The sequence below is a fragment of the Xenopus laevis genome, chromosome 4L, assembly GCF_017654675.1.
Source record: "Xenopus laevis strain J_2021 chromosome 4L, Xenopus_laevis_v10.1, whole genome shotgun sequence".
NCBI lineage: Eukaryota > Metazoa > Chordata > Amphibia > Anura > Pipidae > Xenopus > Xenopus laevis.
The window spans coordinates 125,959,654-126,031,742 of NC_054377.1; the positions used below are offsets into that span (position 1 = coordinate 125,959,654).

Below are 72,089 nucleotides of genomic sequence, written 5' to 3' on the forward strand. Positions count from 1 at the left end.
CAGCTTCCTGTACCTAGTGTTATGTATTGACTGTATTGAAGGGCAGGAATTCCCATAGGATGCCAGGAGTTTTAGGTTCTAACAGCCATTGGTTCATGAGCTTGGCAACACTGCTGTGGCTAGAATGGCCAGGGTGTTTACATGCAAACTTCCATACAGTGATAGCCCTTACTTCTCTTAGATAGACCCAGTCAGTCCAGGCATTGGGTCACTTGAGAGCGGTCAGTACTGGAACACGTTAATAAAAGGGTATCCCAATGTATAATTATTACTCACTAACCATTCTGCCAGCTCGCTCAAGCATGGAAAAACTGAAACACTCTCATACAGAATGTTCTTGCTCTTTTGTTGCCTTTACTCGGAAGCTGCCTAAGGGGATTAGACTGAGCATGTTCACTGCCACAATCTATACAGGTTTATCCATATTTTTCTAAGGCTGCCTGTTAACCCCAATCAGCAACCAAAAGTGCAACACCAGTGCCGGAGTGGCCAGAGAGACTAACAATTTTTAACAAAGGCTCCAATAAATTAACTACCTTGTGTCCATAGAAAGAATTTATTGCGTAGTGTAAATATTATTAGAATGTTAATTAACTTTCTGCTGCTAGAGATCCTGTGACAGACTAGACCATCTTCTGCTTGACCTTGGCACACAGGGGGACATTAATGATAAACAGACTTGTATGGGACAAAACTGGATAGAGTAAATAACCTTATTAAGTTAACAATAAAGGCAATTATTTAGCGGCTGTGTGAATTAATGGTAACCGAACAAAGTGTTTAATGGTTGTCAAAGGGCGCTGTTGGGAATTGAGTAATTAACAAGCATTGAATGTGGGATCTCTTGGCATATAAGAGCATATACCGTACAGTAAAAACAAAAAACATAAATACAAAGCCAAAAAGTTGTACAGGTATGGGATCCGGAAACCTGTTATTTAGAAAGCTCTGAATTGCCGGGAGGCCATTTCCCATAGGCTCCATTTTATTCTAATAATTCGAATATTTAAAAATTATTTTCTTTTTCTCTGTAATAATAAGTACCTTGTACTTGATCGCAACTAAGATATTGGAGGGAAAAAATCCTATTGGGTTTATTTAATGTTTACATGATTTAAGGTATGAAGATCCAAATTACAGAAATATCCAATAGGATCCCATACCTGTAGTGGATATTTAAGGTTTAAACAGTACCATCTCTAGCATTTCTGCATTTTATATTGCTCCCTCAGCCTAACATATGTTGCTGGGTGCAGTCTAATAATTCCTGCTGTCTGGACCTAGCATAATCCTGCACCGAAACCAGTTGATTTAAAGTGGCTAAATGTGCCTAGATCTAGCTGACAGCCAATGTTGATCATACATACCACCATCTGGACATGTGAGACATCTTGGGTGGCAGTTCAATAGAGCATCATCTACTATTTGAGTTTCTGTCCATACTGAAAATCATATCTGCTGATGCACCTTCTGAACAGGGAGATGCCATGAGCCTGATTCAACAGAAAATGGCATTTTGTCATACCGTTGAATGGCTAAAACCGTGAATTGAAATGCACTCCTGGATATGATAAATACATCATATAACCTACTGTTTGTTTAAACATTGGAACACTTTGGTATAATCCAGATTTGTATCAGGTGTCATTTATTGAAGTAACAGGCAAATATTTTATAAATAGATTAGCAGTTTGCACCTAATGGCCTATTGCAATTAAAACAATAAATGTGACTTTTGGTTGGTTGATGTTGGTTACTAGATCTGGGCAAACTTTTCCCCTTTATTACATTTCTTTGTGTCACATTCTGTTTGTGATTATGCCCTTTGCAATTATGCATCTCCTAGGGCTGGTGGAGGTTGCTACTGTAGGAGTTGTAGTTCTGGAGCAAGTGGAATGCAGAATAATGTCTGCTTCTTGGCTGTATGTGTCTCATTTAGACCATTAGACAAATCCTAGTGCTGCACTTTAAGGAAAAATCCAGTTTGAAAACCAGAATTCACACCTTTCCGTTTTGGACCAATAGTTGCCAAAGCACATGATACACGTCAGCACATATGGTATTTCAGTAATCTGGGTAACAAAGATGAATTCATTTTTGTTCAGTATTTTTTGTAAATGGTCATAAAATGTTAAAGAAAAGTTATAATTGTAATAACAGCATTTGGGGACCAGGGACAGAATTGCACAATGCAGCATAAGTTTTGATGCCATGCATTTAGTCGGTTCTATATTTATGCGGGCACTGAATAAGTGAGTCTTTAAAATGCAGACCTAGCAGTATATTTCACTATTGTTTCTGCATACATGTGTAATAACTGATTTAAATCTGCTTTGTGATGTCCGTTTGAGGTTTAACTGCTCTGGCATCATTTGGTAGAATGTCCTGGCTGGTTTACCGTATTTTCTTTACTCTCCTGCCCAAAATGGGAATTTTCTTGCCATTTCACAGGTCTTACACTATGCAATACATATCATTGATGTCATGGAAGGAAGATTCTAGGGGTCCAATACCTGCCATAGGATAGACAGTAAAGACATGGCCTTGTAGCAGCCTGTGCTTGCTGGCACTGCCTAAGACCATAAAATTATATGAAATGTACCTGTTCTTATATGCTGTGTGCTAATGTACCATGTCAGTTAGTTCATGGCACATTGGTTGATGAGTTAAATGTACAGTATCACCAAAAAAAGAAAGTAAGTAATTAACATCTAATATACTGTTGCTCTGCACTGGTAAAACTGGCGTTTTTGCTTCATAAAGATTACTATAATTTATATAAACAAGCTGCTGTGTAGCCATGGGAGCTACCATTCAAGCTAGAAAAAAAGAAAAAAGGCACAGGTTACATAGCACATAACAGATAAGCCCTGTCCAATACAATGGTGTTTTATCTGTTATCTGCTATGTAACCTGTGCATTTTCTCCTTTTTTTCTACCTTGAATGGCTGCCCTCATGGCTACACAGCAGCTTGTTTATATAAACGATAGTACTGTTTCTGAAACAATCACACTAATTTTACCAGTGCAGAGCAATAGTACATTATATTTTAATTACTTTGATACACTATCAGTTTTTGGTGTTACTGTTCCTTTGAGAGCTGCTACAGCTATTCTTCACTTCCTGTTGTGCCAACCTGAAAAACAAACCATGTGTGACCCCTCGTATGCTCTCCATCCGTTTAGCTGGTGGGCTGATCAGTTGGAAAGCACAGGAGATTGGCCATGCAGTTCCAGACTGGGATTTAAGGCCCTAACATTTCAAGTGTACAGAGACACAAACAGCCCCCCACCAACCCAATAAATAGTTATTGTCTATGACATCTTACAGCAGCCCCTCTGGCATTTGCCAGAATCCACAGATTGCCAGTCTGGGACTTGGCCCAACTTTTCTGAGCGACGGGTAAGTTAGGGGATGTGTAGGGAATGGGAGGGGGACATTTAGCCTCCCTCATCTACCCATATGAATACAGCAGATAGCACTATATTCATGGTTGAAAATCAGGTTTTTGCATTGTTTTGGAGCACAGAGACCTGCAGCTGATAGACCTGCAAGCTAGGCAGCATCCAAGGGGCATTATTAGGGTCATCAATGCAGTGGAGTTAGATTAGCATTTATTACAGTTATGCCCCTTAAACCATTCCGTTTTATTGAGCTGGCTCAGCTGCAGGAGAGCACTTGTGGGACTGTTATAGACATTAAGAGGAGCTGGCTCCAAATGATCAGTGCGTGGCATGTCCAGAGAGAGAGCACATGATGGAGCATGGAATGTGTGTCACTGGGCTAATGCAAAGAGCTCTATATACTGGAAATCACTTTCTAACTCTGCGGCAGCTCTTCAGGTTAACATGAGCTCAGTTCCATTAAATATCTAGTTGAACTATAATAAATGCAGACTGTGATATACTGTACATATTATTTTCACGCACACACATGCTCTGTGCCGGAGATGCTGGAACACTGATCCTGAGAGTGGGAAATAAGTGCAACTAGAACATGAACAGAATTTTCTTGTTAACAGGACGTCTGGCGCTCTGTAACAAAGCAGCTGTGATGATAAAGTGCTGGACGCTACTCAAAGGGAATTGTCTGGATTCACATGTAACACTGACTCACCCTATATGTGTGCTTCAAAGGCTTGTGCATTCGGGATGGACTCAGAATAATAGCCTGAGGGACACATATGTATAGAAGCATGTGTGTGGTATGGCTGATATTGGGAACCCACTGGGAATATAGCAGGTCTAGGCTAGGAGTTGATACTTGTGTATGTGTTACAGTGCAACTTCAATTTTGCATCACCTGATTTTATGTTTCCTGCATTTTACACCATTTTTATGTGGTTCGACCAATACATAATGCATAATACATGTTCCTTATTTTACAATTTCCTGGATTTTATGCAATTTTTTTCTGGTCCCCTGAAAAACGTAAAATGGGGGTGTTACTGTATTTTCATTCCCAGTCCCATGCATTGCGCTAGAATGTCAAAGTCTGACTGGCCCAGCGGGACACCGGGAAAATGACCCGATGGGCCACGGCTCTTGTAGGCCACGCCAGCCCAGATCCGCACCCTACTCTTCTTCCTGCTGCAACCTCCCTTCTTTGGCCGGTCATGGAAAAACACAGTGCACGTGCCCATATGCACACAAGCATGGCTCAGCAGCCGGGGGCCGGAGAGGGACCCTGAGACAGCAGCCCTGGGTCCCCCAGTCTGACCCTGCAGAATGTATTCTACACTGGAGATCCAATCAGCACACAGATTGTTAACAGAGGATTATTATGGACAGTAGATGTTATGTTTCCCTGGGAACGGGTCAAAGCAGTGTAAATTCCAGGCAAATGCAAAATCCAAGGAGGGGGAAAAAATGCCACTTAGGGAACGCCAAAAAGAACAGGGTGAATTTTGACCACATGCACATCAAACATAAATCCATCACAACATACAGCATAGGCACACAGTGTTTTTGGTGTTTGAGGAGGCTAAGTAAATGTATACTTTCATACTATCCCAGGGTCCATTTTATGTCTAATGAACTAGAACATGGCAAAATAAATGCAGCGACAATTTCATGTAAAATACCTCCTATACACCTTACAGGATAAATGTGCTGCCAGATTTATATATAACAATAAATATGGAGCCAGTTTCATGCATTCTAAAATACATGGCAGAATAAATACAGTAACATTTTCTTATATTTTATGCACCAGAAAAATACAGTAGTATAAATACAGTGTCCCCAGAGTACATGACAAGTTAAGTCAGTGCCAGTTCAGGCAGTATATAAAGAGTCATTTATAATAACCCCTGTAGACATGACAGGAGAAATAGCCATTTCTAGCACTGCATCCAAAAAGTATTCAAAATGTGTCAGTATCCCTTTGCTAAAGTTTTAGTCCCAGAAAGGAGAAGCTGACAGATGAGGTGGGGAGTTGCAGCTGAAGCTCATGTCAGTTCTGTGCCAGGAGCAGGGTGGTCAGCTGATGCACGGCAGAAATAACTTAGGAAGACCTGTCACAGGCATAAAACAGCTTTGATGTAGTTTCCTATTATTTTCATATGAGTGCTTAGAAGAAAAATCTGGAATGCAGCAGGTACTTCATATAAATGGGAACTGAGTAACGCTTGTTTAAAGGGACAGCATCATTGGGAAATGACTATTTTCCTCCTGCATTCTGCATTCTACTTTCCCACACTGAACAGTGACAAATGTGATTATTGTTCTTCAAGCAAACTTGGCTTTTTCCCAAGGGCCATATACCCTGAGATGAAAGCAATGTGCTTAGCTTCAGCCAGTTGCTATATGGTGTATTTGGCCTGATCTTATTTCAGCTACATCAAGAAAGAGGAAATGTGATCCTTGATGGAGAGTATTGTAGGATAAGTAACTAATTAATATAAAGAAAGGAACAACGTGGAAAGCAAAGCACCACAAGGACAACCGCAGCTAAAATTATTAGGGATGCACCGAAGCCAGGATTCGGTTCGGGATTTGGCCAGGATTCAGCCTTTTTCAGCAGGATTTGGATTCGGCCGAATCCTTCTGCCTGGCTGAACCGAATCCGAATTTGCATATTCAAATTAGGGGTGGGGAGGGAAATTGCGTGACTTTTTGTCAGAAAACAAGGAAGTAAAAAATGTTTACCCCTTCCCACCCCTAATTTGCATATGTAAATTAGGGTTCGGATTTAGTTCAGTATTCAGCCGAATCATTCACAAAGGATTCGGGGATTCGGCCGAATCCAAAAAAGTGGATTCGGTGCATCCCTAAAAATTATATAAGGGGTCATGGATTAATTAAATCTCATGTTACAAATAACATTCATACCAAAAAGACCCAGCCCAGCATTAAAGGGTGGATCAACTTCAGGTTGACTTTTAGGGTTTTATAGAACAGCTAATTCTCAGCAACTTTTCAATTGTCCTTCACTTTTTATTTTGTTATAGTTTTTGAATGATTTTCTTTTTTCTTCTGGCTCTTTTGAGTTTTCAAATAGGGGGTCACTGACCCCATCTAAAGAACAAATTCTCTATAAAGATACACATGTATTGCTATTGCTACTTTGTATTACTCCTCTTTCTATTCAGGCCTTTCCTATTCATCTTTCAGTCTCTTATTCAAATCAATGCATGGTTGCTAGGGTAATTTGGACCATAGCAACTTGATTGCTGAAATAGCAAACTGGAGAGCTTCTGAATAAAAAGCTAAATAACTCAAAAACCACAAATAATAAAATATGAAAACCAATTGCACATTCTAAGAATATCACTCTCTACAATATACTAAAATTTAATTTAAAGGTGAGCCACCCCTTTAAACACAATCATTGTATAGCTCTTATACAGAACAAACGAATAAAATGCTTGTATAGCGATTACATAAACATATTCACATATCCAACAATATTGCTATAGGTGATAAAGAAAAAGCTCACAGTAATATTACTGGCCATATTTGCCCAGATTGGTCAGGCAGTTTGGTCAGTAACATCCACTATATACAGTGGTAATATAAAGTAACAAATTGTTTCAAAAATGTTTTTCTCTAAGCTAGGAAAGGATTTTGTGTTGTGTTTGTGGTTACTTTTTTTACATTTCAATCAATTGCTGCCCCCATGTGTCGCACTGGCAGAATTCATTTTACACTGGATACATGGAAAGTGATGTACTGCTGGTGAAAATTTCTAACATTACAAATAACCTGCACTCCAACTGGCTCACAGCCCCCTGGCATATATGTCGAGATGGTTGGGCAATATTGTCACAAACTGGCCAAACTGCATGACCAAATCTAGGTATGTATGGCCACATTTAGGATTTGTTAACTTTGCCAGAACTGTAAGTGGTGTGTGCTCAGGGGCAATATGGAAGCAAACTTCAGTTAAAGTAATAAAAATAACATAAAATGAAATGTGATAGTGTTTTTCCAATTTATTTATGTTGGACTTTTGTCTACCAGTAGCCCCATTGCAAATGCCCCTTGCCCCTTGTGTCCAGCAGGGAACATGCTAGTAACAATAGTTCATATACATTTAAAAAAAACACTATTGAATACAATTGCTTGTTTTATCATCAGAACACCATAATATCAAACACATGGAGTTCTGTCAGATGTCACACATTTATGGTAACATTCCTCTAACACCCCTCCAAAGGGGCCTAGCTGACTGATATCTATCTGAAGATCAGCCGAATGATGATCAGGCAGGATTAAAATCCCATTGGGATGAAAAAAGCATAGGCTTGTCCTGCATTATGATCTGATCGTTTGGCCCAACTACCTCACGGTGGACATATCAGTAAAACATCCGCTCATTTGAGAACTTGTCAAACAAGTAGGTCTTTATATGTACACTGTACGACCTCTTAAATCTAGCTATTCACCGAAAGATATGCTCGTTTGGCAAGAGCATTTACTAATGGTAGAGGTGCAAGTGCTTGAGTAGGGGGTGCTCATTGTGGGGTGCTGGCTTTGCTCTGCCACTTGCCTGCATTAAAATCCAGCATGAGGTGCAAAGAGCATCTTAAAGGAATAGTTCAGCGTGAAAATAAAAACTGGGTAAATAGATAGGCTGTGCAAAATAAAAAATGTTTCTAATATAGTTGGTTAGCCAAAAATGTAATATATAAAGGCTGGAGTGAATAGATGTCTAATAAAACAGCCAGAATCCAACTTCCTGCTTTTCAGCTCTATAACTCTGAGTTAGTCAGTGACTTGAAGGGGGGCAACATGGTACATTTCTGTTCAGTGAATTTGCAATTGATCCTCAGCATTCAACTCAGATTCAAAAGCAACAGATATGACCCATATGGCCCCCCTTCAAGTCTCTGATTGGTTACTGCCTGGTAACCAGTCAGTGTAAACCAAGAGAGCTGAAAAGCAGGAAGTAGTGCTCTGACTGACATGTTATATATCAAATCACTCCAGCCTTTATACATTACATTTTTGGCTAACTAACTATATTAGAAACATTTTTTATTTTGCACATACTATCTATTTACCCAGTTTTTATTTTCACACTGAACAATTCCTTTAAGTTCTAACCCTTGTGTCCCTAATATGCATTTCTAAGAGATGGATAAACTAGGGGACATTCCAGAGAATAGCCAAGTGACTCCCAGCTATCTTCCAATTTGTACATACTCTACCAAATGTTGACCCTACTGCATACAGAGTGAGGCCCAACTCTTTACAATGCATTCTAGGAGTGGGCCCATTGTCTTTTTACATATAGTTCTGAATATTTCAGAATATATATATAAGAAGACAGCCTCTTGCTACTAGGGTCTCAATTATATGTTAAGAAAATGGGACTATAATAAAAAAAAATAGCTTACTTAAACATGTCCTCCTAGGTCAGGCATCCTTATAGTAGAATATTCCAATTACACTCCCAAAGCAACTCCCAGGAGCACTGCCCCTTTCCATCACTAATTATAGATGCATTAAGGTCAGAACACAGAAACCTACAGAGCATTCATAGGCTGTCGAGTCCCTTTACCATCCCAAAATTATTATTAAAATAAACACAGGGACTTTATTTGGGCAAACCCTATGGAGGTCACATGCTAGTCATTCTCTGACCCCCAACTGCAGCATTCTTGTTAAGCAGCCAAACTTCACCCTCTACCTTTCTCTTATCTTGTGCTCTAACCAACCTCATTTAACCCAGACTTATCGGTGTAGTCAATGTCTGTACCATGTACAAAACCTTCTGGCTAGCTCTGCATTCAAACATATGCACCAAAGGGAGCTTGAGTGATGCTGACCCCTTCATTGTGGTTACTACAGTTGGGGAAAATCCATTATTCTAAGGAAAAATTGGGTTGGGAAGGAGCTATTCTAATTTGTTTGTACATGTATGTGAATTTAAACCATTACCTGCGTGCAGCTCAACTTGCCCCCACATATTCCCAACACTCTACCCAGCTCACAGTGAAATGTATTGTTCTCTATATCTGCAGTGGGAGCTTCTTTTGTTGAGGATAAAGGGAGACCATAAACTAAAATCATCAGCTAATATGTGCTTAATTTATTAAGAACTTTAGAGTGTCCAAAGAAAGAGATCCAGCTTGAAAGTCAGTTAGGTTTGGTGTTAACTTTCCTGCCCTAGATATCCTTGGGCATTCAACATGAGGCCAAATTAGGGTAACATTTAGGAGGAAGAGTTACTTACTGTCCAAGAATTTCTTACAACTTTAAAAGGGTTGTTCAACTTTAAATTAGTTTAAATTAGTATGATGTAGAGAGTGATAGTCTGAAATAATTTGTAATTGGTTTTGATTTTTTATTTGTGGTTTGTATAGGGTCCAAATTACCCTAGCAACCATGCAGTGATTTCACTAAGAGACTGGGATATGAGTAGGAGAGGCCTGAAGAGAAAGAGGAGTAATAAAAAGTAGAAATAGCAATAAATGTGTAGCTTCACAGAGCATTTGCTTTATAGATGGGTTCAGTGATCCCTGTTCAAAAGCTGGAAAGAATCAGAAGAAGAAGGCAAATAATTCAAAAACTATAAGAAATAAAAAATGAATGAATGAGCTATTCTATAACATACTAAAAGTTAACTTAAAGGTGAACCACCACTTTAACAGGATAAATGACATGATAATATAACAGCAATGATGAGCAGGACCTGAAGGAAGGTTACCAACTGTCTGTCTGGTCCCCTTTAGTAAGACAGGACCCCCTTGTGCTATTCACTGATGACCTTTTATTCACCAAAGCCCTTGGGCTTTCTTTGGTGTCACCTGCAGCCTACAAAATCCAGTGCAGTGCAGTCCAGGATTAGATATCACAAACTCCAGGAGCTAGTAAAGGGCTTCAGTGGGAATGAACAGAAACAGATGCCAGCTTGCGTGCCAAGATAAATCAATCATGCTGATATAAATGTGCCTTGTTTCCAAAATGCTGATGTGGCACTTGGGAGAGTGACGTGGCACATGTTGTCCGTGATGTGGCATTTACACACACTAAAGAGTCAGCACCACCAAATACCACTTCCCTATACATTTGCAGAAAATGTTCTTGTTTAGCTAGCCCCTTGATGGTTCTGTAATGATGTAGTTTGTAGCAATAATAAACTGTCCCAAAAGTTTATTTCTTTTGACCCCTTGCTCCTGGAAAAGCTGTAATTCTTATTGGAACTGGGTTGCCACAAATCATACAACTCCCTAAATATAACCAGGATTGTTGTTGTAATGTTCTATATGTGCCATTCGATACACTGCTGCATTTTTTATTAATCATTATCCAGTGTAGCTTGTGTTTTTCTAGTTCGATATTAACTGAGGGCTCTAGCCATTGTTTGCTTTGCTGCCATACAAATACACATACACAGCTTGCGAGGTCCCAGTGCAGGTCCAGTGGGAAAAAGTTCCCATTAGATCCTAGAATGCCTGCCTTTGCTTTTCCAATGCCTCATCACCAGGCATAACATCATCATACCTCCCATGGTTTGAGCTGCCATCTGCCTGTTTTTTTCTGGCCTAGTTGGTAAAAATGATGCCCAATGCACTACCCATTAGTATTTATCTATGTTGGCACAAGTGCTTGGAGCGCTCAGGGGCACAGAATTGCTTCATTGCTATTGGGATGTACAAGCTGTGTTCTACCTTACGCCCCCTGATTTACCTTGCATCACCTGATTACATTATGTAAATCTCTGTGACATACAAAGATGGTACAGGTATGGGATCCGTTATCTGGAAACCCGTTATCCAGAAAGGAATGGACATCTCCCATAGACTCCATTATAATCAAATAATCCATTATAATCAAATAATCTAAATTTTCAAAAATGATTCCCTTTTTCTCTGTAATAATAAAACACTACCAAACTAAAATATAAATAATCTGTATTGGAAGCAGAACCAGCCTATTGGGATTTATTTAATGTTTACATGATTTTCTAGTAGATTTAAGGTATGAAGATCCAAATTACAGAAAGATCCGTTATCCAGAAAACCACAGGTCCTGAGTATTCTTGATAACAGGTCCGATACCTGTATATGTTTAATGGTGTTTTTATCTTGCTATATAATAGGTTCTCAAATTGTGAAACTGTCCTCACTTCCCGCAGTAATGGAGTCAAAACTGCAGGTAGGATTGAGGCCCAGTTTGGATACCAGTCATGATCAAATTTGGGGTGACCACTGTTTTGCTGTTTTGGATACTCTTCCAAAACTATAGAATAGTTTTTTAATGACAATATTTTATGTATTACTAACCACGAGCAAAGGGAGGCCTAAACAAATATTAAGTCGAGTGATTTCGGTTGAAGCCAAAATACCAGAATAACTGCAACATGAGAGAGTCAGCGCAAGACCCTACTCCAGGAGTGTTTTTGGCACGATCTGACGCGCTGCGTAAAAACGCAGGGTCAAGTCAGATGCAACGGAAATAAGGTAAGTAATCGCCTTGTCGGATGGTGTCGCAGCATTGATCTGCCGCGACACGGCTGTCGGATGCAGACTCAGCGTGCAGCGTCTGCATCCGACAGTCGTGTCGCATCAGATCAACCATGCAACACCATCCGACAATGTATTTACTTACCTTATTTCTGTCACATCCGACTTGACGCCTGCATTTTTGCGCATTGCTTCGGATCGCGCCAAAAATGCTCGTGGAGTCCTACCCTTAAGCATTCACATTTCATGTAGCTGTGGCTGTTCTGGGCTCTCTGCTGAAAGCCAATTAAGTTAGAAACATTATTTCTTTTTCTGGCTGTTCAGTGCAGAGAAAATAGAGACTTTCCAGTACAAACGAGGGACTGCGGGTTGAGCAGTCAAAAGAGGGACTGTCCCTCTGAAAACGGGACAGTTGAGAGGTATGAGATCATAATGGGACAACATCACTAAAAGTAGACCTCACATTAGTAAAGTATGGGCCCTCCTGGGCTAAATGGAGCCAAAAAGCCCTTTACATGTAAAACATGCAGCATAAGGCCTTCTGAAAACAAAAGGTATTAACTTGTCTTGTGCCATATACATAGCACTGCCTTAATACCAAAAATGAGCGTTTAACATAAGACATTATGCAAATCACTCCTTTATGCAGTGTCGGACTGGGATGCCAGAGGCCCACCAGAAAACCTTAGACCGTGGGCCCACTTTCCAAACTATTATTCCTCCTCTCCTCACTCAGCCTCTTTATTCTCCTAGTCTTTTATATATCCTTATTTTATTTGTCCATTATTAAGGATTTTTTCCCATAAAGAAATAAGGAATGACCATGAAATTGGCCACATAGTTAGAAGCAAAAGGGCCCAGTAACACCTGGGCCCATCGGGAGTTTTCCCCAGTGGGCCAGTCCGACGCTGCCTTTATGTCCCTATGGCCAAATATGCTGGTTTTATAGCACAGATACAGCCTAATAGTTCAGAGCCATTTATCCAAACTTGCAGAAACATATGTTAGGTACACAGAGCCCCTGATGATAAACAGACATTGTTTAGGGAGATACTTCATTGGGGTGAGGGAGGGATCCTATTCAACAACTTTTTCAGCATATCTTATAGGGCCCTGACCAAACGACGAGGTCTTTACATGCGCCCAACATAAAATAGGCATACTTCTGTGCAATTTGACCTGGACTACAGCTCCCAGCATGCTTTATGCCTTGAGTGTAGTTTAGAAACGTTAACAATGGTTGAGCAAGTCATTAGATAAAAAGGTAAACAATATTGAAGAACCATGCAATGTATAGTTCTAAATAATAAAGGGAAAGGGTAATAGTCTTTATAGGAACTATTTTTTAGTTGTGTTTCTCTGTGTATAAACGTGTGAGGGTTAACAGACTTGCGGAGGTTTGGCTGTATAATAATATAAAGCGTTAAAGTTCAGGCACTTAATTAAAATAAATCTTTATTTCTTGTAGTTGCGGTAGTCTCGTTAAACGTAATCTCTCGAGCCTACTAGCATCCCAGCTCCATTGACTAAATAACTCCTGCTATAATAACAGATGACGACCATCCTCAAAGTAGAAGCTGCGTAACAACCTGCTACGTCTTGAGCATATTTTTGGCCACGACTTCAGGGCCGCGTTTCTATTATAAACACTGCCCCAGAATGCTTTGCGTTAACTTGTTGCCTGGCTCTATGCCCACTGCATGTCGGAACTTGTAGTTTATTACGAGTCGGAAACCAGCCGGCTGGTTAGTCCCAGAGACTTCACTTCCCAGGATTCAACAGTTTTGTACGCCTGACCTCTCAAGATACACGCTGACAGGAGCTCACAACCATGCCTAGGGCCCGGAGAGGGAACCAGTCTGCCAAGAAGGGCAGCGGCAATCGCGGTAAGATAGTGGGGAGTGGAGGACTGGATGCGGCTCTGTGGGGATTGATTAATAAAGAATCACAATTTTGAGGCTACGGAAAAGCCGTTTTCAGGAGTTTTAGCCAAGAAACGCTACAATATGGAGGGAGCGGCCCTACTGCTGGGGGTAGAAAAACCGGCTTAAAGTAGTGGAACAACGTGTAGACTCTAGAGCAACAGGCTAGGTTGTGTGTGGGCTGCAGACTGTGAACGTGGACAGGAAGGGGGGGATTAGTTGCAGCTGTAAATGAATTGTGTCTTAACTGCTCCAGGATGCTGCTGGGATTTGTAGTTCGGGGGGTGAACCACGTGCTTGTGATCTTTATGTGCTGATGATCCTGCCTAAGCCTATTGGATCTCTCTACATTATATATAATCTCCCTGCTACTTATGTAATTATTGTTGAATGAGTTCACACGGACGACTTTTGTTTGTAGCTGCAACTTTCTCCCCCAGAAATGTTTATCCCTCCCTCTCATCTGTGGGTGTGATGTTCTTGTCTGGATCTATTGGGCTCTACTCACACATGAGAGTCCCTAGCAGCAGGCTGAGTGCAACATAATAAAGTCTGGGAATTCAGCAAAGTTGTTGCCAGTGTGACCCAGTCCCTTGCCATGCTGCCTGCATTACTTTTGTTATGGTCACTTCCTCTCCCTCCAACCCCCCAACCTTTAGTATTGTGAAAGCCTATATTTATCCTTCCCTCCTCCTGGTATGCACCTTCCCCCATTGCTCTGCTACTGCCCCGCAGGCTCCCTGAGGCACGAGCTGCTGCAACTGAAGGTTTCGGACAGGCTGAACCAGCTGAAAGGTACATAGTGTGCCACCCTCATAGCACGTCCCCACTTCATTAGTCCTGTGCTCCCGAATTCCACCTCCACCCTGTCATCTCGGCTTCTCATCTCATTACCATTGCAATGTAACTTGCTTTCTTTCCATTCCCTCTGATAGTGCTCAGTTTACCCAGTAAGGCTTGTGTGTTTGACGTTAAATTGGCACATTCTGAGCAAGTAACGGGCTTGCTGCCATCTTGTGCTTGCATGCCACTGAAGGTGCCCATAGACGTAATGATTACAATCTTTCTCGGAAAAGATATTTCCAAGAAAGATAGTTCGTTTCAATACTCACATATACAGCTGAATCGTCAGATATACAGGTAGATATACAGATAGAAACAATAGAATTCTACCTGTATCTGACGATTCAGCACTAACAATGGGCAAAGTTTGGGAGCCTTCAAAGGCACCTAATCAAAATTTTCCGTCCAGCCCGATCGACGAGCAGACCGATATCCAAGTCCTCTGCCGACATCAGTCGGCCCTTTTCCCACCATACACGCTCCGAATATCGTACGAAAATGTGTTTCGTACAATATTATCTGTGCGTCTATGGCCACCTTTATACCTGTTGGTATCTTGTCTCTGGCTTTGCATGCAACTGTGACTTGAGTATTTACCTACAAGCAGAAGCACAGTGATAGGCTTTGTGCTCACTTATACTTCACATAAAATATTGCAACCTAAATAAAATTACTCAAGAGCAGCATTTGGTGCTGTACACAGCAGTGGCACTAGCATTAAAGGGGTTGTTCACCTTTAAATTAACTCTTAGTTCGATGTAGAGAGGGATATTCTGATACAATTTGCAGTTGGTTTTCATTTTTTATTATCTGCAGTTTTTGAGTTATTTAGCTTTTTATTCAGCAGCTCCCCAGTTTGGAATTTCAGCAATATGGTTGCTAGGGTTCAAATCACCACAGCAACCATGCACTGATTTGAACGAGATACTGGAATATGTATAGGAGAGGCCTGAATAGAAAGATGAGTAATAAAAGTAGCAATAACATTACATTTTAAAGCATTACAAGGAATTTTAAAGGGTTTGTTCACACCACTAGTATAATGTAGAAAGTTATATTCTGAGACAATTTGCAATTGGTTTTCATTTTTTATTATTTGTAGTTTTGAGTTATTTAGCTTTTTATTCAGCAGCTCTCTACTTTTTTTTAGCAATATGGTTCTCGGGGTCCAAATTACCCTAGCAACCAGGCACTGATTTGAATAAGAGACTCAAATTCGAATAAGAGAGGCCTGGATAGAAAGATGAGTAATAAAAAGTCTGTACTTTTACATTTCATGTGTTTTTAGATGGGGTCAATGACCCCCATTTCAAAGCTGGAAGAAATCGGAAAAACCAATTGAAAATTTTGTGTTCTATAACATGCCAAAAGTTAACTTAAAGGACCACCCCTTTAAAGGTGATTTCTGTTGTACAGATGCAGCTAGTCAGAAGTCACGTTCAGTTTTAATATGAGTGTTGGTCCAACTGAAGTTGCGTCAGTGTCCCCAACATCTGATGTATCGGACCTGGGGTGCAGGAAAGTGTGTGCCTGAAATAGGGGTGCACTGAATAAAGAACTTCAGGATTCAGCTGAATAATAATGAATCATCAGTTTTCAGCTAAATACTAAACACAATCCAAACTCTCAAACCTCTCTGCCTCAAACACTTGTATAATAGCTTTATTTGAAATTGGGAGGCGCTACACAGTTTTTAATAATTTCCTGATTGTGATTGGGTGCCTTTAACCTTTTGTTTTGAGTTTCCCGTTTGTTTAGCATGAAAAGAGGATTCAAGTCTTTGACTATATGGGTTAAATGTCCCTTTTTCATTTTTTTCCAGTGGACCTTCACCTCAATAGCTAGTGTAGCAGGGTCCTGTCTCTGCCCCCACTCCCCCCCCCCATACTGGTAAGTAGTATGAGGGGCTGCATAAGATAGGGAGGCAATTATTCCTTAATTTGTTTTTAATTTTAGGGCAATCAATCTGCTGATACCCTCGCTAGGGTTGAAGTGAAATCACATACGTATATCTGCCCCTTTGTCCACTATAAATAATCACACCTTATCCACACCTTTTAATTCCAACAGGTTTCTTCATCTTCCACCATTTGCAATGTTCACACAGACATGAGCCAGGGATGCAGTTAGATGATCATACGGGGTGAATGGTCAAAGGGGTTGTTGACCTTTGAATTAACCTTTAGTATGCTGTAGTGAGTAAGCTTTTTATTCAGCAGCTCTCCAGTTTGCAGTTTCAGCAGTTTGGTTACTAGGGTCCAAATGACCCTAGCAACCATGCATTGATTTGAACAAGATTTCAATAGGAGAGGCCTGAATAGAAAGATGAGTAATAAAAATTAGCAATAACCATACATTTTAAAGCACTACAGAGAATTTTTTTAGATAGGATGGGTGACCCCCATTTGAAAGCTGGAAACAGTCAGAAGAAGGTGGCAAATAATTAAAAAAAACTATAAAAAAAATGAAGGCCATTTAAAAAGTTGCTTAGAATTAGCAATTCTATAACATTTTAAAAGATAACGTGAATGTGATCCACCCTTTTAAAGACCTTCCTCTGTTGTGCATTTTTAACAACTTCCTTATTGTGTGACAGGGCAAATTGCTATTGAATAATAATAATAATAATGCTTTAATATTGCTATTTGTCTTTGTCTTGGATGTGTCATTTTGTCTCTCACCATTCTACTACTACACCCTATTCATACTAGCAGCAGTGTCTGGACTGGGGTCTGGTGGGGTAACTGCAGTGGATTGTGAGCTTGTCTTGATTTCCTTGCCTGTTCTATGTTTTAGGCTCTCGTAATGGAACCCGTGGAGATTCTGAAGCCAGCGAGGATGAGGCAGCCAGTGAAGTCCTCAGTCACTGTAGCAGTGCCAGTGAAACTGTCAGCGTGGCAGAGGAGGCGGCAGGTAAATTACACATCTATATATATATATATGTACTTTATACAGTACTGCTGATAAACCAAAGTGTAATAGAAATGCACAGGGCTTGACATAGTCATAACTAAATAACTTAATCTACCCCTATGTGAATCATTTCACACCTTCTATTGATTTTTGCATGCAAGTTATTTTGCTCTCTGTGAGTTAGAGTTGTTCACCTTTAAATTAACTTAGTATTATGCAGAGAGTGATATTCTGAGAAAATTTGTTTTTTTTATTATTTGTGGTTTTTGTGTTATTTAGCTTTTTAATCAGCAGCTCTCCAATTTCAGCAGTCTGGTTGCTAGGGTCCAAATTACCCTAGCAACTGTGCACCAATTTGAACAAGTGCAATATGAATAGAAGAGGGCCTGAGTAGAAAGATGAGTAACAATAGATTTGTAGTATTACAGAGCTTTTGTTTTTAGATGGGGTCAGTGACCCCCATTGGAAAGCTTGAAAGAGTCCGAAGAAGAAGGCAAATCATTCAAATACTATAAAAAAATAATTAATGAAGACCAATTGAAAAGTTGCTTAGAATTAGCCATTCTATAACATACTAAAAGTTACCTTAAAGGCGAAACACCTCTTTAAGAGATTTTGGCAGACAAAGAGCACATTATGACCTTTATAAAAGCACCGACCCTGCATCCTGCAGCCTTTGTATCCGTATGTGTATATTATTATTGCATATATTATTTTTTACATATTTCTATTGGGAAGTGTTCAGATGCTCAGAATACACAGCTGGCTCCCTGCTCTTGTTTATTAAATGTGTCTCTGGCTTTCTGCAGGCAATGAGGTGGACTATCAGGCCCAACAGGAAGAGCGGCTGGACAAGCTGAAAGAGGATATAGAAAATGTGATGGATAAGAGGTAAGAGCAGTATCATACGGTGATTAAGTAGTAGGTTCTGCATATGTTTTACAAAGGTTACTTCTCTGTCATATAGAGAAGAGCTGCTTGTGGCACCAACATGTATTGTAGTTACGCAACAGCTTGGAGGTTCTGGCAACAGATGAGGAAGTTGTTAATTATTTTTGGCTTTGTGCCCTGCCAATGTTCTTATGCAAACTTGTCAAATTAGGCGCATGCAGAATAATACAAAAGCAGTCATCCTCAGCAGCCAATGAAGCGCAAGCTTTGATCACATCAGTTGGTAGGAATGATGCCAATGATTGGCAGTGCAGTGGAGGCTCATTACTGGTTTCTTCCCTTGCAGTGTGAAGACACGATTGGCTGCACTCGGGAATTTGCGGCTTGCTCTCTCTTCACAGGTCCTTGCAGACTTTTTGTTAGAGAGACGAATCACCCTCACGGAGGCGCTGGAGCGCTGTCTGAAGAAAGGTAAAATATATAATAAGATGAGTGGCGCAGGGGAACTCTGCGGGGGTTGTTTATAAATTTTGTGCAGCACATATTTATTCACAAATAGTTGTATTGCCTGGGTTTTTTCCTGTACGCTAAAATATTGCACTTTTGGGTTTTTGAGAATTTGCATTTGCACATTAGCTACACGACTCTTATCCGGCTTTATAAATAAAGGTATGGGATCAGTTATCCAGAAAGCTCCAATTTACAGAATGCCTGTCTCCCATAGACTCTTTATCCAAATTATTCAAATTTTTAAAAATGATTTCCCTTTTCTCTGTAATAATAAAACGGTAGCTTGTACTTGATCCAAACTAAGATATAATTAATTCTTATTGGAAGCAAAACCAGCCTATTGGGTTTATTTAATGTTTACATGATTTTCTAGTAAACTTAAGTGATGAAGATCCAAATTATGGAAACATCCGTTATCCAGAAAACGCCAGGTCCCGAGCAATCTAGATAACAAGTCCCTCACATGTATAACCATGCGCAGGGCAGATATTTTCACTGTGCAACTCATTCTGTGCTGCTCAAAGTTTACAAATGAGCCCCTACGTGTTTGATTACCCGCACGTTTGATTTGTGTTGAGTAAGCACCGACTTTCCTAAACGAGTAGGAGCAATGAGTGAGAATTGTAACTAGTGGACACACATTGTATGGATATTGCTCAGAAAATGCATTTCTGTTTTATATCACTGTATGCTTTAGCAATACCAGTTGTTATTGGCTCCTGCATGGTTCTGTTTATATGTTTCTGCATGTGTTTTGTGTAGATAATACCACCATCAACCCAATCGTCCAGAAAACCAAACCCTGCTGCCTATACTCCTCATACGTCTTTTGTTGGATAGTAGAGGGAGCAACACCCTGAATGCTAATGCCTGTATATGTAGTATTCTACATTAAGATCCATTCCTTGATACAAAGGTCACATGTCCATGCCAAATATACTTATTGTGAACCACAGACTGTGCCCATCTTTAGCAGATTAAAGCTAAAGTTAAAATTTATAGCCAAAATCAACCCCGTGAGTACAGTGACAAGCAAGTGATAATATTTAATCCCCTTACAGCATTCATGGGTGTTATGGAGTAGCAGCATTTTCTGCAGCGGAGGAAATGTGCCATGTGACATTATCCTTAAAGGAAAACTACTGAAGTAGTTTATTGCCAATAGATTAGGCACAATAGTGCAAGCTATAATACTGTATTTATTCTGCAGAATGCTTTACCATAACATCACTAGAAGCTCTCTTTGTTTAGGATAGCAGCTGCCATATTAGCTTGGTGTGACATCACTTCCTGTCTGAGTCTCTTCCCTACTCACTCATAGCTTTGGGCTCAGATTACAGCAGGGAGGAGAAGAGGGAAAGCGGAGCAAACTGAGCATGCTCAAGCCCTAGCCCTGGAGGTTTTTGCTGAAAACAGGAAGTCTGATACAGAAGCCCATGTGTACACAATAGAAGGAAAGAAATGCTGTGTTTATTTAGACAGAGGACTCAAAGCAGCATTACTTTAAGGGTTTACGGGTGTATTTATACTGGTCTATTTATATAGACCTTTCTGATAGAGCTTACTAGGCTTAATTTTAGCCTTCTCCTTTAACAGTGGTTAGCATTGCTGCCTTTAGTGCTGGGGCCCTAGGTTACATTCCAGCCATGACATTATCTGCAGGGTGTGTGTAAGTTCTTCCAGTGTCTGTTGGTTTTCTCCCACACTTATACAGACTGGTTAATTAGTGTGCGAATGTTATAGGGGAGGTAGATTGTAAATTTCACTCGGGGCAAGGCATGATATGAATGATGTATAATCTTTGTTAAGCGCAATGGAAATTATCAGCCGATATAAACAAAGGATAAAAAATGAAATTGAAACTCCATGGGGTGAAGTGAGTCCAGATTTCCCAGAGGAGGAGCGTGGGGCATGGGTGTGCAGAACTAAAAGGCATCTATCTGCAGCAAACTATTGTTTTCACAAAGTGATCATTTGCCTCTAAATCGCAACATGTTTAACTTAAAGTCCAAATTACACTATAAAAATATTTGAAATGTATCAGACATTTACATTACACTCCAACCCAGTCCAACTTTACCAACAGGCATTTTGTGTTATTTTGCAGGGAAGGAGGAGGAGCAGACAGTGGCAGCCATTGTACTTTCCCTTCTGTCTATACAGTTAGGTTGTGGTGCAGAAGGGGAGGAGCTGTTCCGCTGTGTGAAGCCGATACTGATAAACATAGTAACAGACTCCAGCGCTGGATTATCTGCCCGTCAAAGTGTGAGTACCATTGAATGCCCATCCTGACTAAAATTGGTTGCTAAACTAGGAACTAATAATTAGGAGCAAACATTAATGGGGCTGCACTTTGCATTCATTTAATGCTCATGTCCATTAATCAGCAACCGATTCCTGCTGCTGCCCTTTCACCAAACTTCTTAGTGAGGCAAATGTTGTGGTATACTAGGGCCAAGGTCATTGCTGTGCAGGGCATAGAGTAGAAGGAATCATTTCATATTACCCATGAACTAAAAAAGTGGTAGATCACTGAGCTTGCTCTTATCACATCAGAGCTGCTAAATAGTCACTTCCTATTATATTGGTCCTAAACTGCATCAGTAACCCCCCTCGTTTGCTTGTGGCATTTCTGTGTTTTTTATTCTCATTCTGCTTCTGAACATCTGTATCTCTTTGCAGTGTGCCACCTGTCTGGGATTGTGCTGTTACATCGCTGCTGAGGATGTGGAGGTAAGTCGTTTGTGGATAATGAGCTGCTTATGTGGAGCAAATAACCTACAGATGATGATGGCTGCTTCTACTAGACTTTGTACTGCAACTAATTTTGTCTTCTGTGCTCAGGACCTGATTTCTACTGTCTGTTGCCTGGAGGGAATTTTTACTTCCTGTTATTCAAACTGCAGTTCACCCAGTCCTGCCCTGCAAGGTCTCCTCTGCTGTGCTATACAGGCATGGGCACTCTTGCTCACCATCTGCCCAGCCACCCATGTGCACAAAGTACTGGAGAGGTGAGTACAACAGTCTTAAAGGCGAATTCAACCCCCCAACTAATAAAAACACCTGTAAATGCCCCTAAGCCTGTAATTACCCATCGTTGCAGAGTCAGCGGAGCTCACGGGTGTCATCTTCAGTGCTTCGTTTTTCTTCAGTAAGTAAGCACCATATCGGCTGCGCATGCACCTAAAGTGACGAAACTCGAAGCGCCGGAAGATTGCGCCTGTGAGCTCTGCTGCGCTGACTCTGCAACATGGGTAATTACAGGTTTAGGGACATTTACAGGTGTTAACACCTGCGGGGGGGGACTGTAGTGGTTTTTATTAGTTAGGGGGGGTTAAATTCTCGCTTAAGTGTGTTTGTGTGATGTTTTTGGTGTTGCCAAACTTTTTAAAGTAGAACTAACCCCCCCCCCCCCCAAGATGGAACAGCCTAATAGGAGCGCTAATATTGGTAATACACTGTGCGGGGAGGGAGAGGTAAAGGGGACAGATTGAGGGGGCTGTTATATCTGGGGGGGTTAGTTCTCCTTTAAAGAGAAACTAAAGTTCACTTTAACAGTAGTATTGTATAGAGAGAGTCCATATTTAATTTTATGCTCAAAATATGGTAAATAATGGATTTGTAATATGTAAGATCCTATAAACATGAATTCCACCTCTCACCTATATTTATATTTAACGCTAGCTTTGACCCCATCTGGGCACTGCATCTTTGGTTACACATATACTTTGTGGTCTGAGCTTATACCTCTGCTAAAAATGGTGATCTGTCCCTCCTTATTGTTTGGCAGTCACTTACCTCAGTTATCTGGAATTCTGTCCAGTGAAAGTGTGAGCCTGCGTATTGCCTCCGGAGAGAATCTCGCCCTCCTGCACGAATTGGGTCATGATCTCGATGTAAGTGACATAAAGATGAAAAGCCTTGCGTTCTCTTTCTCACTTGCATTTTCTTCTTTTTGTCTTAATGCCAGCTTTTTTTGACAGTTTGTTTTCCCCTTCTATCAGTACTCCGAAATCTACTTTTGTCATACCTCTTGGCTGTTTTATTCTCATAATGTTCCTAATTTCTCACTTGCCAGTCCCTTCCTTATTATTTGCCTTTCTACAAATCCTCGCCCACTCTGTTTCTGGTCTCCTCATGTACATTGCTCCTGCTGCAGGATGATTTCTTCTATGAAGACACGGAGAGTCTTTGTGTGACATTAAAAGCTTTAGCCACAGACAGCAACAAGTACCGAGCCAAGACTGACCGGCGTAAGCAGCGCTCTATCTTCAGGGACGTATTACACTACATTGAGGTAACTGCTAGTAGTGGGTGTATGGATAAGATCTAAAACTGCTTCAGGATGTGTATGAAACTAGCCATTCCGTTCTTCATTGATACAACTGTATGAAGTTTGGACCTTTCCTACTCCTTTATATTACACTGAAATGCCTCTATAAAGAATATTATTCTTTAACATAATTATGTCCTTGTATAATTACAAATATTGTTCTTTTAAATTATTTTTCTAAAGAACATGTATGTAATTATTCTTTATAAAATAAAAAGGCACGAACTCAAAGAACGATATCCCTCATTCCACCTGGGACTTTTTCTTATATTTACAAGTCAGCACTATGCACAAACAGTGACTCGCACTATTCCAGCTCAGGATGTGGACAATCCGATAGATCGCCTATTTCGATCAGACACAATACAACCTTCCACCTCCCTTTTGTATAAAATCTTAAAAGCACCATTATCCGACGGGGACTTTGATAGAGGTATAGGGAAATGGCTGCATCAAATTCCATATCACACGAGACAAACTATTTACCTTTCATATTAAGTCGTTATCATTTTTAAATTCAAGCCTCTTCCATGTCATGTTTTTAAATTATGACTCTAGGGCGGGAAGAGGGCGGAGATGTAATCTGTTCAAGGTTTATAGTATTGTAATGCTCAATGTGCGCTTTTAATCATTCGATGGTTAAAGAATCCGTAGACCTACTTCAGTTTGTATTTGTGACCCTCATTTTGTATTGGCATGTTGCATTTTGCTTGTGAACATGTATCTGCTTGGTGCAAACAATAAAGACATTTTATAAAAAAATAAAAAAGCATGCTCCTTAGGGTGGTATAAAAGATCATCATTCCTGTATAGCTCTGCTGCTTTCTGTGCAGTTTGTCTGCCCTCTTCTAAAACCTGCGCTCTCCTTACTTTAGAACGGTGAGTTCCAGGAGGAAAACATCAAATTTGGTCTGGAGGTGTTGTATGTGGACAGCTGGGCACGCAGGAGAACGTATAATGCTTTTAAGGAGATTTTGGGTTCTGGAATAAGACATCATTTACAGGTAATATTCTCACGAGACGGACAGATTGTTTGCTCTCCGGGCATGTGCCCTCCTGCTTCTCCAGTCATTGTCTCCTATTTGGGGTAAAGGAATACAGGGTAATATATATTGGATAGCTATGTGGGTGAGGGACAAAATGCTCAAAATCACCTGAATGAGCCGATTCATTTTCTTAACAAATTAATATTACCCATGTGCACTTGCTGCGTGTTTCAGTGACAAAATGCTTGAAATCACGCCATGTGCTATTGCCCTGATTTCTTTTCTTCTTCTCATTTTAGTATAATGAGGTTCTACGTGAAATCTTATCCCTTGGTCCTCCCCTGGTACTGGATGCTGCAACAATCAAAGCCAGTAAAATCTCCCGTGTTGAGAAGGTAAATCTGATCATGTCACATCTAATGAACTGTATTTGACAAAAATATAGACAGGCTGTATGAGTATTTACTGATTTACATGAGTACATACTGTTTCTATGGGATGCCCTAACACCCAGATTGTAGTTACGGTAATCTTCCAAGCATGAGCCTTTCAGAACAAAACAAATGCAATATAACATAAACAATAAAAAATGAAGACTAATTGCAAATCGTCTTAGAATACTTCTGTTTAAAAGCTTCATTTTCAGATGAACTTCATCTTTATTCATTTTAAAGTTCCCAGAAGATTTAGTACACATTAGGCAGTGTAGGTCCCAGGTACACTGAGGGGCTTGACATGCCATGTGAGCTTATATATTGTGGCCAATGTGTGGGACTAGCACCTCATTTAAAAAAAATATATTTATATAACAGAGAAGAGCCATGAATATACTGTAAATTATATCCTTATAAACTAGGAATGCACCGAATCCAGGATTCTGACTTTTTCAGCAGGATTCAGCCGAATCCTTCTGCCAAACCGAATCCTAATTGCATATGCAAATTAGGGATGAGGAGGGAAATCGCGTGACTTTTTGTCACAAAACAAGGAAGTTAAAATAAATGTTTTCCCCTTCCCACCCCTAATTTGCATATGCAAATTAGGATTTGGTTCAGTATTGGTCCAAATCTTTTGTGAAGGATTGGGGGGGTCGGCTGAATCTAAAATAGTGGATTCGGTGCATCCCTATTATAAACACTATGCTTAGTATAACTTTTATTTATATTGTTTCTAGCTGATGGTCAAATCCAGATATTTTTTATTTTTTTTTTGCAATACATTAATAATACAGACAGGACCAATGAGAGTGTGATATATAAATACGGCTACAAAGCTAAGGGCTGCAATACTCTGAAGGTCCTTGTCCGTAGAGCTTACAGTCTGAGTTGTGATCATTGATATACAAGATTTACTTTACAGTATGTGTGCTGGGTTATAATGAGTTAATTGCTGATCATGGTATGATCCGATCTTAATTCCCTCTTCATTTATTCTTGTAGCACATGTTTAATTCAGCTGCCTTCAAAGCGAGAACAAAAGCCAGGAACAGGGTCCGGGATAAGCGAGCTGATGTCTTTTAACCTGAACCTGACCTCTTCCACACCAACCACTGTGACTGACCATCCTCTCTCACCCGGGGGATCTCTTGTACAGAAACGGACTCTTCTTAACCAAATAAAATCCCTTTTGCTGCCGGCTCTTCTTCCATCCTGCAGAGCGATGTAGGTCTCCCTTTATTGCTCTATGGCCGGTGAATATGACCGATGATGTGTTGGCATTTGGTGCTTTTATTTAGACACTTTTAACCAAAATGAACAGTTGTTTATTGGTCGCTAGAAACCCAGACAACACTATAGAAGAAAGCTGGAGTTTTGGGTGATGTTATTCTGGACTGGAACTTTAATACAGTGCCCAGTGAATGTTCCATGTTCCTCACAGATGCATCACTCAGATTGACAAGCAAGGAAACGCTACCAGCCGCTCTTAGTTGGGTTTCCCGGCTTATACAGAAATATCTCTATTAAACCCATAAAATATAACATAGAATTGATTTAGGATCTAATAGTATTTGTGTGAAGGATGCTGCTGCTTAGCATTATTACTTGACCACTGTCTAGATGAATTTATTTCTGCCAGAGTCAGGGGGTTGGTGGAGTAGATACAGCCTAGAACTGGGTAACTGAGATTGGATTTGGCATTTCTTTCTCAGCGTGGGCCGTTTAAATGTCTCACATGCCCTGGCAATGTTATCAAGTGCAACTCTATCAGAGGATCACGCCGTATTTGATACATGACCACCGTCTAATAATAATGTCGCCTTCAGTTCTGCGGAGACCACAGAGATCTCTGGGTATGAGCAGCGTTGATGTTGACCAATCGCAATGGACTGTGTAATCAGGGATGCATATGTTGGTCATATTTGAGGTGCTTAAATGAGCATTATTTGCATCATATTGATATTTTTTAACTTTATACGTTGGTCTTTTAATGTTGCATATTTGCACCATGAATGTAGCAACAAAGCCAGTTGTTCCTGGCCTCCATGTGTAATGCAAAAACAAATCCGTGCGCATATTTACTTGCATAGTACATGAAGCATCATACGTGATAGTCATGTTTCTGGTATACCATAATGGTCTTTATATAAAACAAGCAGGCGTACATTGGGATTCCATTGTCAGAATAAATGCTAAAGTGTACCAGCTCTGTAACCAATAGCAACCAGGCATTTATTTCTATGGTCTTAACTAGCACTAGATTGATGAATGCTAATGTCTGGTTACTGTGCTGCTACAGTTAAGCACCTGTAATGATAAGTGAGCCCAGTGGAATCCTATATGTTCATTGCCTTTTTTGAAAACACCAAACAACATCGAGAATCTGATTGTCCAGCTGTTGAACAGCCTATGGCTGCAAAGAGACACTGGATATATCCGTTGCACAACAGCTGGTTGGACGTTCTATATCTATCAAAATACCATCCTTAAATAACCATAAAGCACCTAATTCTACCACCACCCCCTTTTTCACTGCAGTGCCTGGGGCAGGTAAGACACCACCCCACATAATCTATTTATATCACAGATGCAACTAAATTATCAGAACATCTATTTATCTCTGGATTTTATACAGTGAATTCTGCAAATAGTTTTTTTTTTTGGGGGGGGGGGAGCCAAAGCTTAGATAATGAAAATTTTAAAGGCTATTTTTTTTTTTCGCTTTTGTGTCTTGAATTTGTGTTAGAGATGATGAGACGCTATTTTGTATTAAATATTCCCATAAAGAACTCCCCGTGTACTTGTTTTTTTTGTGTGTGTGCGTCTGGCTTTAAACGTTGTTATATTGTTCATGCGGGAAAAAAAAAACGTATTCATCCAGCTAAATGTATGATGCAGACAGTGTGCAATCGGTCTTTATTTTTTGTGTTTTCTGAATTATCTGGCTTTTTGTTCCGCTGCTCTCCCAATTTGGAATTTTAGCAGCTATCAGGTTGTTGATGGTCCAAGTAATCCTAGCAACCAGTCGGTGGTAGTAGTGACTATAACAGTATAATTATAACCTTACAGGTCAGAGATCTCATTCGTGGACCCTGCAACCACCCTTCTCAGTAAACAACATTCCCACTAAAGATAGGTCAAAAAAATGAAAGTATAATAAAATAAGTGAATATGGTAACGTAAGGGTCTGCCATTTTTAGGGGCGTTCATCAGTCAAAAGTAGCCAAAATTGTTATTTTTGGATGTAGCCAAATACAGACTCCAACGCAAAAGAACTGTCTGAATTCCAAGGCCCCGGACACACATGCCGATTTAGCTAACAGTTTCGGCGAGGTCCGCGCCTCACTGTTATAAAAAACACATTCACTTTTACCCTTTATAAATATTCCTTTACAATACCTTTAAAAATTGCATAGAAATGAATGGAGAGAGGCGGGATTTCACTCTAGCGGACTGTGGTGATCTCTAACGTCACTCTTTGATAAATATACCCCCATAAGTTAACTCAAAGGTGAACAACCCCCTTTAAAGGAGAACTAAACCTTGAAAATGGATTTGACTAGAAATGCTATATTTATATACTGAATTTACTGCACCAGTCTCCTTATCTCTATACAGTAGTTCTGCCATTTTACATTTTCTAGGGGACAAGAAAAAAAATTATGTAAAAGCGTAATATATAGATGGGACCACAAAAATACAGTGTACAATACCATCTTGGATTGTGTTAGGAGTGTCAGTGACACTAGACATGCTCAAGGCAGTTGTTGAGCAGCTAAACTTAGGGGTCGTTGCAAATCAAGCAGAAAATTAGGTTTACCTGTCGTATAAATTGAAGCTACAGGGCTGAATATTAAATTCTGCTGCTAATTGTGTTGGCTTCTGAGCTGCCATGTACATGTATGGTATAGGACCTGGGGTTTTCCGGATAAGGGATCTTTCTGTAATTTGGATCTCCATACCTTAATTCTACTAGAAAACCATGTAAACATTAAATACACCCAATAGGCTGGTTTTGCTTCCAATGAGGATTAATTATATCTTAGTTTGGATCAAGTACAAGCTACTGTTAAAATCATTTTTAAAAATGTGGATTATTTGAATAAAATGGAGTGTATGAGAGATGGCCTTTCCGTAATTTGGAGCTTTCTGGATAACGGATTTGCACATAACTGATCCCTTACCTGTACCAATAATCTGAATTCTTTACTAATTAGCCTTATATTGTGACATTTATATGATATATAATACACAAGAGCCATGAATATCCTATTAATATATCATTATAAAATGGTGCTTAGTGATGTCATCGGTTATAATTGGAGCTTAGTGATGTCATTTCTGTCACTTGACTCACTGAAACTCGTGTATTGTAATAAAAAAAGTACCCCCAGTTGTAAAATATGAGGATATTAGAAGTCGCCTCGGAGTTCCATGATCTGTATAAAAAAAAATCGGCCTTGTGCTTTAATATGGTCATGGAACTCCTTGGTAAATTATACTATGCTTATAGTGACAGCAGCACAGAGCAGTGCAGTGAATCAGCAAAAAAGAAGACAGGGAGCTACTGGGGCATCTTTGGAGATACAGATCTTCAATGCTAAAGGGCTGTGGTTGCCTTGGGCTGGTACAGAAGCCCAAAACATAATCCTTTAACGTAGAGGCTGGAGCCAAGGCAGCATCATTCTGGGCACTCCAAAGGTCAATACCACTTAAAATAAATATATGCTACAAATGATACAATGAAGCCGGCCCCACCCATACTTCCCATAAGCTTAAGGCTATTGTAGAGTCCTGCGTGGAACCAATTTCTAAGAACCGAACCTGCAGCACACGACGAACTGCAACCCGCATATTTACCCACTTTGATCCGCTACCCAACCCGCAACCAACAGGAAGCGATGTTGCTGAAAACCGAAAGTGACATCATCAAAAGTGGGCAGGGCAGAAACAAGTTTTGTAAAACTTTAAAAGGAGTAAAATATAGACAATAGTACATAACATAAGAAATTTAGATGAGACCCGCAACCCGACCCACATCTATACCCGCACCTAAAAATCTTCCCCTCATTGTTTTGTGGGTAACCCGCGGGTACCCGACCCGCTGCAGTACTCTAGGCTTTGGGGATTATACTGTAACACAACAGAAGAGCTTTGAGAGGTAGTAAGTAGTAGTTGAAACCGCTAGCTGAGTAACACCATAGAAGAAGAACAAAATCAGCTTGGTATTTCTATTAGATCCAAAGAGAAATGCATGAAGGTTTAGTATAGTGTATTTATGGATGTGGCCCATCTTTATCATTATGAGCTTGTATCTGACCCTAACCCTAAAGTTTACAAACTGTTAATGGAAAGTGCAGTGGGCCGGTGAGTATTTTTAGTCTGGAGCATTATCTGATAGCAGGGATGGAGAAGGGAGGAATGTGAGGGAAGGTTCCAGCCTGTGTCACACACACAATAGCTCACCACTGGGATGATTTACTTAGTCCCTGGTGCTTTTCCCTTAATACATTGCCTGATAGGAGTCTGCCTCCTCCTGAGATATTTATAACTCACATTCTTCCAATCCCTATTTTAGGCATCCCTTTGCCTCTTCCCTTCGTCCCTGGCACACTCTTACATTAGGCATCTCTTTCATTTTGCCACGTCTCTCAGCACATTGTCCATCCCTCTCTCATTATTATTTCTCTTCTCAACATCTCATTCACCAGCGCTCTTGCTTCCAGGCCTTTTCACCAGCTATCCCATGCCAAATTCACAGGTTTGTGACATGAGACCCTTTAATCCTGGTAAAGTCTCCAAGGCAGATGTCCATCTGTTATCTGTGGACTCCATCAATGACCTGCATGGTGTATCAGTGGATGTGGAGCCTCAGCTGAGGCACAATGGTAAGTCGTAGCTGGTGATTTGTCAGTTGGATGTACTGGGGGTATTTAACATTTCCTTGTCCGTAATGGGGTACCCTGACTAAAGGTTGGAATGCCAAGGGGGATTTGAAGGGTAAACATCTGAACACCACTGTTCTGCTGATAAGAAGAATGATGGATAGAACTGAAGCTCAACTTTATATTAACTTTTAGGGCTCTTACTCACTGGCGTTCTGACCTGCACTCCGTTTTTTGGCGTTCAGCCGCAGGGGAGCGCAGGAATAGACGCATGTCATTATTTCAAATGGGGCTGTACTCACTCCGGCGCGTGTAGGTGCCGAACGCAGGAAAAATGCAGCATGTTGCGTCTCAACCTGCGTTCGGCGCCTACACGCGCCTGAGCGAGTACAGCCCCATTTGAAATAATGACATGCGTCTATTCCTGCGCTCCCCTGCGGCTGAACGCCAAAAAACGGAACGCAGGGGAGCGCAGGTCAGAACGCCAGTGAGTAAGAGCCTTTAGTATGATGTAGAGAGTAATATTCTGAGACAATTATTTGCAATTAATTGATTTTCATTTTTATAGTCTATGGGTTTGTTTGTTTTATTCAGCAGCTCTTCAGATTGCAGTTTCAGCAATCTGGTAGCTAGGGTACAAATTACCCTAGCAACCATGCATTGATTTGAATAAAAGAATATGAAAAAAAAGTCTGAATAGTAAGGTTTGTGACCCCCATTTGAGAAAAAAAAAATATATATATATATATATATCTATATATATATATATATATCTATATATAATGAAGACATATATATATATATATATATATATATATATATAGTGAAGACCAATTGAAAACTTTCTTAGAATTAACCATTCTATAACTATAGTTAACTTTAAGGTGAACCACCCCATTAATATGCAGCATGCCTGATGGTCGGGACCTGGGGCGTTCTGGTTAACAGATCTTTCCGTAATTTGGATCTTCATGTCTACTAGAAAATCATGTAAACATTAAATAAACCCAATAGACTGGTTTTCCTTCCAATAAGGATCAATTACATCTTAGTTGGGATCAAGTACAAGCTACTGTTTTATTATTACATTATAAAATGGAGTCTTTGGGAGAAAGCCTTTCTGGATAACAGGTTTCTGGATAACGGAACTTTTCATAATGTGGTACTGGGATTAAAAGAGTTAATCAAACACTTGCATTGCAGTATAATATGAATAGCAAGAGAAGTAAAGAAGTTGGTTAATTGTGTTTTGCAGTGAGCATGTCATTGTGAGTTGGGTAACAGCAGTTGCAAATGAATGTTGTAAGAGGAAGGCAAACAATTTTCAGAGAAAGAGAAGTCTAAACGGTTATATGTGCACATTTACCATTGCTCTGCCTCCAGTTCTATCATTCTACACCAGTCACATGACCCTGTCCCCATTTGTATTGCTGGGTGCATTGCTCTATTATCAGTTATTTACCCAGATTGATCCTTTTCCGAAGCTTCATTCTAACTGAGTTATAGACACCCACTTGCCAGCAAGGTCCTCTAGTGAGCAATACCTCCCCAATTATTCTCCTTCAGGTCCACTCATTGATCAGTACCCGCCCATAGTGATCGTTCTCCTGCAGGGTCCTTAAGTGATTGATTGGATCCATATCCACCCAAGGGGATTAGTCTCCCACTGCATAATTAATTTATAATCACCCAACCATATCATTCCCCTGCAAGCACACTGAATTACAATCTGACCATTCACCTGTGAGCATTTTATATACACCCAATGCTATTCTCCTATAGGCCAATTAATGACTATTTAATCAAATATTTAATCAATCGTGATTCTTTATTTTGTCACTTCCAGCATCTCCAGCTTGTGACCCCTGCTTGGTACCTCACCCTCTTAACAATCCCGGGAATGAGCGGACTCCATCCATCACCACCTCTGTAAACCACCATCAAGCAGACTTCCACCCACCGTTCTATTATATAGGCTGCGTCATATTGGTCACCATGGTAGTCACATGTCTGGCATCACTTGCGTTATTATTGTACATCAGTGGTGAGTGTGAATACTAAACAAAGAATGTTAAGGTTTAGAGAAGTGTGAAATAGCTAGTAGAGAATGGCATACGGGGAGAGCAAGTACAATGGGGAAGCCATGGAGAGGCCAGCCTAGTGGAGGATGCCATGTCTTACTACATCAAGCAACATCTTTGTATAGGATATAGGTGGAGGGAGCTATGGAGGTATTGGGAGTAGCCATGAGACTTGACAAAGGATGGTATTAGTAAAGAGTAATGCAGATTTGCAGCTAAATGCACTGAAGCATGCCTGCATGGACCGTGCAGTTAGGCCGGTGCTAGGCCTGGGCACTCCAGCTGGATCAAGCAGATATATGTCATTTAGATATAATTATGTCAGGACAGATAAGGCAATATTGAGGTTCCAGGCATAAAGAGAAATACTACTAGATAAAGTTGACAGTTATTACCCTAATGAAAGATATCTCTCCCCCTTGCAGTGAGCATGGACAAGTCTCTGCGTGCTCTCTCCAAGCAGCTGGATGCTCAAGAACTGACTTTACTCTGGCTCCGGGACACAGTCTCATCTCTGGCTTCACACAAACTGCAGCAGGATCTAAATGTTCTAGCACCAACGCCGAATAACTGATCATCAGTTCAGCACCACGGTCAAATAAGAGCCAAGGAGGACTACAAACATTTCCAGTAGTGGGATTTTCACCAATAATGGCTTCATCATGGAAGTTTTATAAATCTGGAAATGTTAAAAGAAGCTGAGATTTTCTAGGGCCATTTCGCTGGGTGCAGACAACCTATTGGAGTAGATTATTTGCTTAGTGTCTGACAAAGCATAGCTGGAACTAGCTTGGGTTGAGACTCTAGACCAGGGGTTCCCACCTAAACTTGCCTCCAAACCAGGAATTCAAAAATAAATGCCTGCTTTGAGGCCACTGGGAGCAACATGTTTCTCACAAGCCACTGGTTGGGGATCACTGCTCCAGGTAAGGAGAGAAAATTTGTCCAGAAAAGTTAGTTCTTCTCTTATTCCCTTCCTTTCATTCCCTGCCTGAACCTCAGATAAAGTACTTAAATACAGGCAAAGCACACAATGAACTTACGGACACCACAAGCATCTGGGCTGTTCAAAAAGCTGGGGGTTAGCAATTGGGACACCAACCTGAATTGGGTCCTCTGGGTGAAGGAGAGCCAATTGGTGGCCCCATTTATAGTTTTTAAAGGCATATATGCAGTAGAAACAATCTCTTAAGTTAGCTATTAGCCCATACCTATAAATACAAATTACACATACAATGTACCGGAGCACAGTTAGTCCCTTGTACAAAGGCCAGTTCAGCAGCAATACTGTGGTGAACAGCACCTATTAAATACATTGTGGGTCTCTCCAATCAATACTTTTCATTACTTCTTCTTGCATCACTTGGAAAGAGACTTGCCAATAAGTTACCCTTTCCTGGAGTGTTTATAGCTTGTTACCCATTTTTGCAATGTAGTAAGTTTGTTTACCATGACTCCCCACAAGAGAACGCTTACATACTGACATACCAGCTCCAGAATCCCCAAGTCTGTTTGTAACATAAATGCTTTACAGCCAATATAATTAAAGAGTTTTCTCAATAATACTTTTATTGATACTAGTTTTGTTCAATGTGAGCATATAAGTGTCTCTCTCTGTTCCTCTTTCAGTCTAGCCAGAGCAGTGCATTCAGTACAATGGATGAGCAGGACCCAGCACATATGGTACAGATCAAAAACACTGCCTCATAAATGCTGTATAACTGTTCAATAAAATGTATGTGTTGTTTGGTTTGCAGTTTTTGATTTAATCCTTGCCTCAGAGATTTCCACTAGATACTTTTTTTCATCCAAAATATGGGTTGCCCACGGAAGTCTCTGTATTGGGTTTGCAGGGAAGAGACTGTTCCTGTTTGATTGCTTAAAGGAAGGGAAGGAGGTGGTGGTGCAGATGAAGAAAGCAATGACGTTGGTGGTAGTGGAGGAGGTGGTGGTGCAGATGAAGAAAGCAATGAAGGTGGTGGTGGTGCAGATGAAGAAAGCAATGACGTTGGTGGAAGTGGAGGAGGTGGTGGTGCAGATGAAGAAAGCAATGAAGGTGGTGGTGGTGCAGATGAAGAAAGCAATGACGTTGGTGGTAGTGGAGGAGGTGGTCGTGCAGATGAAGAAAGCAATGACGTTGGTGGTAGTGGAGGTGGTGGTGGTGCAGATGAAGAAAGCAATGAAGGTGGTGGTGTAGATGGAGAATTAAAGTAAGATGGCAGTGGTGGAGGTGCAGAACAATCTCCAGTAGACAGTGAAACAGAAGTTGAGACTGGAAAAGCACCAGCTGCTGACAGCTGGGATTCTGCCAGATGAAGAGGGAGAGAGTGACTTGGTGTGGGCTCTGCCCTTACTTTAGACATGCACTGCAGCATGCCCATGGGTAGAAGTGTTCCTAAATTACCCATACTCTGGACTGGTTCAGACAGCTGGTATCCAAGGTGGTAGTAAAAGTCTTGCTTGTCATGGGTGGTAAGATGTAAATTTCTGAAGCCTCTGCTTTTGGCATATCTCTCAGTAGCCTCCATCAGCTTCCTTCCATAGCCTTTTCCTCTCAGCTTTGTGCTGACCACAACGGATTCCACAAACAGACTATCATGGTTTCCAATGACCTTACAGAGCCGGGCATGACCCAGGGCAGGCCCATCAGGGGAACTAATGAGCGCAAGGCACATAGGAAAGTCATCAGAGGAACGCTCTAAGGAGTGCATACGAGCACCCAGACTCCGCTGCCATGTTTCATTGAGGAGTTCAGCGCAGGATGAGATCAGCTTTGGTCGTGTATGCAGGGGCACAAGAGCAAGACTCAAGGAAGAGGTTTCCCTGGCAGGGATAAAGAGAGGGACGGAAGAATACAATTATTCAATGTATTTAAAAGGTTATTAAGTGCAGGAATGATACAAAATTGAGCAATAAAGGGGTGCTGTAATCACATAATTAGGTCCTATTAGTATAATCATCATCATCATCATTTATTTATATAGCGCTGTCAAGATACGCAGTGCTTTATGACGACATTTCATATCCCACACGCTTTAATAGATCTGTTGATTTTCGTCACAGGTTCAGATTACAAATAGTTATACGGTATAAATGCATCTTTTTACATTGCCTCCACTAAGCCTTGTTCCATGCTGAAGTGTGTCCCTCTGTGCAGTGTGCACTTTAGGAAGGGACAAGGTGAGAGAGGGGCTGACTGTGTGTAAAGAGTCTCGTGGGGCACAGGTTTTGTTTGTGTATATACATTTATACTCCCTGCCATGAAGTTAGTTAGATTTTTGCTGTTTGCCAGAAAATAAAAGGCAATATTATCACAAGTACCAGGAAATGTAATCCACTATTCAAGGGTCTCTGACCCGGCAACCAAATAACAAATCCACTGTGATGCTGCAGAAATTTGCAACATAAGATAAGAGAGAGGGCCTGCAAAAAATGCAACCAGAACCTATAGGAGTTAAATGGGTGGTTTAAAGTAAAGTTAACTTTTAGTATGTTATAGAATGGCTATTTCTAAGCAATGTTTCAATAATTATTTTTGAATTCTTCTGACTCTTTCAACATTTCAAATGGGAATCACTGACCACATATAAAAATCAAATGCTCTGTAAGTCTACAAATGTATTGTTGTTGCTGGGCCCCTTATTATTTTCTCACTATACTTCCTCTCTCGGCAAACGAATCAACTCGTATGGTTTCCAATACTTCCTCTGTTCTCTCCTCTCCTGATATCCATCCAACTCTTCTCTCATTACCTCCTCACATGCTCGCATTCAAGACTTTGCAAGGACTGCACCCCTCCTCTGGAATTATCTCCCACGGTCTGTCCCAACCTTTCTGCTTTCAAAACATCTCTTAAAGTGGACCTGTCACCCAGACACAAAAAGCTGTATAATAAAAGTCCTTTTCAAATTAAACATGAAATCCTATTTTATTAAAGCATTCCTAGCTGTTGTAAGGCAGGGCAGGCAATTACTTTCACTTTCCATTCAGCACTTCCTAGATGTCACTGCTCTCCCCACATTCCCCCTTCACCATTTAATTATGTAGCCAGTGCATGGGGATGGACATCGGGTCCCCCATTCTGGTGCAAAAACAAGATTCTGAGATGATACAAGGCTTGTCTTAATAACAGTGTCCACAAAATGGCTCCTGCCTGTTTGCTATAATAATGAATTCCCAGACTAAAGGAAACAAGATACAAATAATTTATATAGTGTAATTAAAGTTCATTTTGCTTGACTAATGTCATAAAATAGGATTTTGAATATTTTTATGAGGTGACGGGTCCCCTTTAAAACACACTTATTTAGAGAGTTTAGCTACCAAATGCAATACCATATGCAACATCTCTCACCTGCTTATTTCTGAGCATGCCCACTTCCAACCCTGGTGTCTGATTGCCTTCTCCTTTTGTAAGCGCTTTTGCACAGGGCTGCACAGGGCCTTCCTCACCTTTTGTTCCAGTTGTTATGTATGTAACTCTGTATGTTATATGGGTGTAATTCATGTGATTTCTTTGGATGAATACATTTATTTTACAGTGCGACATATGTTGGCGCTTAACAATAATAATAATAATATTGCTACATTTGATTACTCATATTAATATTCAGGCCTCTCCTGTTCATATTCCAGTCTCTTATTCAAATCAGTGCATGGTTGCTAGGGGAATCTGAACAACCCCTGCCAGTAAGAGGCAGGTAACAGAAAGTCTAAATAATTGTAAAAACAATATTAAAATAACTAAGACTAACCACATTTTGATTAGAAAAGGTCCATCTTTAACTAAATGTACATTTTAATGAAAACTCACCCTATACAACCAGTCACCGCTAATGCTTTTTGCGTTGCTGCCAAAACTCTTCTAAATTAAGGAAAACTACAAAAATGTGTATTTAAAGGCGCAGTGTATGAAATAAATATGTCAGCCCCATTATTTAAATGTTGCAATCCGTTGCAGTGCTGCTATAAATACAGGATCCTACAGGGCCCATTGGTTTGCACTATTCCCATATATGGTTATTGCTTGGAAGACATCTACACGACAGTATTGTGTGAATTGCACAGACTGTAATGGACTCCAACATGAACACACTGTCACACCACTTGTCTCTCAAGCTCCAGCCTCAGCCTGAACCCACACATTATCCAGGTATCAAACACTCACCCCGATCCTGATAGCTCCCCCATGGACTCCTGAGAACTCCACGAGTATCTACCCAATCAAACTCCACGAGAATCTAACCAATCAGACTCAACGAGAATTTAACCAATCAAACTCCACGACGTTAAAAGGAAGTGACTGGTGATGCAATGCATGCTGGGATTTGTAGTTCTGAACATCAAAACACTCACTTAGGCCTGCCTGTGTTCCCCGAGTGATATTTCCCCTCCCTCACCCTCTAGTTACATCATATCTGTGCGCAGCATGTTCAGCAGTGCTGCTCCCTGTTTGGGAGAGGGAGGGGGAGGTTGAGCACTGTTTTATTTTCAGGCTCCTGTCAGTCAGTGGGGGAAGGGACAAAGTGTGCTGCTTACTTTGCTTCTGAAAAACACAATTAAAGTTTGTCACCAGGGACACATGTCTGTGAGGGTTTTTGTGCTGTGTATTTTATTTTAGGAACTCTTGCTCTTGTCGCATCTCTGCCCTCACATACACAATTGGGGAAGGAGAGGTGTGAAGTGTGTTTGTTTACCTCCTGGATACACTTTAGGAAAGTGAGTTTAAATACCAAAGCATTTTCTTTAATTTTTATAAAACACACATAATCTCCCTCTGTAACCAATCACTGTGGGGGACAGAATTCAGCTTGAAGGTGAAGCTGCTGGTCATTGACGGATCATTGCTGTGCTCCGACCAGCTCCAAGACGGGCATCCACAGCAGCAACCTATCATAGGGTTTGGCGCATTTTCCTTTCATGGTGTGTATCACAAGCAATAACATGGGACAGTTGAAGATCACCATAAATCCTACTTTTTTTTACAAGCCAGATTCGACATCACTTCACTGAAGGTTCAAACATCAGCATTAGCAGCTCTTTTCCATGTTCAATGGGCTATACTTCCAGAAGTAAGACTTTTTTTTTCAGGGTCTGTACAGGATCAGACCACCATCCAAGAAACCCATTCCTGCTTGGGACCTCAATTTGATTTTGAACTCACTACAAGGGTCACCATTTGAGCCCTTAGAATCAGCAGAAATAAAATTCTGAACACAGAAAACAATTTCCTTATGGCTATAGCCTCAGCAAGGAGGGTTTGAGAGTTAGCCTCTCTTTCATCCAAGTCTCCCTGGCTAAAAATCCATCCAGACAAAGCAGTACTTCGCACCAAGCCAAGTTTTTTGCCAAAAGTGGTATCTAATTTCCACGTAAATCAAGACATTGTCATTCCAGTCCTACATTCTCAAGAAATTGACCAACCAGGAGAGTCTATTTCAGTTCTAGACCCAGTCAGAGCTCTAAAAACCTATATAGCTAGGACAGAGTCCATTAGACAGACAGACAACCTTTTTGTACTGTTCGGGGGTAACAAAACGGGTAGTCCCGCTTCCAAACGTTCAATTGTCAGATGGATTGGCAATACAATTTCAGAAGCCTACACCAGAGCTGGGAAGCTTCCTCCTTTGCTCATTAATGCTCATTCCACTAGGAAGGTCAGCACTTCTTGGGCTTTTCAACAAGACTCTTCTTTAGAAGCAATTTGTCAGGCAGCCACTTGGTCTTCCCCACACACATTTGCTAAATTTTATAAGTTTGATGTTTTTCATTCCAGTCAATCAGATTTTGGCAGGAAGGTGCTACAAGCAACAGTAGCACATAGTTAGCTTGCTGGAAAAAAAAATTACATTTTGCTCATGTTCCAGTTCTTACTCGTTTCTTGTTATATCCCTACCCTTTTTGGATGACTTTGGGACATCCCCATACGTCCTGTGGGTGCCGGTTGCTGTTGTGCCTGAGATTGTTAGGGAGTTAGTGTCTCGGTGTTTGTGTGTCTCCATTCAGAAACTTTACAAATAACTGAGGATATAGGAGACACAGGAAGAGGAGGAACCTAGAGAATACAATCATTGTTTGTCCTACCTCCAGAGAGGATAAATTAACCCCATATGTCCTGCACTGATAGTACGGGCCTATGCAAAAGATATTTACCAGGTAAGTGAATTTCCTTATATAGCTCAGAGAGAACAACATAATTGTACACATATAAAGCAGCATAAAGGTAATAATTAATGCTAGTGTAACACTAAAAACCCAGAAACCCAGAAACCATCCTCTCCTAAGGGATCGCTTGGAAGTGGGGTTTGTGTGTTTTCATTCTGGTCTGGCTGCTTGCTTATGCTCTCCCCGGTGACCAAATTATAAAAATGGCATGGAGTATAAATGATATGTGAGCATTATACAGTGATAGTATTTGAGGGCAAGTGTGAAAACAAGGGAACTTAGTGTAGTACTGGTGTCCTGTAAACTTCTCCTTAAAGGTACAGGGACAGAGGTCAGGCTTTGAACAAGTACATTTATTCTGCCCTAAAATAGATCTTCTGCTCACAATCTTTCCTACCTTTATGCTGCTAAAGGGCAAGGGCACACAGCTTTAGCTCTGCTATTATCAGCCTGCATTTTTTTTATGTGGACAGAGAAGAGTGGAGCCGTTGCTTTCCGAATCTCCGTTTATCTTCACTGAGAAGTACAATCTCGCAGGTACGAGGAGCAAAACCTCAGATTGAAAAAGGTGAAAGCACGCTTTTTCAGGCCATCTCCACTCCGCTCTGCTCCATATAGCTGTAGTCAGGTGGAAGTTGTACTTTTTAGTGCAAAGTTGCGGAAGGAAGATGTATGGCTAAAAAATGCAGGCTGAGATCAGCGTAGCCACAGCTCTTTGTGCACTTGTCCTTATATTTGAATTGCCCCCTTTTCATTTGGAGCCTCATGGTGTATACAGGGTTTCCTGATTGGAATAGCCTCCCCCTCCAGAGACTGTCACCTGTCCAGTCCATAATGAACACTGCTGCGAGGCTCATACACCTCAGCAACCGCTCCTCCTCTGCCTCGCCATTCTGTCAATCCCTGCACTGGCTTCCGTTACCTTTCAGAATCAAATTCAAATTAATGACACTGACTTTCAAAGCACTTCACAACTCTGCTCCACCCTACATCTCTGAACTCATCTCTATATACTCACCCACTCACTTACTACGCTCCTCTACTGACCTGCTACTCAACTCTTCTCTCATTACCTCCTCACATGCTCGCATTCAAGACTTTGGAAGGGCTGCACCCCTCCTCTGGAACGCTCTCCCACGGTCTGTCTGACTTTCTCCCAACCTTTCTGCTTTCAAAAAATCTCTGAAAACGCACTTCTTTCGAGAAGCCTACCCTCACTCTGCTTAACTACCAAACGCAACACCACATACAACACCACATTTCTCACCCACTTACTTCGATCTTGCCCACTCCCACACCTTGTGTATTACTCCCTTCCCTTTAGACTGTATGCCTATGCATACCTCACCTCTTTGTACCTGTATTGACTGTGATGTTTGTTACTCCATATATTCTATATATGTAATTCATGTGATGTAGTTGTATAACCACGTTTACTTTACAGTGCTACGCAATATGTTGGCGCTATATAAATATGTGTTAATAATAATAAATAATAATAATTGGTGCAGCATGGCTGATCCCAAAAGCAGCCACAAGGGATCGCTGCTGTGCTATATAAAAGTAGATTGCCATGTGCTCGCAGCCATTACTGCTGCAGGATTCCTACTTTCACTTTTTTTTTTCTTATTTAAAGATTTTATTTTCTGTAAAACTCTTACAAGCATAATATTAACACATGTATGGTCATGAAAATTGTAATTTCAGTTACATTATCACAGATTCGCCTATCAATATTTGCAGGCACTTCTACAAACATAGCTCTATGCAACCAATAAACTTTTGTATTAAACATATAAGCTTGTTATTGTCTTTATTAGTACTACTTTCATGTGTTCAACCTTTGGTAAGGGGTAAGTGTTACCCAATCTGCTATCGAAGCTTTCTATCATATCAAGGGAGGAGAAGAAAAGTGAACTGGTAGAAAAAATAAAGTGGAAAAGAAAGGAGAGGGAAGGTCAGAGGGTGGATGCAGAGGAGCCAAACCTTTCAGTTTCCTTCTGTTTGAGCTGATTCAAATCCTGCCCAGGGGAGCCATAACAGTGCATTTTTGTATCCTTTACCTTGCAGATATGCTCTAATGGTCTCCATATTTCTTATCCAATTCACTTTAGTGATAAGGGCCTGATTTGGTAGGGAGGTGCTCTTCCACCTGGTGGCTCTTAATGTTTTCGCTGCTGTTAGTATATGTGTCGCTATTTTATTGTATTCTGAGGTTTCCAGTGTTGTAAGGGGTAGACCCAAAAGGAATGATAAGGAATCAGGCTCAATGGAAAGTTTGAAAGTAGCTGACAACGTATGGGCCACCATTCTCCAAAATTCTTTGACTATCGTGCAGGTCCACCACATGTGATAAAATGTACCACGCTCTCCACATGTTTTACAAGCCTTGTCCCAGATTATCTGCCACTTTTCGCTTTCAATTGGCTCTTGTATATCTCCTTCCCGTTTGGTCATATACGGTTGTGCTGGCCTACTTTCACTTTTATGTAGGAAGGTGGATAGAACTCATGCAAAGATATAGGGGGCTAAAATGAGTTTGAAAGCCCTGTGGGCTGATGCAGGGTACTCCAAAAGCCTGGAAAGCTCAAGTTTGCTGGACATCTTTTGTGCTTGCGCTATGGATAGTGCCGGGTGCTGTAGTTCTGCAGAGGAAGATATTTGAGTGCTCGCGCTATAGACAGTGCTGGGAGCTGTGTTACGAGAAATAAAGAGGGTTATCGTGCTCGCTCTATAGACAGTGTTGGGAGCTATGAATGGAGGATCAAGCAAGCTGCATGTTATTCATGATAAATCTCTGCTTCTGCAGGTGACTAATCTCCAGTAAAGGCTTTCCCATAGACAATAATGTGAATCGCTAGTCTCCCAAAATTGCTTGAAGGTTCCTCTTGTAGCAACTTCAAGCAATTTTGGGAGACTGAAGCAACACGGGTTTTATCACCACCGATTCATGTTATTGCCTACAGGAAAGCCTTTACTGGAAATTAGTGGCACGCAGAAGCAGAGATGTATCGCTAGCAGTTAATCTACTGGTGTGTCATTGGTGTGTTAGTTTTTGAATTATTTGCCTTCTTCTTCTGACTCTTTCCAGCTTTCAAATGGGGGTCACTGACCTCATATAACAACAAATGTTCTGCAAGACTACGCATTGATTTTTATTGCTACTTTTTATTGTTCATTTTACTATTCAGGCCCTTTATTCATATTCCAGTCTCCTACTGAAGTCATGGTTGCTAGGGTAATTTGGACACTAGCGACCAGATTTCAAACTGGAGCGCTGCTGAATGAAACACTAAATAACCATGAAAAATTAAAAATGAAAACCAATTGCAAATTGTCTCAGAATATCACTCTTCATCATACTAGAGGTTCATTTTAAGTTGAACAACCCCTTTTATAGACACTTTGCTGCAGGAATAGAATGTTATTATGCCTGCATAGAAAATATCTTCTAGGCCTAGGAATTACATTTCCAAAATGTATTCATTAAATGGAATTGCTATTTAAAATACTGTCTGTCACTTGCTATACAGCACTGCTGGTTCTGACTCTAAACTAGCAGAAGATGGTTGACTGTAAAGATGTATAATCTGTGTAATACACAGATGTTGCTGCTCTATAAAGGATAATAATGTTATAAAAGAGTTGGTAGTATTCAGAATGTCCCCACCCCTGTGACAGTGTGCATAGTAAATACAGGGAGAAGATGGGAATGGAGGGATATTTCAGGATATAAGGTGTTTGCTGGATAACATTATATGTAGGCAGTATGTATGAGGAAATAAATCTACTGCTGCAATATTATATATAGACCCCCATATCAACTCAGAATGTTAGGATTATATGTAATGTATCTGTTTTATGTGATGTTAAAATTAATAATCTTTAGAGATGAGCTTTTAAATAGTTTTAATCGGTTTTAAAAACAATATGTTATGTAAACAAGCGGGTTACCATGGAGACGCGTGAAATCTAAAAACAGGAAGTAAATGACACACGCTACCATGGTTACTACCCAATTGAAAAGGCAGACTTGCACAGTGAGGATCTATATTTAACCAGTAACCTTCTGTGTGGCACTGTATCAAATGCTTTAGCAAAGTCTAAGTAAATCACATCCACTGCCATCCCAGAATCAAGGTCCCTGCTAACCTTCTCATTAAAAGAAATAAAGTTAGTCTGGCAAGATCTATTACGCATACAAACATGCTGGCACACACTCATAGTATTATGATTTGCTATAAAGTCCAGTATCTTATCCTTTATTAACCCTTCGAAAAGCTTTCCTACCACTGACGTCAGACTAACTGGCCTATAGTTTTGAGGCTGAGAACGGGATCCTTACGATTCTGGCAAAAACTAATGAATGATTCCCTCCCGAGCCAGAAGCTCACCTACCTAGCTAGAGGCTGCCCAGAGGAATTCAATGTTATATGGGGTACATGGCTTGACAGAAAAGTTAAGTGCATTTAAGACATATTCAAGTTCTGGTCTATCTCCTTCCCTCACTGTCTGTCTTTTTCTTCTCTTTCCTTCCTTTTGTTTTCTTTCTTTCTTTTATTGCAAATGTATGTATGTTTTTTTTTCTAAAAGTTGAAAAATAAAATATTTATTTTTAAAAAAAGTTTTTTTACACGATATTGAGCACATCTCTTTAGAGCCTACCGATGTCCTGCAACTGTGAAGCAACTATGTATCAATGCTAGCGATTCCTTTAAACTTTTGTGAGTATTCACTCTTACCCCATAGCGAGTGATACCGTTTTTAAATGATTGGTTAAAGGACAAGTTAACCCTGACGTGAAGGGAACATAACACTTCCCCCAATAAGTTTAATCTCATGGAAATGGTGTAATGTAATACAAGAAATACAGTCAAATCAGTAAAGGTGCCACACTTACACTGAATCGCCTTTTGAAGCGTCGGGTGCACAGCTGTGTTCCTCTCTGCCAAGGAATAAATCCACTGTAAAGCAATAAATCCAGCAGCACTCCAATATGTGAATCAATTATTTATTCATGCCATTAGCAGAGCGACGTTTCGGGCTATTCCAGCCCTTTATCAAGCTAATACAAGAAATACTACATTATATACTCTATATTTTCTCTGTCTATCCCCGAGTTTATTTAGCGCTGGTCCGTTCACAACAAAAAAAGAAAAAATAATCACCAAAGATGGCCCCATGTGCTATTGCCCTACATGCTGCTTGTGTGTTGGACAGTGAGTGCCTTTACCTGAGGCAGGCTTGTTATTTTGCTTTCATTGTCTAGTATAGAAGAACCTCATTGTTGTACCATCCTTGCACCAAGCATCCGCATGAGCAAATGTCTCTACATCATTCCACAAAATCAGTGCTATAGAAGGGACTTGGAATTCAACTCCCTGCTGCAGGTAAAGGTGCTCACACTATACAGCACAGGGGATCTCATCATTATTGCTCCAACACACAGGCACAACCAGCAGTGTCCTGGGCCGGTGCAGCTTTGCAGGTCTGGTTTGAGATACAAAACAGACACTGGCATTTCGAGAACACAGAGACCTAAACAACCCTCCATGGGCCCAATAAATAGTGACTGTCTGTGACTTCTTACAGCAGCCCCTCTGCAATTTGCCAGAATCTAGATTGCCAGTCCGAGCCTGCACCCTACGGACCCTCCAGATTCACTTAAATGATCCGCAGGGCTAGATTTGTTCCTGCCTTATTATTTTGAGCTTATAGAGATGACATTTATTTAACATAACATAAGGAGCTAGGGTTGCCACCTGGCCGGTAGAAACGATGGCTGATCCCAATGTTATTAATAGGGAAAAAGTTAAAAATATATGAAGACCGGTATTTTTTCCAGAAAAGTTGGCAACCCTACCTGGAGCCCATGATGTTTTAGAGTTATGTAACCTGATATATTGTTCTACGGAATATTCAGACATAGGCTAACCAAAATATTTTTTATTGCTATAAATATCATAAAGGAAGGTAAAGGGAGAGGAGAGTAAAGGGAAAGCCATTAGTACAGATGCTAGGAGCCTATACAGACACATGAAACAGTGACTTTCATACAGTTCAAGGAACAAAGAGGGATTCCCTGTTCCTGGGTGCCACCTTGTTTGTCCTCTCTGCTGGATGATACTACATAGCCTGTGGGAAGCGACTTCACCGCTACCTGGAGCAGGCAAGTGAGTTGGGAGAGTTGTGTCTGGACCACAGTTTCTTCCTATATCTGCCTCCCAGGAGTGACAGTGAGTAAAGACTTCATTTAAATAGAGATAATGAGTTCTGTATTAACCCCCTCTCCCTTTGCTGCAGCTTTCAGATAAGCAGAGGAATATTATGCAAGGGGTTTATCTTGTTATCTGATCACTCCCCAAAAAGCAGTTAATTGGAATGAGGAAGTAGTTTCTATATTTGCAATTGGTTTTCATTTATTATGTTTAAGGGGTGATATGATAACTATGTATAAATATATAATAATCTCTCTAATGCTTAATTTATCAGTAGGTCCTTCCAGCTGACGCAAGGTCACCCATTCCAAAGAAAGGAGGTTCCATCTAAATATTTGGAAGGGGTTTATTACAGTGAGAGCTGTGAAGATGTGGAATTCTCTCTCTGAATCAGTTGTACAGGCTGATACATTAGATAGATTTAAGAAGGGGTTGGATAGCTTTTTAGCAAGTGAGGGAATACAGGGTTATGGGAGATAGCTCATAGTACAAGTCGATCCGGGGACTAGTCCGATTTTGGAGTCAGGAAGGAGTTTTTTCCCCCCACTTTTTCAGGGAGATTAGGCAGGATGGCACTGGTATCGCTTCGTTTTCAGAAATCGACCGAAGTTTCCTCGTGAGGCAACTTCGTAAAACGAAGCGCTCCGAGTGCCATCCTGCTGGGGATTTAGATTAGAGCCGGCAGGAAGGCAGTTCAGGGCGATTAGTTGCCCGAAGAAAAGCTGATTTGTCGGGCGACTAATCTCCCTGAATCTCCACGTGTGTCTCTACCCTTACAGAGCATTTGTTTTTTCGATAGGGTCAGTGGCCCCCATTTAAAAGCTGCAGAGTCAGAGGAGGCAAAGAGGCTTAGAATAAGCCATTCTATAACATACTAAAAAATAACTTAAAGGTGAACCATCCCTTTAATAACACCCCCCACCCCCATATGTTCCACAGTGCAAAATCCTGCCCATCCTATGGACTATCCAGACTGTCCAGAAATGTAAGAGAGAGGTTGGTGAGTTGCACTAGGCTGTACGAAGGCAATCCATGTTTAGTTTCATGTGAAGGATCCATGTTTAGTTTCATGTGCATTAAGTTCTGGCAGTGTCACAATATTATCCTCCGTGTGCAATCCTCCCCATCCCAACCGGGATAACAGCGACAGTGAAAGTGTTCCACAAAATACACAATGTCCCACTTGCTGGCCTGCCCAGACACAACAAAGCCTCTGCCCTGCGGGTGCCTCTTGATCCTGAAACTGTCTGGGTGCAGGTGCAGATACGAATCTGATGAGGGGTCTCTCCTCACACAGCGCCCATTGCCTGCACACACAGCTTTACTGCACAGGGTGGCGCTACTGCTGACATTCACCAGATAGTGACCCAGAGTTTCATCGATGTAGGAATTCACTGCTAGACACGACTCCTGCAAATGAACACACAGTAGAACACAGTGATTACTTGCCCTTTACCCACAATGATGCAGAAAGGGAGAGGTACAAGATAACATACATTACTGAAATCTTTGGACATAGAACTCAGTCCTACAATCACAGACATAGACAGATATAGAGGAAGAAGCATTTTTACAAAGCAGTATATACTGTATTTCTCACCTTGCTCCTGCTGTAGTCTGCGTTACCCCACAAGATGACGCCAGCTGCACCAAGGGCTGCGCTCTGTCCTATTGTCTGGATGAGATCCTCCTAAAATGCACAACCAACAGTAGACAACACTGTCTGTATTTAAAGGGACAGCAAAAAAAACTGAACTTAACTTCCTTTAACTACACCGAGGCAAAGATTTCTGTTGAGTTAAAAGAACAGTAACACCAAAAAAATGAAAGTGTTTTAAAGTAATGAAAATGTCATGTAGTGTTGCCTTGCACTGGTAAAACTGATCACTGTACTTAATCTGCCCAATGATAAAGTATAGGTATTCAGAGATAGAGCAACTTGTTTAATGCTGTCGTCATGATCATGTGACATCAAGAAGAGAGAAAAATTGTAAACAGGCTAGGCTTCTCATTGGCAGATACTCTTGCACCAGTTGTACCTCTGGCCTTGGAAAAACCTTTACCGAAGAGCAGGCCCGGACTGGCAATCTGTGAGTTCTGGCAAATGCCAGAGGGGCTGCTATAAGGTGCCATAGAAAGTCAGTATTTACTGTTTGGGCCTCTGTGTGGACTGATTGGCCTCTGTGTACCTGAAATGCCAGGGCCTATTTTAATTCTCAGTCCGGACCTGCCGAAGAGTGTTCCTTTAAGAATACATTGGCTGCTGGACTGAGGCTCCCAGCATGGCTTGAACCCTTGACATGGTGGGGAATACTAGTAGTAGCGTAGTATGTCTCTTCTGATATCCAAGACCCAAGTTTCACCCTTATTGGCTTCAGCATTGCCCCCCCCCCCCTCATTCTATGGTTTGGGAACCTCTGTTTATTGAAAAATGTAGTGTTCTAATATATTGTATAAGGGAAGTAAAAACCTATAAGTTATAACGTAAAGTATAAAGTAAAACCTTTAAAGGGTAACAGGGGTTCATATAGAGACATCTTAAAGGGGGTTTTCACCTTTAAGTTAACTTTTAGTAAGTTATAGATTGGCTAATTTTAAGCAACATTTCAATTGGCCTTAATTTTTTCTTTTTTTATAGCTTTTAATTATTTGCCTTCTACTTCAGACTCTTTCCAGCTTTCAAACGGGGTCACTGACCCCATCAGCTAAAAAACATTTACTCTGTAAGGCTACAAATGCATTGTTATCATCTTTCTATTCAGGCCCTCTCGTATTCATACCCCAGTCTCATTCATATCAGTGCATGGTTGCTAGGGTAATTTGGAGCCCAGCAACCAGATTGCTGAAATTGCAAACTGGAAAGCTTCTGAATAAAAAGCTAAATAACTCAAAAACGACAACTAATTGCAAATTGTCTCAGACTATCACTCTCTATGTCATACTAAAATTAATTTAAAGGCGAACAACCCCTTTACGGTAGCCCCACAGCTGATATAGCTGGTGTATGCGAGTATTCTAAGTCATCCTGAGTGAGATCAAAATGTAAAGAAAGACATGAGTCTTCTTCACTATTTTGGATACATCCTCAGAAGTAGGGGCATAAGAACCCAGTAATAACATAAGGATTAGTCAGTGAGAGGGATAGATGCCAAGTTCAGGTGATATAGGAACATAAGGTACTGGTAACCACCAACCTTAGCACCCAAGTGTTTAGACTGAAAGCTAAGTTCTATCTTATTTTATCTATGCTCTACCTGTGCAGGGGCCACTTTTGCAAGGGGTTTCTTCTATATGGCTGGTGTATAACTCTTGCCTTATTACTATAAGCGGCGCAATCCAAAAGACAAAGCACCCCTCCCTTCCTCTCTGGAGCCCACAATGGAGCTTCTGAGTGTTACCTGGGTAAGGAAGTCCATGCTGTAGGTATAGACTATACGTGCATAGGGCAGAACAGGAAGGTCCTTGGCCACCCTAATTCCTTCCAGCACCCTGTACTTCACATACGGCCCAACGTTTTCCGACATCTTCAGCGCTTGTTCCAGGTAGATATCGGGGTACAGAGCCTGGCTGGCCTCCCACAACCAAGTCAGGTTGTCATTTCTATGTATTTCATCTATGGGACATTTGCCTGTGTAATTCTGCCCAAAGTTCTTGTAGCCATAATTATAGCAACCTGGGAAGCCATAAAATCCCCAGAGCCCATTGGGCCTTAGCTCTCGCCCCAGTTCCAGGGTGGACTGCATTATTTTTCGGGCGGCCGTTTCAAACTCAGCCTTGGCCAACTCTAACACTTCATCTGGGGGTAAGTCCGGGTAGATCTCCTTCACCAGATCTTGGGAACTCTGCTGGTACACCCTCATCTTATCCCAGTTGCGCGCCCACAGCGGCCGCCAGCTCTCCCAGTCCACCACGGCGACCCCAGTAAAGGCCGGGTCAGAGATGGTTTCCAGCAGGTCCATGAAGGCCTTGTCCAGGTGATCCTTGAGGCTGTTATTCTGGGGCAGCCCCCCATTGACAGGGGACAGGCTCTGATCATAGTAAGGGTAGAGACCCAACTGGGAGCTGTAGAAGATCACCACCTCCGAGCCCTGGAACGTGTGGTTCTGGTTCAGCACTATGTCAAAAGTGCTCAGGTCAAGGGTCACCCCAAATCTATCCAGGCACGGGCTGGTGGGGGCATTCCATACTGACACGAAGGGACGGCCCTTCAGAACCGGCAGCTCAGCAGCCAAGCAGCTCACTAGCCCTGACAGCACTATAGTTGTACAGTAAGTAGCCCACGCGTGAGCCCGGGGAGACATTGTTTCCACTAAAGCAGCGCGATCCCAACTGGAACAGCAACAGTCGCTGCAAGTTTGGTAGCGGCTGTTCCTTTCCTCGGAAGGGACCTCCGTGACGTCACATACCATGTGACCGCTCCATTGCGCATTACCCATTACTGAGCGGAACATTCAAACAGGCAGGAGCGAGAATGGATTCTACAGGCAGCGAACATTTCACAGGACCGGCTGCAACTATTAATCCTCGTGGCTGACAACTTGTAATGTAGGTTTAGTACAGGCTTTAACCTCTGCTCTAGACTTTGGGGCAGTTACTGTGTCACTGGATATTTGTATCTCATTTGTGCCTCTGATTTTCTGTGTAACATTTCCATAGTGTAACATCAATGCTGCAATGCTTGGACCTTGTCATTAGCACAGTACATATTGTATTTCTAACTTAAAACAGACGTGTGTTTGCTTCAGTAACATTACTATAGTTCATGTAAATAAGCTGCTGTGTCGCCATGGGGTCAGCCATTCAAGCACAGGATACCCAGTAGATAACAGATAAGTACTACTATAGTTTATATAAAGAAGCTGCTGTCTAGCCATGGGGGCAGCCATTCAAGCACAGGATACACAGTAGATAACAGATAAGTACTACTATAGTTTATATAAACAAGCTGCTGTCCAGCCATGGGGTCAGCCATTCAAGCACAGGATACACAGTAGATAACAGATAAGTACTACTATAGTTTATATAAAGAAGCTGCTGTCTAGCCATGGGGGCAGCCATTCAAGCACAGGATACACAGTAGATAACAGATAAGTACTACTATAGTTTATATAAAGAAGCTGCTGTCTAGCCATGGGGGCAGCCATTCAAGCACAGGATACACAGTAGATAACAGATAAGTACTACTATAGTTTATATAAACAAGCTGCTGTCCAGCCATGGGGTCAGCCATTCAAGCACAGGATACACAGTAGATAACAGATAAGTACTACTATAGTTTATATAAACAAGCTGCTGTCCAGCCATGGGGTCAGCCATTCAAGCACAGGATACCCAGTAGATAACAGATAAGTACTACTATAGTTTATATAAACAAGCTGCTGTGTAGCCATGGGATCACCCATTCAAGCACAGGATACCCAGTAGATAACAGATAAGTACTACTATAGTTTATATAAACAAGCTGCTGTGTAGCCATGGGGTCACCCATTCAAGCACAGGATACCCAGTAGATAACAGATAAGTACTACTATAGTTTATTTAACAAGCTGCTGTGTAGCAATGGGGGCAGCCAATCAAGCACAGGATACACAGTAGATAACAGATAAGTACTACTATAGTTTATATAAAGAAGCTGCTGTGTCGCCATGGGGTCAGCCATTCAAGCACAGGATACTCAGTAGATAACAGATAAGTACTACTATAGTTTATATAAACAAGCTGCTGTGTCGCCATGGGGTCAGCCATTCAAGCACAGGATACACAGTAGATAACAGATAAGTACTACTATAGTTTATATAAACAAGCTGCTGTGTAGCCATGGGGGCAGCCATTCAAGCACAGGATACACAGTAGATAACAGATAAGTACTACTATAGTTTATATAAACAAGCTGCTGTCTAGCCATGGGGGCAGCCATTCAAGCACAGGATACACAGTAGATAACAGATAAGTACTACTATAGTTTATATAAACAAGCTGCTGTCCAGCCATGGGGTCAGCCATTCAAGCACAGGATACACAGTAGATAACAGATAAGTACTACTATAGTTTATATAAACAAGCTGCTGTGTAGCCATGCGGTCAGCCATTCAAGCACAGGATACACAGTAGATAACAGATAAGTACTACTATAGTTTATATAAATAAGCTGCTGTGTCGCCATGGGGTCAGCCATTCAAGCACAGGATACTCAGTAGATAACAGATAAGTACTACTATAGTTTATATAAACAAGCTGCTGTGTAGCCATGGGGGCAGCCATTCAAGCACAGGATACACAGTAGATAACAGATAAGTACTACTATAGTTTATATAAACAAGCTGCTGTCTAGCCATGGGGGCAGCCATTCAAGCACAGGATACACAGTAGATAACAGATAAGTACTACTATAGTTTATATAAACAAGCTGCTGTGTAGCCATGGGGTCAGCCATTCAAGCACAGGATACACAGTAGATAACAGATAAGTACTACTATAGTTTATATAAACAAGCTGCTGTGTAGCCATGGGGTCACCCATTCAAGCACAGGATACACAGTAGATAACAGATAAGTACTACTATAGTTTATATAAAGAAGCTGCTGTGTCGCCATGGGGTCAGCCATTCAAGCACAGGATACTCAGTAGATAACAGATAAGTACTACTATAGTTTATATAAACAAGCTGCTGTGTCGCCATGGGGTCAGCCATTCAAGCACAGGATACACAGTAGATAACAGATAAGTACTACTATAGTTTATATAAACAAGCTGCTGTGTAGCCATGGGGGCAGCCATTCAAGCACAGGATACACAGTAGATAACAGATAAGTACTACTATAGTTTATATAAACAAGCTGCTGTCTAGCCATGGGGGCAGCCATTCAAGCACAGGATACACAGTAGATAACAGATAAGTACTACTATAGTTTATATAAACAAGCTGCTGTCCAGCCATGGGGTCAGCCATTCAAGCACAGGATACACAGTAGATAACAGATAAGTACTACTATAGTTTATATAAACAAGCTGCTGTGTAGCCATGCGGTCAGCCATTCAAGCACAGGATACACAGTAGATAACAGATAAGTACTACTATAGTTTATATAAATAAGCTGCTGTGTCGCCATGGGGTCAGCCATACAAGCACAGGATACTCAGTAGATAACAGATAAGTACTACTATAGTTTATATAAACAAGCTGCTGTGTCGCCATGGGGTCAGCCATTCAAGCACAGGATACACAGTAGATAACAGATAAGTACTACTATAGTTTATATAAACAAGCTGCTGTGTAGCCATGGGGGCAGCCATTCAAGCACGGGATACACTGTAGATAACAGATAAGTACTACTATAGTTTATATAAACAAGCTGCTGTGTAGCCATGGGGGCAGCCATTCAAGCACAGGATACACAGTAGATAACAGATAAGTACTACTATAGTTTATATAAACAAGCTGCTGTGTCGCCATGGGGTCAGCCATTCAAGCACAGGATACACAGTAGATAACAGATAAGTACTACTATAGTTTATATAAACAAGCTGCTGTGTAGCCATGGGGGCAGCCATTCAAGCACAGGATACACAGTAGATAACAGATAAGTACTACTATAGTTTATATAAACAAGCTGCTGTGTAGCCATGGGGGCAGCCATTCAAGCACAGGATACACAGTAGATAACAGATAAGTACTACTATAGTTTATATAAAGAAGCTGCTGTCTAGCCATGGGGGCAGCCATTCAAGCACAGGATACACAGTAGATAACAGATAAGTACTACTATAGTTTATATAAACAAGCTGCTGTCCAGCCATGGGGTCAGCCATTCAAGCACAGGATACACAGTAGATAACAGATAAGTACTACTATAGTTTATATAAACAAGCTGCTGTCCAGCCATGGGGTCAGCCATTCAAGCACAGGATACCCAGTAGATAACAGATAAGTACTACTATAGTTTATATAAACAAGCTGCTGTGTAGCCATGGGATCACCCATTCAAGCACAGGATACCCAGTAGATAACAGATAAGTACTACTATAGTTTATATAAACAAGCTGCTGTGTAGCCATGGGGTCACCCATTCAAGCACAGGATACCCAGTAGATAACAGATAAGTACTACTATAGTTTATTTAACAAGCTGCTGTGTAGCAATGGGGGCAGCCAATCAAGCACAGGATACACAGTAGATAACAGATAAGTACTACTATAGTTTATATAAAGAAGCTGCTGTGTCGCCATGGGGTCAGCCATTCAAGCACAGGATACTCAGTAGATAACAGATAAGTACTACTATAGTTTATATAAACAAGCTGCTGTGTCGCCATGGGGTCAGCCATTCAAGCACAGGATACACAGTAGATAACAGATAAGTACTACTATAGTTTATATAAACAAGCTGCTGTGTAGCCATGGGGGCAGCCATTCAAGCACAGGATACACAGTAGATAACAGATAAGTACTACTATAGTTTATATAAACAAGCTGCTGTCTAGCCATGGGGGCAGCCATTCAAGCACAGGATACACAGTAGATAACAGATAAGTACTACTATAGTTTATATAAACAAGCTGTTGTCCAGCCATGGGGTCAGCCATTCAAGCACAGGATACACAGTAGATAACAGATAAGTACTACTATAGTTTATATAAACAAGCTGCTGTGTAGCCATGCGGTCAGCCATTCAAGCACAGGATACACAGTAGATAACAGATAAGTACTACTATAGTTTATATAAATAAGCTGCTGTGTCGCCATGGGGTCAGCCATTCAAGCACAGGATACTCAGTAGATAACAGATAAGTACTACTATAGTTTATATAAACAAGCTGCTGTGTCGCCATGGGGTCAGCCATTCAAGCACAGGATACACAGTAGATAACAGATAAGTACTACTATAGTTTATATAAACAAGCTGCTGTGTAGCCATGGGGGCAGCCATTCAAGCACGGGATACACTGTAGATAACAGATAAGTACTACTATAGTTTATATAAACAAGCTGCTGTGTAGCCATGGGGGCAGCCATTCAAGCACAGGATACACAGTAGATAACAGATAAGTACTACTATAGTTTATATAAACAAGCTGCTGTGTCGCCATGGGGTCAGCCATTCAAGCACAGGATACACAGTAGATAACAGATAAGTACTACTATAGTTTATATAAACAAGCTGCTGTGTAGCCATGGGGGCAGCCATTCAAGCACAGGATACACAGTAGATAACAGATAAGTACTACTATAGTTTATATAAACAAGCTGCTGTGTAGCCATGGGGGCAGCCATTCAAGCACAGGATACACAGTAGTTAACAGATAAGTACTACTATAGTTTATATAAACAAGCTGCTGTGTAGCCATGGGGGCAGCCATTCAAGCACAGTATACAATGCACTAGGCCCCTCTGTGCCTAGTTAAGCCTCTGAATACAATGCATGGTTTAATCACAACCACCTTTTCCTAAGTAGATGTCGTAGATTTTATTTAAAAACACAAGAGTGTGAGAAGGTCCTTAGATAGGATAGGAATTAGCTTGTTCATATATGAACGGACTAGTTCCTATCCCTTTACTGGACCTCTTATGAAGTAGCAGTAAAACAGCTGAACACAGGATGATGTATTTCACACATCTTATATATAAATAACTAAGTACTATCTCAAATATATATATATATATATATCAAATGCTTTAGCAAAGTCTAAGTAAATCACATCCACTGCCATCCCAGAATCGAGGTCTCTACTTACATTCTCATAAAAAGAAATTAAGTTAGTCTGGCAAGATCTATTACGCATAAAACCATGCTGGCACAAACTCATAGTATTATGATTTGCTATGAAGTCCAGTATCTTATCCTTTATTAACCCTTCGAAAAGCTTTCCTACCACTGACGTCAGACTAACTGGTCTATAGTTTTGAGGCTGAGAACGGGATCCTTTTTTGAATAGAGGCACCACATTAGCAATTCGCCAGTCTCTCGGCACTATGCCAGATCTCAATGAATCCTGAAAAATTAAGTAAAGAGGTTTGGCAATCACAGAGCTAAGCTCGCTAATTACCCTGGGATGAATACCATCTGGCCCTGGACTTTTGTTAATCTTAACATGTTCTAGTCTCTTTTGAATTTCCTCATGTGTGAACTATGCATCATTAGTTGTATTACTAGAATTGGGACTGTTAAGAAGGAAACCTTCACTTACTGGTTCCTCATTTGTGTAGACAGATGAAAAATATGAGTTCAGAATCTGCGCTTTTATTTTGTTTTCATCAACCAGCTGACCCCCCTCTGATAGTAAGGGTCCCATCCCTTCCTGCTTCATTTTTTTACTATTAACATATTTAAAAAAATAATTTTGGAATTTTTTTTACTGCTTGCTGCAATATCCTTTTCTATAGCAATTTTAGCTTGCCTTATAGCTTCTTTGCATGATTTATTGGCCTCCTTGTACCTTATAAATGTTTTGGCTGTACCAGCTAACTTGAAAGCCTTAAAAGCACATCTTTTCTTACCCACCTCAACACCAGCACTTCTATTAAAGGTTTTGCTTTGCAACAACGTTCCTTGCTTACAAGTTAACAAGTATATTTATTAAGCAGCATTTTAAAGACTTCCCATTTTTGTTCTGTGTTTAACCCTGTGAAAAGCATTTCCCACTTAATATGTTGCAGAGATGCCCTTATACTGTCAAAGTTTGCACGTCTGAAATTTAGTGTTTTAGTTACTCCCTTATAGAATTGCTTCTGCAACAGAATCTCAAAGGAGACCATGTTATGATCACTATTCCCTAAATGCTCACTCACACAAATTAACTTTTAGATGAGTGATATTCTGAGACAATCTGCAATTGGTTTTCTTTTCTATTATTTGTGATTTTTGAGTTATTTCACTTTTTATACAGCAGCTCTCCAGTTTTCGCCAATCCGGTTGCTAGGGTCCAGTTTACCCTAGCAACCATGCACTGAGCTGATTTTAGAATATGAATTGGAGAGGGCCTGAATATAAAGATCATTAATAAAAAAAGGTAGCAGTAACAATACATTTGTAGCCTTACAGAGTATTTTTTTTTTCAAATGGGTCAGTGACCCCCATTTGAAAGCTGGAAAGATTCAGAAGAAGAAGGCAAATAATTCAAAAACTATAAAAAATAAATAATGAAGACCAATTAAAAAGTTGCTTTGAATTAGTCATTCTATAATATACTAAAATATAGGTGAACCACCCCTAAAAAGAACAAGAAAGGTTACAAACAAAAAGTGTTACAATCAAATGCGGGAGATGCTCAACTATAACTCGTCGCTTGTTGTAGCGTCGGGTGCAAGATGCTGGTCCCCTCTGCCAGGGACCCACTTATAACTTCACGAAACACATGCTGCAGTGCTGCAGCATGTGTTAGAGATTTGTTAGGCACCCCCAGTCACTGCTGTTAATCACTTTTTACCCCATGTGCCTCTTTATGAAACAAAGCGACCAAGGGAACTTTCCTACAGTATATTGTTTGTCCTTCTCTCAGGTATCCCGATCACTGGCTTAAGGTGGCCATACACGGGCTGATAAAAGCTGCAGACAGACCGAGTCGGTAGCTTATTGGCATGTATGGGGCCCTACGACTGGCTTCCCCGATCGATATCTTGCCGAAAGTCGGATCCCGTCAGATCACGGCCGCATCTGTTCATTGATGTGGTCCCGTGATCCGACCGCCCGTTACCAATCATTAGGATCCGATCGTTGGGCCCTAGGGCCCACAATCCGATCAGCCCGATATTGCCCATATCGGGGAAAGATCCGCTCATTTGGTGGCCAAACGAGCAGATCTCTCCTTGTATGGCCACCGTTAGGGTGGTGGCAGGTGAGGCTACTGAGAGAGATTAGTCGCCCAGCGACAAATCGCGTCTTCTACGGGCAACTAATCTTCCCTAAATGACTTTCAGGTGGCTAGAATGTACAATGAATCGCCGGCGGAATGGCACTCTGATCGTTTTGGCTTTCCGGAGTCGGCCGAAGTTTCCTCATTAGGCCACTTTGGAAAAGGAAGCATTCCGAGTGCCATCCCGCTGGTGATTTACGTTCTATCCGGCAGGAAGGTATTTAGGGGAGATAAGTCGCCTGAAGAAGAAGCAATTTGTCGCTGTTCGACTAATCTAACCCAGTAGCCTTGTCTGCCTCCAACCTTAAGCTGCATACATTCACACTATAGAAAGCTCCCATAAGAACTGTACTGTGCCAGCCAAGACTGGAAAAGGGATACCTGGGAGCAGGGAAACCAATGGCAGAGCTGTGCCAGTTTGTTTTTCTTTCCATACAAGAGGTGTATTGGTCTGAGGTACAAGATTTTAATCACAGGGGGTTCGTATCAAATTGCCACCACTCAGTGTTTGTTACCATCCTTGTCCTTTAAAGAGGCAGTATACCCTTCTTGCGTAAAACGGCACAAATTGAAACTGCAACTAAAGCCACATTCTACCGGTATGGGACCTCTTATCCTAATACTCAGGACCTGGGGTTTTCCAGATAACCAATCTTTCCGTAATTTGGATATTTATATATTAAGTCTACTAAAAATTCATGTGAAAAGTAATTAAACCCAATAGGATGGTTTTGCTCCTAAAAAGGATTAATTATATCTTAGTTTGGATCAAGTACGAGGTACTGTTTTATTATTACAGAGAAAAAGGAAATCATTTTTAATATTTGGATTATTTATATAAAATGGAGACGTCCTTTCCGTAATTTGGAGCTATCTGTATAAATGGTTTCCGGATAACGGATCCCATCCCTGTACTTCCGGATCCCAAAGAGCAAAGTCAAACAAATCAGCAGCCCATTAGGAAGCCTACTCTGGATGTCCTTGATCCGCTGCCATTTCTAGAACTCTGCACTTCACAAGTTGCCAAACCATAATAAATGAGCCCTTAAGCAGCTGCTTCATATGAGACAGTAGAGGACAGGAGTGGGAGAGGGCAACAGAATATCAAAGGAATGGAAAAGGGTTATACATTCCATTTAAGACATTTGTGAATGTTACAAAGTAGTATTTTACTGAGGTGCAACCCTATAGGTTGCTTATTTATTAACACTGGCACTACATTCAGGGTCGAACTGGACTGGCGGGACACCTGGAAAAAACCCAGTGGGACCCACCACCCAGGTCCGCTCCCCATGGCACTGCAGACGCCCCCCGCCTCTCCCTCTTGCCCAATCCATGCTACGAGTGCAAAGTAAGGAATGTGGTTAAACTTGTACAATGTGGGAGGGGTTTGTCAGGAGAGGGGACCCTTGTTTTTGCAGTAAGGGGCCTTGTGGTTACAGCCCTGGTGGGACCTGGATAGCCATTCCCACACTGGCTACATTCCTCAAGTTCAGTAGCAGCCAATCAGGAATTTGTTGGGATTACTCTAATTAGAAAATGATTGGTTGATGTGGGTGACTATACTGCTAAAATGTGCCTTGCAAGTGCACCTGAGGACCTGCAGCATTTTTGTCATGATGAGGCCCTGGGCAAATACCTCCTCTGCATTACTTAAATACTGGCCCTGCCTGAACTCCAAGGGCTGCTCACTTTGTTGTTATTCTCTGGTATTTTAACTACATTCCCTTCCAGGGTTGAGGTCCTTACAGTTCACTGGTGGCATAATGCTTCACTCATAGGGGCAAATTCACTAACCGGCCAAAATTTGCCAGCGATGGCTTTGCGCACATCGCAACACTTCGCCAGGCGTAATTTCGCCTGAACAACGCTAATTCACGAAGATCCGAAATTGCGCACAGGGTACCGAACGCTGGTGAAATTACGTTCAGCAGTTCGAAGTTATGCTAGCGTTTGCTAATTAGCATACGGTGTGCAGTTAAAGTACAATGGCCGTATATGCTGCCGCAAATACATTACAATACACAAGGCCAGGGAACCTTAATAAAATTATATAAAGTTGTTATAATGCCCTACACATGTGCCCACAGTATAGTTTAGGTGCCATATGTTAGCAAATGTAGGGGGGAAGGAGGATACCCCAAAAAAAAATTACGATCTTTTTCAGTCTATCACCCTTTAAATAGGAAAAAACGCCAGCGTTTTTAAACTTTTTTTGAGGAACTCCTATATAGTATATTGCACTTCGCCTGATCTGAGGTGGCGAAAGCAAGTTTGTCGATAGAGGTAACGGTCAGTAAAATCAAAAACTTAGTGAATTTGCATATTAACGCTCTTTCGCCAGACTGAAAATTCGTCTGGCGTTAGAGTGCGAAGTTGCGCCAGAGTCTATCTCCTTGGCGAAATTACGCTAGCTACCGTTAGTAAATCGGCAAAGTGCCGAAATGACGTCACGCTAGCGTTAGCCACTTCGCCCTTTAGTAAATTTGCCCCATAGTCTGTTGCTGGCTTGCTCCATGGTGCATCCAAGTGCAGACAGGTCTTTCCCTGCACAGAAGCCTTTGTATATTAAATATGTATGCCATGCCATCATCATAGGATTTATTTCCTCTGGGGCCCCATACAAGTTTTCCTCTGGGGCCCCATACAAGATATAAATTGCTTTTCAGGCCCCTACAGTTTTACCACCTGTTCCCCACTGATGTTTGCCCCGCACTCCATTCCAGGTAAAGTATAAGCCTGGCAAGATATACTGGTTTATACATCTGATATAAAAAAAAACAACAAAAGGGGTGTAAAGCTGATACCTCTGTTGGCTTAGATCATAATCACAGGAAGCTTTCAGAACATTACAGTTCCTTTTTTCAAGTTGTTATCAGCCATCATAGTTTGCCAATAGATTTATCAGTTTTACACCCTTTTGTTATGTTCTTATCAGATGTATAACTGCACAACATTTAGGCAGTAAGAATATTTTAATACTTTCTGGCTTGGCCCCACATCAACTGGTCTAGGCCCCTTGTAGACATAAATTGATTACGTCATAGGCTATAAACAAGGGACTAGAGGGTCAAACTAAGATAATAGTTGGAAATTGGCAATTTTATCAGCAAACATGGGAGCCCTCCCCCTTCTACCCATTAAAGGATTGTTTCACCTTCAAGTTAACGTTTCGTATGTTATAGAATGACTAATTCTAAGCAACTTTTCAATTGGCCTTAAGTTTTTTAAATTTCTTTTTCTTCTGATTCATAACCGCTTTGTAATGGGGGTCACTGACCCTCTCTAAAAACAAATGGGTAAAGCCCAGGTCCCAAGCATTCTGGATAAAAGGTCCCATCCCTGTATTGAGTCCCTCAAAAATTCTCTTTTTAAATACAGTGAAATCTCACTTTTACATCCCTCATCTTTTTCATGGTTCCAGCTATATATCAAGCATACTACATTTCCCTGATTTTACATACATTTTTTCTGGTCCCCTGTAAAAAGTAAAATAGGGGTTCTACTTTATATGGTTCTGTTTGGTTTCAATTTGACATATATAGCTTTGCCAGTAGGTGGCACCATCCCACACTCTATTTAAAAGATAATTTCCAGAGCATCTCTTAATGCACCTAAAAGACTTTAGATTAGTGCTTTCCAACTTTTGTGGTACCTAGGGACAGATTTTTCCTGGCCTATGTGGTGGAAGGCCAGTAATGGAAGCCAGCGTTGACCACTACCTGTTATTAAACCACACCCACTTTAAACCACACCCATGTTACCACAAGACCATGTCCATTAATTGTCGTAGCACACCAAAAAACCAAATGTTTGGTGCTCATGGCAGGGATATCACTCATATGTGAAAAATGTAAGTCATATTAAAACATACCCTTGAATTGTTCAGTATAAAAATAAAAACTGTGTAAAAAGATAGGATGTGCAAAATAAAAAATGTTTCTAATATAGTTAGTTAGCCAAAAATGTAATGTTTAAAGGCTGGAATGACTGGATGTCAAACAGAACACTACTTCCTGCCTTGCAGCTCTCTTTGTTTTCACTGATTGGTTACCAGGCAGTAACCAATCACAGGGAGCATAGGGAAGGCAGAGTATGGCACACACAGGGAGCATAGGGCACATAGAGTATGGCACACACGGAGCATAGGGCAGGCAGAGTATGGCACACACAGGGAGCATAGGGCAGGCAGAGTATGGCACACACAGGGAGCATGCAGGGGGAATTACAGGTGGGAACAATGCAGGGAATACAGTATGAATGTGAGGTGTAAACAATGCAGGGGCCAGTTAATCTCAGTACTGATACATGTTAAAGCTTACACAAGGTAAACAGTCACAGCAGGCAGACTTTCATTGTGGGGGCCACACAGGGGGGGGGTCGGCAAGTGGGCCGCCAGTTGGACAGCACTGCTTTAGAGCATTTATTGGGGAGCTGTATTAACATTACAGCAATGCCTGTGACTCAGCAGCCCATTCTTTGTGTTCCTGCTTGGCAATTTCAGCAGCTCTGGGTAGCACAAGGAATTTGTTCCCCCCCCCCCGTCTGCCAGTTTTAGGTGCATTTGCTCCCGACATCCTAGTATTAGGAAACCATGGCAAGCCTAGAATGGAACAGTCATTAAGCACAAATAAAATTGTATATATATTTATATAGCCATAGAATTTACCATTTTATTTATATATATATAGTCATTTCTAAGCAGCCGGATTTCTTTTGGTGTATCTGGGTGCAAGGTCAAAAGTGTTGTATATAAATTTGTTAAAAGACCCACACTCCACTTTGTGATAAATCAAACTGCTTTTATTGCGTATATGTCATATATCCGATGTTTCGGCCCACATTAGGGCCTTTTCAATAGGGCATCCTTGATTTATTTTGAATTTGATTTATAACAAAGTGGTACACAGTTTATATTACAAAAGGAGAATACATTATTTTATATGTGTGTAAATTAAAAGTTCATCTGCAGTAACCACGGGGATTTTCTAACAGGATACCACCACCACTTTTTCTTACAAAATAACCCATTGCTCTCTAGGGACTGAAGGTAAAAATTTCCCACCAGTCGTGGAACTCTCGGGTTTTGCTGCAGAAATGAATGGCCACCTGGCCCAGGGTCTGTAGCAGGAGTCATTTGTGTATGGGAAACTTTGTGCATTCATACAGAACTAAAATATTAATAAGTACATTTTCATTTAGCAATGTGTTTTTGTTCCTGTTTAATAAAGGCTACAGTTGGGGATTTCCGGATGTGGGTGCCACAATCCTGAATGGTTGTTGGAAAGAGGCAGAAATAACTTGTTATTTTTCTTATGTTTTAGGGGCAGTTATGGTGAATGCCAAGAATCCAAGAAACAGTAGAAAGGATGTCCCAGCCCTGAAGAGTTTGTAACACACCCATCCTGCCAGGGCATCTCAGGAGAGCGCTTTCTGCTCCCCCAGCTCCAGTCTTCTGTTTCTTTATAAGAGTCATGCGCTGGGCAGGATCTGAACCAGGTGGCGTCTAACCATGATCTGGTTTCACACAGATATGTTGTGCCTCGTGTATCCAAAACATGCAGGTCATTTCATTGGACTTTACGGTATAATAAGGATCCCTGACTGTGGGCAGGGTTGGACTGGGGGGAAAGGCAGGGCCCACTGGGGCTGCTGTCTCAGGGCCCCCTGCCACAAAGCCCCCTCTGGGTCCCCTGCCACAGCCCCCCTCCAGAAGGCTTCCCCCAAGCATGAGCCTCACCGACTGGAGCAGGAGTGGGAGGTTGGGTGGAGAGGTAACAGATTTGGGCAGGGGTCGGGGCCCACGAGAGCTGGGGCCCATCGAGTTTTTTCTCAGTGTCCAGCCCAGTTGACCCTGACTGTGACCAAAGACGAGTCAACAGGTCCAGATTGGGATTCAATAATGGCCCTGGCATATCAGGTATAGAGAGGTAGCCCCCACAGGCCCAATACAATGTTGATGTATATGTTGATGTATAGCCTAAATGTGTTTTTAAGAGGGAAAGGGGGTAGTATATGAAATGAAAAAGATGGGCACCTTGGTGACAACCCATTGGGGAATCTGACTATGGATTGTGTCCTATCAACAGTTTTGTTGGGGCAAATTGGACTGACTGGTAGGGGGAAGTTTGAGTATTTGGGCCCACTCCATGCTCTCCATTTTACTTTCCTATCTAGAAGCTCATCTGACATATTGTAACTGTATTGTTTTTTTCTAAGGACTTGCAGAATAGAAGGATTTGTCCTCTTTACACTCATCCTCTGAAGTTCTTGTGCAACATAGTGACTGTCTATGGCATATTACAGCAGCACTTCTGGCATTTGCCTGGATCTGCCAGTCAGATAATTTCTTTCCGCCAATGGACCTGTCATCCAGACATAAAAAGCCATAAAATAGAAGTCCTTTTCAAATTAAACATGTAATCCAAATTATTTTTTTATTAAAGCATTCTTAGCTGTTGTAAACGCATTTAAAAATCTCAGCTGTCAATCAAATATTACCTGTCCCTCCTCTATGCATTAGGCATAGATGCGGGGCAGACAATTACTTTCTCTTTCCATTCAGCACATTTTAAATGTCACTGCACTACTCACATTCCCCCTCTCTGTTCACCATTTAATTGTGTAGCCAGGGCATGGGGATGGATATCAGGTCCCCCATTCTGGTGCAAAAACAAGATACTGAGATGATGCAAGGCTTACCTTAATAACAGTGTCCACAAAATGGCTCCTGCCTGCTTGCTATAATTATGAATTCCCAGACTCAAGGAAACAAGATTAAAATAATTTAAATAGTGCAATTAAAGTTTATTTTGCATGACTAACATGATAAAAATAGGATTTGGAATTAGTTATAAGGGTAACAGGTCCCCTTTAAGAACCAGCCATAAAAACATAATTTCTAAGTCATTGCAGACAACTTAATTTTGTGTTCATATGACATGAAGGTGTGGGGAGAAGCAAAGGTGTTTCTGTCCCATATTTGCAGGGCTTGAAATACATTTTGAGCAGGAATATATTTCTACTAGTGATGCACCAAATCCAATGCCACACTATGGAATACTTTACCCCCAAAATAAATGTTTTAGAAACAAATAGTTTATATGTGTTTATAATGTGTGACATATTAAAGAATCTTACCAAACTGGAATATAAATATCAGTAAATATTGCCCTTTTACAATATTTACTCAGAAATCGCAGGTAAGAACTACATTTATCCGACTGTCGGGTGAAAACGCAGTCGGATAAATGTAGTTCTTACCTGCAATTACTCCTTCACTTCTTGTATCTTCAGAACATCCGACACGTCGCATGCGTTTCGTCATATGGCGACGTGTCGGCACGAGCTGCACTGTGGAGTTCCTCCCCTTAAACCATATGTACTGCCAAACAGAGCCTCCTGATCTAGGCTTCTGATGAAGTGATGCTCAGTCACGAAACGCGTAAAGCTGGTTCCCCTGTCCGCTTATACTTTTGTGTTTTAACATGGAGCAATAAAGATTTATTTATTTTATTCAAGTTTGGTTTCCCCTATTCCTGATCCGACGATGCCATCCCCACTATCAAGTTTGTTCCAAACAGAGCCTCCTGTAGGCTACCAATTCACACAGGGGCTACCAATAATAAATCACAGCTGATAATTGACACCACCAGGAACTTTTTGTTGCTCTACAACTTTTTTAAATTTGAATGTGGCTCATGGGTAAAAAAAAGGTTGGGGATCTCAGGCTCAAAATAAAAAACAAGTCTATGGCAACTCACTGCAGCCCCTTTGGCGTGTGCCAAAATATTAATATTGCCATAAAATGTGTCAATAAAAGGAGAGTATAATTTGGAAGTGCAGTTACAGGTGGTTTGCATTTGATTGGGTAGCATTGTATTGTGTATTGTATATAATATTGTTCCCAGTACAGCAGATGTTCCTGTGTCAGAATATCTTATGTGTGTAAGGCTATAGTAAAATGGAGTGGCACCTTTTCTCCTGAGTTATGAGCTTTACCATAAATCTGCCCAGATGAGACTCAAGACAATCAGGTGTGGACCTTTGCAACTATGTAGAGGTAGGGTGTAGTGCAACTGTAACCTTTAGTATTTCCACAAGAAATGATGCCAGTGGTTCTTATAACTTAACTATAGGACATATTTATTAGAGAACGCAACCCACATATGAGTTTATCAATACAAAGCAGGGACATCAGTGGATAGGCATATACTCACAACACAGTCAGTATATATCCTGGAAGACAAAACCAGCTTTCAACCTTTACCCTAAGCAGAGTTCAGGCTCAATACTTAGTCCCTAATTCTGGGCAATCTCTACTAAGGATCCTAGTCCCACTCACACTCATCAGTGGAGCCTGTGCTGCTTGGCTAAATAGCCCTGCCTATCTATCGCTCCAAGAGTGACCTATTAAAGTGAGAAGCCTATCACAAGCTAGACCTGACCTGTCTTGATTCCACTGCACTCTTCCTATCTAGTCAGGTAAAGGGATTGGCAAAATGTACCCTAAGCGTGTATGCTCAGCTTTTATATTATTACACACTTCCACCTTGTGGCTAAACTGCAGAAAGCTAGGGGTCATGCTCTGACCCAGGAAGAGGAGCCTAGCTCCTGTATAAACTAAGGGGTCCTTCAGTGGCCAAACTTTAGAGGATTGCACAGTAAATGGGGAAACTATTAGTCCCCCTATGTGTGCATTTTTATTTAATGGGAGGTTTTACCTCTATTAACATAGATCCATTATGGTGGCTTTAATTTCCCCCGCCAATGGCAGTTTTTTTAGGGGTGTGTGAAAGTGATTCTGTTCCTTTTGGATGTAATTATCTTGGCAGGGAACTGAAAACTTTGCAGTGACACACCATTTAAACTAAACCCAGTGCCACTTACACCATCATTGTTCCCTCCTCCTCCAACATCTATTTTATCTCCAATCCTTCTCTAAATCCTACCACTACTACATCCCTGCCACTATGGCCACGCCTGACTTTCATTGCTTGCTTTCACTAGTTATGAATTTTCTAGCTGACAGCCCTGGTATAAAACAAATGTGTGTATATCAAGTAGGATAGGAAATAGGGTATTTTCCCACCATTGCCTTAAAGGGCATGTAAAGGCAAAAAAATGAAATCCCATTTTTACTTTCTTTAATGAAAAAGAAACCTATTGCCAATATACTTTAATTAAAAAATGTGTACCGTTTTTATAAGAAACCTGACTGTATGCAGTGAAATTCTCCCTTCATTTACTGCTGTGGATAGGAATTGTCAGACAGTCCCTAACTGCTGAGCAGGGAAACAATCATACTTATGAACAGCAGGGGGAGCCCACGCGTCACTTCCCAGCAATGCAGAACTCAAGCAGCTTTGTTTATAACGACCCCTAAGCAGCCCAGACCACACTGAGCATGTGCACAGTCTTAGTCTTGCAAAGATGTAGTAACAAGATGGTGACTCCCTGTAGCCAACTTTGAAAGCATAAATTATTTGTTTGATTAGACTTGTGGTGCAGTAAGTTTATGTTTATATTTAGTATACAAAATACAGTATTTCTAGCCTTATTCTATTTTACACTTGACATGCCCTTTAAAGTATCATTGGCTCATATGCCCTCCATTTATATTCTTCTACCATAAACCTTAACTACCAGTCCCACCACAGGCAATTAAGCCACTCCCTCCCGTGCCACCACCTCTATTTGTTCTTGGCATTCAGTTCTTTCTTTTCTTACTAAATGACTTGTCAGATTCTCAGCAGGTTTTATTGCATAAAGTATAGACAATGTTTCAACATATCCTGAAGCCATTACATTTTGGGAACACAATGTGTTACAGGACACTATGTACACACTGAGCATCAATATAAACAGTATGAAGAGTGTTTTATGCTGACTCATGGAAAATGGCACTTGCTTTGTGTGTCGCTACTGGTGATTTAAACATTATTGCTAGTAAATATAAGCAAGTTTATTACCTTTGTAATGGGAATGTGACCATTTAAATTCTCTGTTCTTTTCTATTGTTTGTATGTAGACCTTTACTAATAGCTAATGCGGCCCTGTGCCACTAAGGAAGGCAAAGCTGCTATTGCTGGGCTTCCCTAACTGGAGGTCCTATAAGGTATTGCTTCCCATTTATATGTAAACACACTCAGATACTGCAATAGAAGGTAGAGGGGTTTCCCAGATGATCCCTAACTTCCATTTTGACTTCCACAGCTCTCCCTGGAGACACAGTACTGGTCAGACCACCACTGTTCCATTGGCCTCCTAGCTATGGCTCTTCTTCAAGAAAATATATTTTTAAAATAATATTTTTTGCACCTCAATGCCTGCTGTTCCTTGGTCTCCTTGTAATGAATGTACCCAGGCTCTAAAATGAACTCGTAAGCTGAAACAAAGGAGCTGTACCAACAGGTTTTACCTGACCTAAAGATTAACATGACATATCATGACAAATACTTATGAAAGGGATATAATTGATTTTAGTCTTGCATTTCCTTCCCAGTATAGACACCCAGACTGACAATAAAGGGAGAGGCATGTTAGCTGGAGGCACAGAGCAAGACTATATTCAAATGTATAACTATTTATTAAAATGTTAACTATTAAAATGTTAAAAAAAACATTAAAATGTAGAAACTGTAGCATATACATACAGTGAATTATGGAGAGCATTTGTAGAGGGGAGAGCACATTTGTATGAAGAACACTAGAGGGCTCTGCTTGCAAGGTGCAAAGTGTAAACATTAGGCATGTTAGTATGTGGCCCTGTTACAAAATTCCTTATATTAGCAGTACAAGTATGGAATCCCTTATCCATAAATCTGTTATCCAGAAGCTCCGAAGGCCATCACTCATAGAGTCCATTTTAAGCAAATAATTCAAATTATTAAAATGATTTGCTTTTTCTCTGTAATAATAAAATAGCATCTTGTACTTGATGGTTATTAAGCTGCATGAATCCATATTGGTGGATTCCTAACAATCCTATTAGGTTTATATAACATTTAAATGATTTTTTAGCAGACTGAAGGTCAGTGTCGGACTGGGCCGGCAGAACACCGGGAAAAAACCCGGTGGGCCCCAGGCCTTTGTGGGCCCTGCCGACCCAGATCCACGATTTTCACGCTGCTGTGCTGCCTGTAAAATGAAGTGCGGAGGGGTGCGGTGCACACACATGCAGTGGCGTGCACGTGATCGGGGAGCCCTGGACAGCAACCCCGGTGAGCCCTGGGATCCGACCCTGCTGAAGGTATGGAGAAATTACAGAAAGACCCCTTATCCAGGACATATCCCAGGTCCTGAGCATTCTTTTTTAAAGGGGAACTCCGGTTTCCAAACCAAAATTTGATAAAGAGGCCCACATAACACTGAAATCCCTAATATGTCCATCCCAGTTACCTGTTTCTTCAAAAAGTATCAATAAATGCCATTTTCTAAAATGGGACTAAACACTGATGTTACAAAATGTAACAACTTCTCCACAGCTTACAGACAGCATGCAGAAACTACATTACCCACAATGCATTGCACTGTGATGTTCCTTTCCTTATTGAAGTCACGTGTGCAGGGAATTATGGGGTTTGGAGGATGCAGGCTGAGGACAGCTGGCTGTTGATACAAAGTAGCAGTAGTCAGCCAGCTCAGCAAAGTAGTCAGAGGGATCAGCAGGAGAGCAGGGGGCTAGGCTTAGGGAACTGTCAGAAAAATTCATGAAAACGTCTGCATATTTTTTAAATGATGTATATTGCAAAGTTGCTTGAAATTATGTTTACTTTTCAAAAAGCTCAAGTTAGGTTTTTAGGGAGTTCCCCTTTAATAACGTGGATTCTTCAAAATATATAATTAATATAGGTCATTAGAAGAGAACACTGATCAATTTTACATTCATTTACTTTAAAGGTTTATATTTCCTTTACTTGACTTCCATGACAGTGAAGAAGTCCTGTTGGTACAACCTCCTTCTCTCCAGGCTCCTGCACTGTCCTAAGCAAAGCAAGTGTTATTTACATTGATATCCAATGAGCATTAATATTAAATAGGAAAAACTTAGCTGGCACATTTACTAACCTAGATGCAAATTTGCCCCAGTCCAGTAGTAATCCTAAAATAGGACTGCTTTTGGCGATATCTTTCCCATCTGCCTAATGATTGAAAGGGTAGTGGTGCAGTCTAGCGACTCATGTCAGTGGCCCAATTGCTCTGACTAAGTTAATTGGCCACAGAACCCCATATATACTGAAATTGGTCTGTGTTTTCCTTCAACCCCAACAGTGTATTGGAAATGTTCAAACATGACAGTAAAGGGTATACATTTTGCACAGATCCTCAGAACATATACAAAGAATGTATGCAAAGCCTTAATAGAAACTGAGTAGAGACTGGGCATAATGTGCTATGTAACTATGGAGTGGGGGATAGGGCAATAGGGGTAAGGAGGGGAGGTAAATAAGATTGAAGGAAGGAATGAAATTGAGCTTTAAAAGAGAGAAGGAGAATGAAGATGAGGTAAGAAGCATTGTGGTAGGCCATTGGGTGTTATTAGTCTATGAGATAACTGTATAAGTATCTCTCCTTAAAAAGCCACCATGTAAGCCAGGTTGAAATATATTTTGTTCTTCAAATCTGCATATTTCTGTAAGTTTGCAAAACATTTGATGGGCGGGGAATGTATTGTTTTCCAAAGGAATAGGATCAATAATTTTGCAGCACTTAACAAGTGAGGTTCAAAGCGAGATACAAAGGGGGAAACTGATTGGGGACCATGGAATAATAGGACATTTGCTGGGTCCCTATGAATATCTGTTCCTAGGATTTGGCTTGTTATTGTACAAACCTTCTCCTAGAAAGGTCAAAGAGCAACACAGGACCAGAATATGTGACCATTAGTAATTTTGAACGGATGTTGGCGTTCGGGGGGGTTGTAATACCATCAAGTTATTATCTTCTAATTTAGTTACTGTAATTGACTGCATCTAGAGCTTTTAAAGAGTTTCACCAAAAGTCCAAGATTGCCAACCTGTTCCTCATGTGGCTGAATATTGAGAGCTGGTCTGGCTTATACATTTGCCAGCTTCGTTAGAACCACAACAGAATTTGATCTGCCAAACCTCAATTGTTGCCCACACACATAAAGACAATCATTCAATTCAGTTGAAGGCTGAACAAAACTGCCTGAGAAATCTTTATGTGTGGCTATACTTAACCCTTGCTCCCATGAAGGCTGATAGCACAGTGCAAAGCAACATGTACAACCAGCTTGTGTTTACCCATATTGTCTTGTAGCAAAAGAAATGATGTAGTAAATATATGAAATAAGGATCTCATTGTCTGCAGGAAAGCAAATGGATGATTCTTCACAGGGGTCAGTTTTGAGGCAGGGTGCAAAGTATAAATAAAAGCTAAAGTTTCCATGTGTTTGGCACATTGCACACTGCCCCACAGCCAGCACCCCATTGCCAGCTCCATACCAAAGTATGAGCTTTTGTCATGAATACAGCACTGCTTAGGGTCAGAACAGGCAGATGGGACACCGGTGAAAAAACAGGTGGGCCCCCAGCCCTCGTGGGCCCTGCTGTTCCAGACCCGCTTCTAACCTCGCTTAGCTCCTTCCTGATCCCCATCACATGGAGAAGGTACGCACTTGAAGGGAGGAAGTGGGGCAGAAGGAAATTTGAGGCTGGGGGCCCGTGCGGGTGGTGAGGGGGTGCGGCCCCTGATGTGGCAGCCCCGGTGTGCCCAGACTTCCCCCCAGTCCAACACTGACACTGCTCTGTACAGTGGGGATGAAATGGATGTTACCATTTATGCCACTTGAGTAAATCCATATACCTTCTTATAGCCATACACCATTGTGGCATCATCAAGATGAGTGCAGTATAATTGTATAATTACACATTTATAATGGTAACTTTACCCTACCTGATGCTTTCTTGATATGAGAATATAAAGTGCATAATTTTTTATAACAGCATTATCAAAATTGTGTTGTATTATGTCACAAAATACTCCCAATTCTTCTTTCCATTTAAATAGGATGGGGGGGGCAGAGGGGAATGGGGGAAATTATAAGATGTGCCTTCCTGTAAACTTTAGTAGAAGACCCCCTTTAACAAAAATCCATGCCAAATTTAACCATTATCC

At 41.0% G+C, this 72,089-nt stretch overlaps 3 protein-coding genes across 7 annotated transcripts; 1 reads left to right on the top strand and 2 right to left on the bottom strand.

Moving 5' to 3' along the window:
* Window positions 1-13,482: 13,482 nt before the first annotated feature.
* On the top strand, window positions 13,483-27,539 carry ifrd2.L (interferon-related developmental regulator 2 L homeolog). Of its 3 annotated transcripts, XM_041589454.1 has the most exons (13): window positions 13,491-13,801; window positions 14,573-14,632; window positions 17,477-17,593; window positions 18,403-18,484; window positions 18,831-18,955; window positions 21,102-21,259; window positions 21,677-21,727; window positions 21,839-22,005; window positions 22,785-22,890; window positions 23,154-23,291; window positions 24,203-24,331; window positions 24,613-24,708; window positions 25,753-27,539. In XM_041589454.1, the coding sequence occupies exons 1-13, from the start codon at window positions 13,747-13,749 to the stop codon at window positions 25,831-25,833; spliced, it is 1,365 nt and encodes a 454-aa protein (XP_041445388.1). In that variant the 5' UTR covers window positions 13,491-13,746; the 3' UTR covers window positions 25,834-27,539.
* A 6,715-nt stretch (window positions 27,540-34,254) lies between these two features.
* Window positions 34,255-39,724, bottom strand: LOC108714597 (N-alpha-acetyltransferase 80). Of its 3 annotated transcripts, XM_018258966.2 has the most exons (3): window positions 37,884-37,962; window positions 37,071-37,197; window positions 34,255-35,539 (listed from the first exon to the last, which is right to left on the bottom strand). In XM_018258966.2, exon 3 carries the CDS (start codon window positions 35,425-35,427, stop codon window positions 34,507-34,509), a length of 921 nt encoding a protein of 306 aa, XP_018114455.1. In that variant the 5' UTR covers window positions 35,428-35,539; window positions 37,071-37,197; window positions 37,884-37,962; the 3' UTR covers window positions 34,255-34,506. The 3 variants fall into 3 exon arrangements, with proteins under 3 accessions (XP_018114455.1, XP_018114456.1, XP_018114454.1); XM_018258967.2 differs by lacking the exons at window positions 37,071-37,197; window positions 37,884-37,962 and adding an exon at window positions 39,612-39,724; XM_018258965.2 differs by lacking the exon at window positions 37,071-37,197 and having other exon boundaries at window positions 37,884-39,574.
* Window positions 39,725-46,849: 7,125 nt separating this feature from the next.
* Window positions 46,850-50,522, bottom strand: hyal1.L (hyaluronidase 1 L homeolog). The gene is made up of 3 exons (XM_018258969.2): window positions 49,497-50,522; window positions 47,699-47,788; window positions 46,850-47,508 (listed from the first exon to the last, which is right to left on the bottom strand). The coding sequence occupies exons 1-3, from the start codon at window positions 50,505-50,507 to the stop codon at window positions 47,191-47,193; spliced, it is 1,419 nt and encodes a 472-aa protein (XP_018114458.2). The 5' UTR covers window positions 50,508-50,522; the 3' UTR covers window positions 46,850-47,190.
* Between the last annotated feature and the right edge of the window lie 21,567 nt (window positions 50,523-72,089).

Coding starts and splice junctions, on each gene's coding strand:
- ifrd2.L (XM_041589454.1), top strand. CDS start 13,747: ATGCCTAGGGCCCGGAGAGGGAACCAGTCTGCCAAGAAGGGCAGCGGC. Junction 18,956..21,101: donor GGAGCGCTGTCTGAAGAAAG/GTAAAATATATA, acceptor GTTATTTTGCAG/GGAAGGAGGAGGAGCAGACA. Junction 24,332..24,612: donor GAATAAGACATCATTTACAG/GTAATATTCTCA, acceptor TTCTCATTTTAG/TATAATGAGGTTCTACGTGA.
- hyal1.L (XM_018258969.2), bottom strand. CDS start 50,507: ATGGTATGTGACGTCACGGAGGTCCCTTCCGAGGAAAGGAACAGCCGC. Junction 47,789..49,496: donor GCATGGACTTCCTTACCCAG/GTAACACTCAGA, acceptor TGTGCATTTTAG/GAGGATCTCATCCAGACAAT. Junction 47,509..47,698: donor CAGACTACAGCAGGAGCAAG/GTGAGAAATACA, acceptor GTTCATTTGCAG/GAGTCGTGTCTAGCAGTGAA.
- LOC108714597 (XM_018258965.2), bottom strand. CDS start 37,906: ATGGGGGAGCTATCAGGATCGGG. Junction 35,540..37,883: donor GGGGAGCTATCAGGATCGGG/GTGAGTGTTTGA, acceptor TATCCCTGCCAG/GGAAACCTCTTCCTTGAGTC.